The 70,981-nt window shown below is 45.7% G+C and overlaps 3 protein-coding genes and 2 pseudogenes across 4 annotated transcripts; 2 read left to right on the top strand and 3 right to left on the bottom strand.

Annotated features, from left to right (window-relative positions):
* Positions 1-10,444: 10,444 nt before the first annotated feature.
* On the top strand, positions 10,445-11,614 carry LOC117856254 (protein ALP1-like; annotated as a pseudogene).
* Positions 11,615-12,100: 486 nt separating this feature from the next.
* On the bottom strand, positions 12,101-13,330 carry LOC117858854 (uncharacterized; annotated as a pseudogene).
* Positions 13,331-15,363: 2,033 nt separating this feature from the next.
* On the bottom strand, positions 15,364-23,275 carry LOC117858853 (dihydrolipoyl dehydrogenase 1, chloroplastic). 2 transcript variants are annotated; one of them, XM_034741997.2, is made up of 15 exons: positions 22,828-23,275; positions 21,477-21,623; positions 20,847-20,981; positions 20,237-20,354; positions 19,402-19,526; positions 17,762-17,887; positions 17,584-17,664; positions 17,076-17,138; positions 16,919-16,993; positions 16,731-16,809; positions 16,535-16,635; positions 16,194-16,307; positions 15,929-16,042; positions 15,762-15,833; positions 15,364-15,667 (listed from the first exon to the last, which is right to left on the bottom strand). In XM_034741997.2, exons 1-15 carry the CDS (start codon positions 23,128-23,130, stop codon positions 15,617-15,619), a joined length of 1,704 nt encoding a protein of 567 aa, XP_034597888.1. In that variant the 5' UTR covers positions 23,131-23,275; the 3' UTR covers positions 15,364-15,616. The 2 variants fall into 2 exon arrangements, with proteins under 2 accessions (XP_034597888.1, XP_034597889.1); XM_034741998.2 differs by lacking the exon at positions 22,828-23,275 and adding an exon at positions 21,978-21,994.
* Positions 23,276-25,504: 2,229 nt separating this feature from the next.
* Positions 25,505-40,795, top strand: LOC117855315 (uncharacterized). Its single transcript, XM_034737634.2, has 25 exons — positions 25,505-25,812; positions 29,702-29,782; positions 30,704-30,803; positions 30,882-30,966; positions 31,062-31,111; positions 31,197-31,262; positions 31,828-31,907; positions 32,660-32,719; positions 33,868-33,967; positions 34,044-34,121; positions 34,255-34,322; positions 34,412-34,480; positions 34,591-34,668; positions 34,751-34,846; positions 35,592-35,662; positions 36,113-36,190; positions 36,284-36,377; positions 37,029-37,127; positions 37,747-37,949; positions 38,033-38,147; positions 38,679-38,810; positions 39,022-39,129; positions 39,301-39,410; positions 39,556-39,666; positions 39,828-40,795. The coding sequence occupies exons 1-25, from the start codon at positions 25,738-25,740 to the stop codon at positions 40,309-40,311; spliced, it is 2,691 nt and encodes an 896-aa protein (XP_034593525.1). The 5' UTR covers positions 25,505-25,737; the 3' UTR covers positions 40,312-40,795.
* Positions 40,796-41,223: 428 nt separating this feature from the next.
* On the bottom strand, positions 41,224-46,105 carry LOC117855316 (pyrophosphate-energized vacuolar membrane proton pump). Its single transcript, XM_034737635.2, has 7 exons — positions 45,268-46,105; positions 42,963-43,917; positions 42,776-42,862; positions 42,325-42,655; positions 41,841-42,251; positions 41,671-41,730; positions 41,224-41,563 (listed from the first exon to the last, which is right to left on the bottom strand). Exons 1-7 carry the CDS (start codon positions 45,542-45,544, stop codon positions 41,363-41,365), a joined length of 2,322 nt encoding a protein of 773 aa, XP_034593526.1. The 5' UTR covers positions 45,545-46,105; the 3' UTR covers positions 41,224-41,362.
* Between the last annotated feature and the right edge of the window lie 24,876 nt (positions 46,106-70,981).

The following is a 70,981-nucleotide window of genomic DNA, read 5'->3' as shown; positions in this document are numbered from 1 at the left end:
AACTTGTCCTCATCCTACAAAGCATCACTAAGTTATCTAAGCTTTATCACCCTAATCCACCTCTGCCTCCACTTGCACAAATGGTTGTACACCTGGGTGCCAGTCACCTCATTGCCTAAGAACTCATGCACAGCCTTGGCAACTTGGTTCAAGTGCACTTCCTTAAAACCTTTGGCAGTTCTCACACCAGTGGAGATTAGCTGGTAGAAGCGGCGAAGCACAAATACCGACATCACATTAGTCCATCCCATTGTAGCCCTCGACTGCTGCCCAACAGCACCACCAACCTGGCCACCACGGTGCCAGCAGCCTGGCCAGCAGCAGGCTGGATAGCAGCTTGGGTAGCAGCTTCAGCAGCCTCAAGCTCCTCAACCAAGTCAAAGTGACCATTCTCTTGTGCCATCTCCTAATGCATATGGTGCCATCCAACTTAGATGTGAGGAGGGAACATAATAGGGAAAAGGAAATCAAGGAAGGGAGCATAATAGGGCAGAGAAAATGAAGGAAGGAAGTAAACATGGAACAACAAATCATCATTGCATAATGACCATTGCCTCAGCAAAGAGTAAACATATCAAGAAATCATCATTGCATAATGCCCATTGCCTCAGCAAAGAGTAAACAGAATAAGAAATCATCATTGCATAATGCCTAATGCCTCAGCTAAGTAAACAAATCAAGTCATCATTGCATAATATCCAATGCCTCAGCTAAGAATGAAACAGAATGAATAATTCATCATTGCACACTTATCCAATGCCTCAGTTCAAAGGAAACAGAATAAATAATTCATCATTGCACACTTGTCCAATGCCTCAGTTCAAATGAAACATAATAAATAATTCATCATTGCACACTTGTCCAATGCCTCAGTTCAAAGTAAATGGATTAAGCAAACAACATACAAACTTGTCCAATGCATAAGCTTAGGAGCATACATTATCCAGAATACAAAGTGCAATAACCTAATACATGCATCTAGATGTGAGCATTACCCCTATTTGCCCATATTTGATTAGTCCATTCATCTCTAACAGTATCCCATGCTGCATTGTCATCCATAGGAACCCCATGCCCATGACCAATATTAGGCTCCCAAGTGGACTCAAGAGGAATAACTTCATCAGTACCATGCCCAAGTATCCAATTGTGTAAAATGCAACAGGCAAGGACCAAATTGACTTGTGTCTTGAATGGATGAAAAGGTTTGTTGTCAATAATGCGAAATCTTTTAGAGCCCCAAATGCCCTCTCAATTGTTACACGCAGACTTGAATGCCTCAAATTGAACAACTCTCTTGGATTGGTTGATAGTTTCTACCACCAAACTCATTAAGATGATATCTAGTGCCTCAGTAAGGAGGAAGAAATCCTGGACGGCATGCATATCCAACGTCTACTAGGTAGAATTTCCCTAGAAAAAGTATACAAGTGCATTAGTCCTATAGTTTTGCAGTTTGTGACTTTATTTATCTAGCCATGCTAAGTTAATTACTTTGTGGGACATTTAACCCATCAACCCGCTCTAGTGCATCAACAAGAATAGTAGCATCATGTGCTGACTCCTCCCAACCAGCCAAAACATATGTGACTTTCAAATCAAAGTCCACTACAGCTAACATATTTTGAGTTGTGTAGTGTTTCCTACCCCTAAATGCTGATTGCATCTTAGCTGGGACTCTAGCATAGATATGAGTGCCATCTATTGCCGCAACACAATCGTACAGGAAACCCAACAATTTTTGTTACAAAATATGCACTTAAGTATGCAGCATTTGTTTCTAAGACTGACTACTGTATTACCTTAAAATATCGGTACCATCTTGAGCTATTTCTAATCTTAAGAGGTGTCTCATTTGATGGAGGCTTAATCATATCATGCCTAAGTTCACCAATAGCATACAACACCTCTTTGAAATATCTACTCATTGTCTCTACAGACCTCCTCCAATTTTGTTGTATAACTCGAAATCTTTGGTTATGCTTAACAACATGAAGAAACGTTGCAACTTGCTCTTCTACACTGCTATGTATGGTGTCTCTAAGCAAGGTTCTGTCCCTAAGCAAATTGCATAGCTGAAAGAAAGGGGCTCTTCTCATGCGAAGCATGTTTACACACTCTACATTGTTGCAGTTATAAATTTTATCCAAATTCTTTTGTTGTTCCTCATCCATAGCATTCATTAGGGCATAACTATCTAAGGTCGTGAGCATTGATCCGTTCTAATCCAATTCATGAAGAATGCATACATGGCAGTGACTAGAGCAGCTGCATGAACAATAAGCATGTGTCTCTTATCTTCAAGAGCCATCTATATAAATAACAAGTAACATAGCCTTTAGTGTTTGCACAAAAATGCACAAATGGCATTGTTAACAGGACAAGTATGCTCAGATTATTGAAAACACACATCATTGACATGGACAACTAAGCTTAGATCAATATAACAGACATCATTGACATGGACAACTATGCTCATATCAATATAACAAACATCATTGACATGGACAAGTGTGCTCGATGCATAGATATGCACCATTGATATGAACAAGTGTGCTCAGATTAGATAGCACAAATCATTGGCAAAGGACATATATGCTAAGAATAAGAGTAGCCATCAACCATAAATAATATGAATCCATCATCATTTCCATCACAGAAAAATCATTCAGAGCATCGTATAGTCATATAAGCACAACCACAGGATTTCAACAAAGGGGTTGGGAAGAGGTGTAAGTGCTTTTTTATTTTACTGCAATACAAGCACTAGGAAGCCAATCAACAAACAGATCAGCAGCGTCCAGAGGGAGGGGAGACTCAGATCTAAAATCCTACACAAAAGAACACCTCATTTGAGTCATCAACCTACTGAAATACAAGAACATGGAAGCACAACTCGAGATCCCGGGCAAGAAAATCAAGATTTTTACCTTTGAACAACCAAAGAACGCAGATCAAGTGGGGGCCTGCATATTTCACATGATAAGTCACGAATCGATGGGCTTTCACATATGCTAGGGTTACGAAATTGACAAAAACCAGAGAGAAGTGGAGAAATCGCTTGCCTTGTAGCACAGATCCATGAAGAACTCCAGGCAGCCAACGAAAGAAAAGGGGAGAGGAAGGGAGATCAGATCCTTCGCAGATCGAAAAAACAGAGAAGAAGGGAGACGAAGCAGAGGACCTCTCACCTGCTGGGCGCCGGCGGAAGGTGAAGAGTGCGTGAGGGGGTGGGGGAGGGGGAGTGGTGAGGATTTATGGCCGACGGATGGCGCGAAATCGGGGCGGTAACCCTAGAGCTTACCGCGTGCACGCGCGCAAGCAGTTTCGTCCCGCACACGCTCGCCCTCGCGCTCGCCACCGCATCCCGAGAACTTGGCTCTGGGGAAACGAAGGATCTAGCCGCACCTCAGGAGCCAGGCTCCAGGCGCCCTTTTGCACGCTGCGGGCCAGGCCTAGCACCGAACCTAGGAAACCAATCAGACCGAGGTCGCACGCGAGAAGCCTGTACAAGGGGGCGTGCAGCGAACTAATCGCACTGTAAGTGGATTGAAGTCAAGGCTGTCACAAGCATAGAGTCGGCCAAAGCCGCTCAATTCGTCGAAGAGCTCACAGATCGCTTCGAGGTCCCCAATAGGATCATCACCGACCTGGGCAAACAATTCAAAGGATCCGAGTTCTGGGATTTTTGCCAGGACAACCTCATCAACGTATACTACTCCTTAGTAGCTCACCCACGATGCAATGGCTAGGTCAAACGTGCGAATGGGATGGTCCTTCAATCCCTCAAGTCTTCCATCTTTAATGACGTAGCCAAGTACACCACGAAATGGCTCCGCAAGGTACCCCACTTCATTTGGGGCCTCCGCACCCAAAAGAGTCGGGCTACCGGCTACACCCCATTCTTCCTCGTCTACGACTCAGAGGCTATATTACCAACAGACGTAGCCTTTAGTGCCCTGCGGATTCAATACTACGAGGAAGGAGAAGCATAAAAGAGTCGGCAGGTTGACATCGACAGCCTGGAAGAGCATCGTGTGGCGGCCCTCATCCAGCATGCACGGCATGAGCAGCAGATTCGACGTTACCACGGCAGGAACATGCAGGAATGCTCATTCAATGCCGGTGACCTAGTGCTCCGCCGGATCCAATCCACCAAGGACATGCACAAGCTGTCGGCCTTGTGGGAGGGGCCCTTCATCGTTAAAGAAGTCATCCAGCTCGGCACTTACTGGCTATAGTGGGCGGACGGCTCAGGCGTCCCTAACTCGTGGAACATTCAACACTTGCGACGCTTCTACTCCTAGGACTTGAAAGCTATGTACTTCTTTTACATTTTGCATTGAATAGATAAAATCTTAGAGGTTCTTTACGTACTTACTACCTTCTTGCTTTCTTACCTGAGCCCTTACTCATGCTCGGGGGTTGTCTGACCTGATCGACAAACCATACCCTCACCGATGTTCTTGGGGGCTTCCCCCGTTACGCGCTGACCTCTAGGTCTCACCTATTCTCCTGCCCTTCCCACGGCAAATATGACTAACTCGTGTGGATGGCATCCTATCTCGTGAAACCTAGATAACTTTGCGTCCGCCCCCTCTACAAGCTCGAGATCCGCTCTCAGCAGAGTGCTAGCTAGGAAGGCTGGGCGCTTAGTGGCTAGATGCCTAATACACGATGTCCTGTTGTAGACACCAAGGGGGGTGGCTGCTTCCCATTATCACAAGTCATCTATTTACATGATTATCCATAATCCGGAACGAATTGATACACTACAGATTTTGTTTCACATGTCTAACTCCTTAACAACATTCTCGAACACACCATTGAATTCCTCGGCAAGCTCCAGGAGTTTCCTCATGTCAAAGTCCACTTCAACACCTGCACCAGCATGCTTTAGATAAATCCAAGGGAAGTGCGTCTTCAGTATCGCCAAGACATTCTTGGTGCACTTCACCGCAGTTTCCTTCAGCAACTCTTTTAGCCGGCCAGGTGCACTCTTAAGGCAATCGAGAAGTGGCGTCATCATGGCCTGGTCAGCATTTGGTTGGACCATGTCCATCACGTAGCCGGCCGCCCTGCACAGATTTTCTAGCTCCACCTCTAGCCATGCAATCACCAATTGGTCACACTGAAGATTTTGCATTGCAACGACTAAGCATCGGTTAGTGTCTCTGCGCAAGCCGGCCTCATAAGCCAGTTTCTGCGACACTGCATACTCACAATGAAACACCACGTCGTGATCTTGCTGGAGTCGGGCATTCACCGCCTTGGACTCCTTGAGGTCCTGCCTGAGCCTCTGCTCCCTTGCATTGGCATCTGCCCACCAGAATCAACACACATAAGCACAAGGAGTTCAGGATTGGAACCAAGCCAACAGGTCGGAGCAATGTACCTTTCAACAGCGCATCGAGGTCGTGCTAGACCTCCTTGGTTATCTGTTTCTGTTCGACAAGCTCTCGGGCCCTCTACTTGAGCTGCTTCGTATCCTCCTTGGCCCTCTTGAGGTCGGCCTCAAGCTGCTGCGCCTTGAGATGGTACTCCTTGGCCCGCTGAATTGTGTCTGCCCTCTTGTGAGCACGTGCGGCCAGATTCTGCCCACATACTAAACTCATCGCGCTGCAAAGAAGTGAAACTCCAGATGCAGATATCCAATGGCTCTTGGCATACTTACATATAACAGTGTAGAGACCTTGGAAGACGTCCGCTGCAGCTCAGCAAGGTCCTTCTTGTCCTCCAACGTGTCCCCAACTAAGCTAGTCCCGGAGAAGTCCAAGGTTTCTGGACTATCTCGTTTTTGCATATCCACGTCGGCGTCCTTGACAACCCTCTCTGGTAGCGGATCATCCCTGGGCAGCTCCTTCAGGTGGGATGTAGCTCCGACTCTTGCTCTAGTCACTCCCGCGACCTCGGAGCCGGCTGCAGCAGCATTCGCAGCAACCGCACTCGAAGCCACAGCATCCCCGACCACACCCTGCTCTAGCACTAGGATTTGCACCGCTTCTCCTCCCTCGCGGCGATCTTGATCCCCACCGATCTCTGGAGGCGAGGAGTGCTGAGTTGGAAGGATGCGGCCGCTCGCTCCTTCGGCATGGGACAAAACAGCAACTGGCTGGGAACCAGACTCATCATCTAGCACGACCTTTCTGTATCGTTGGTGCAAAAGGCAACTTGAGAAAGATAGGCAGCAAATGAACCATGAGATGGATAATATAACTAGATTACACTTACATGGTACTCTGTTTCACTCAAAACTTGGGACGCAAGGGTGGTGGAGGCGCCAACATGTCTTCACTCGATCTCCCCCGCGGATCTCCGCCTTCAGCCTCTCCTTGATCCTCTTTGCGTCGGCAGCGGTAACCTCGAGAAGGTCAGCTTTTTTCTTCTTGGCAGCCAGGCTTGGCGAGTCGGACTCCTTGTCCACCTTGTTGGTTGATCCGTCTATGGGGGCAGCGCTCGGTTCGGTCTTCTCCTTCCTCCCGGCCACCTTCTTCCTCTTCCCGCCCGGCTTCTGAGATTTAGAGGCGGGAAGTTTCTTCACGGCCTATCATGTCTGGTGTCCAACTGGTGCAGCATCCTCGACCCCGCCGCCCTCATTCGACGCATCCTCGTCTGACCCCTCAATGGAGGAGTCCGACTCCCAATCAAGGGCAGCAGGCGGCTGGTCGGTCTCGGTGGTTAGGCGGATATTGGGTCGCTGTTGCTCGACCCCTCCGGGAAGCGGTGCCGAACATAACAACTCAAACTCATGGCTTTGGTCAATCAACAACATCAGTTAGAGAAAACGCAAAAGCAAAGCAGGAAAGCAAAATGATGCAATTAAGATCTTACCGGGTCGTCCAGTCTCTTGAGAGAATATGCCTTGGGGCAGCGCTTGTTGTTAATGACACCACCGAAGAACTCGCAGACCCGGCCGGCAACCTCTTCCTGAGTAACCTTTCGTTGTAGCTCCCGGGTCGGATCCAGTGGACCCGAGTATTCGTATGCTAGATGGACCCTGTCCTTGATCGGTTGCGTCAACCTTTGGCAAAAATTGATGCTCACAGCTTCTACTGTGAGCCCACGCCTTTTTAGGTCGACGATATCCTCTAGCAGCTGGTTGACCTGGACCATCTCCTTGGAAGTCGGTTGGTTCAACCATTCCAGACTTGTCATGGGTGCGAATCCGAGGCGAGGCAGCAACTCCAGCTTTTGGTTGGCAACAAGGAACCACTCCTTGTGCCACCCCTTGTTTGAGTCCTTAAGCATCAAATCAAAGTACTCAGCGACCTTCTTCAACCGCAACGAAAACCCACAGCCGTCGATTACCCTCAGTTTCCCCTTGGTCGTCACCACTTTGAGTTGATATAGATATCTCCACAGATTGAAATGGGGGGATTCTGAGATATGCTTCGTAGAAGTGGATGAAAGCTGCAATGTCCAAGATAGAGTTAGTGTTGAGATGCACTAACTCGATCTTGTAGTAGTTGAGCAGTCCACGGAAGAAATCCCCTATCGAGATCTTGGATCCCCGCTCGAAGAATGCCGCAAAGACGACGGCTTCGGTCTTATCCTCGATGGGGAACTCCTGGATCGCAGTTGCCTTCCACTCAAGGAAGGACTTGGGTCTAAGCAGGCCATGGTCGATGAGAGCCTAGATCCTCTCCTCCGTCATCACGTCATCATGGATTTCACCCAGTACGTGGATGGATCTGGTGCTTGCTTTGCCGCCATTTCTTCGATTTCTACTCCTTGGGACACAGATTTGATGAAGGCGGGCCTCTTGGTTGGCATGCGGCGGGGAATGGCGATGCCGCAGTAGTGACTACAGCCTTTGGGCTTAGGAGAGGTGGATGAGGCTTGCGGACACGATGGCGTGGCCTAGGGCTCTCAAGCGCGGTGGCGGCGCTTGGGGGCGAGTGGAGCTAAAATGAAAAGGAAACCATGCCTCTTCGACTTTTGAAGGCATTGATGACGTAAACCTAGCGACGGAATCCGCGGGTCCCTTGTTAAGCGCAAGCGATGGATGGAACCTGCAGGTTTTCCGTTAAGTCTCACGGGGCGCTTATTCTAGGTCGGCGTGCCTCTACGGCTCCATCAGTCCTTGCGCTTGGGGGTTGGGCGCTATATTTGGATACCTTTTACGACAAAAACAATACATTAGATTCTTGACCATTGGACCAATTACTTTAATCGCTTCAATGCTCGGGGGCTACTCCATATGGAGTGCGTCTTGCGACACCCTCCATGTGCTTTCCTTCAATCTACAGGATGCAAGACATCCGGGAGCTTGGTAGTCGCATAGCCATGCGCATTTGGTCATACGCCTGTGGAAGTTTCAATTTTTCTTTCTTTTTTGAGCACTGCACAGCCTCTCCATCACCATGACGACACCGCGACTTCAGCCGAGTACATTGCAAGTTTCGTTGTGCATCCATCAGGCTCATGTTCGACTCCACATTGCTCTGGGGCTTGAGGGATAAGGGTACCCACGGGTCCCCACCAACTAGGATAATGGTCGGCCCTGACAGGTAGGCCCGCTCGACCACGCCGTGCGGGCCAAGGCATGAAGATACGTAGAGCACAAGTCCGGAGACCAGGCGAACGGATTCTACCCGGATATCATGGGATATTTGTTATAAGCCAACTCAGATTGCTTTTCATGTAACAACCGATTAGGATTAGATCCTCTCCGATTGTAACCCTAGTTCGTCAGCCTATATAAGGCGGCTAGGGGCGCCCCTCGAGGGCACATTAACTTTTCGCACCTGTGATCAGCAATACAATCCACCAGAGCATAGGACGTAGGGTATTACTCTCTGGAAGCCCGAACCTATCTAAACCTTGCACCCCTTTGTTACCATTTGACTTTTTGGTCTTACAATCGCCCCCACCTACAAATCTACCATCTGGGTAACCCCCTGATGGACTACCAGTCACTAAATCCGACACATAGTTAAAATTATGACTAGAAATGTCAAAACGACCTAAAATTTGGAATAGAGGGAGTATTTGTTAAAAAATTAAGTACATATGTACATTTATTTGTGTATAATTGGGTAAAATTGTTCATTTAATCATTTCCCATCTTTATTCAACAAATCAATAAGCCAACAAACTCGTAGCAAGGTTGGCCCAATCAATGCCCACTCGATGCCGGCCTCTCTGACCTCCATTGTCACAGTCAGCCTCCTCGTACATGCACTTGTTCTTACAGCTATACATATTCCCAATGACATACCATATGTCCCAAATCGTATGTTATTTTAGCACTTTTGGATTCGTAGATTTTGCTATCTATTTAGATATACACTATGTCTGGATACATAGCAAAAGTTATAACTATAAATATGTTAAAACAACCTAAAATTTAGGATGGAGGAAGTAATTCTCAATCCTTGGGTGGCATGCAGGCTGCAAGCATAATGTCATAATCTATGCTTTTATGGCTTAACGGTCTTGATTAAGGTTCCTCATTCTAGCCAAAATAATCTATGATTGTATAATTTTTGTGTGTTAGGACCTTGCAATTACAATTTTGCTGGTTTTTTCAATTTAGAATCAGCATCGTGACAACTATGGTTGTTGTGACAAGGTATGGAACACGTAGGTGTGAAACAGAGTTTAAGACAGCACCGTTCTTCCTCGCTTCATGCCAAGTAAGCAAGGGGAGTTCACGTACACACTGCACAGAACTATAAGGTGTCCGCACTCGTCATACTCTATTTTCATACTCTAAAAGGAATATTCTATCCTAGTCATCAAGATTCTCTCCTCTATACCAATTTCTCCCGCACCCATGTTACTCTATATCTCATACTCTATACCAACTACCATATATTTTATTCAACCATCTTCAACTACCATCTCATTTTAACAAACACATTTCTTCATAACACAGTCATTTAGAATGGTTATTCTAAATCATGGAATGTGAAATAATTAGTAATACAACTTTAATTAAGTAATAATTGTTAGTAGTACTATTTAATTAATCAAATGTAATTAAAAAAATGCTCACCTGCCTTGCGTACTACCAAGAGCTGTACTTCTAGCACGGCCAACCCGTGCAGCTTTGCAAAAGTAGTCCGTATGGTCACATGCAAATGATTCTTGCGAGAATTATTGCACCCGTGAAGCACTACAATATGATTGCATGGCAATGCCAAGTATATGAACCAGTGCCCTTGCTAGCTACAACTTGCACGCCTCCATCTACTGGCCAAGCACCATGGACAACTTCACTTCCTCGTGTTTTACCAGTGCCATGGACAGCTACCCAGGCTCCTTGCGAAGGTACTGGATGATGGAGGAGGAATACGATGACACTCATTTCTTAGTTGATGATGATGAAACGGAGGCCGCAACATACAACCACCTAGTGCAAGCAGAGAGCTCTCGCACGCGCATTCGATTTGATGCGCCACGAAAGGTCATTCGAACGAGGGACCTTCCTTCTGGTCACAAGAGGATCAAAGCTGACTACTTTGCTCCAAACCCTGTTTACAATGATAAGCAGTTCCGTAGAAGGTAAAGTTGAGCATATTTCAAAAATCGATCACTCTATGTCTCTAGTACCTCATATCAGAAGTGTTCTTGCAGGTTCCGGATGCATCAGCATTTATTCAAGCACATTAAAGAGGCTGTTAAAAATCAACATAACTACTTCAAAAAGAAGTATGATGCCACTGGCAAGGAAGGACTATCAGCTCTTCAGAAGTGCGTCACCGCTATGCACATTCTCGCTTAGGGTGTCCCGGCAGATGCCGTTGACGAGTACGTGCGTATTGGTGAGTCAACTGCTCGAAAAGATTTGCATCATTTCTGTCGGGCTGTCATTGATGTTTTCGACGAGTATTACCTACGGGCACCCAACGTTGCCGATGTAGCTAGGCTTCTTCAAGAGGGTGAGGATCGTGGGTTCCCGGGGATGCTAGGCAGCATTGACTGCATGCACTGGGAGTGGAGGAACTGCCCCACATCATGGAAGGGTCAGTTCACGAGCAGAGGGAAGCATCCCTCTATGATCTTAGAGGTGGTTGCATCGCATGATCTATGGATATGGCATGCTTACTTCGGCATGCCTGGAAGTAACAATGACATTAACGTCCTTCATAGATCCCCTGTATTCTCGGCTTATCTCAGGGGTCATTCAACCCCTGTGTCGTTTGCAGTCAATGGAAGGACCTATAACATGGGGTACTACCTTGCCGATGGGATTTACCCTGAGTAGGCAGCCTTTGTTAAGACTATTCGTTACCCCATGGAGCAAAAGATGCAGCACTTTGCCACTGCACAGGAAAGTGCACGCAAGGATATAGAGCATGCATTTGGTGTCCTGCAAACTCGATTTGCGGTGATCTGAGGACCCGCGTATGGTTGGGACCGTAACCAGATTAATGATATAATGGTGACTTGCATTATTTTGCATAACATGATAGTGGAGGATGAACAAGACAATGCCCGTGATACTGATTTCTTGAACATCGGAGAACTAGCAGTTCGGTACCGCAACAATCCGAATAGGGAGGCATTTGTTGCCGCACACCATAGGCTTCATGACCAAAACACGCACTTTCAGCTACAATATGATCTCATCGAGCACCAGTGGATGAGGCTGGGATCTCATCATTAGTAGATAAATTAGTGGTCATGTAATATTTATTAAGACTTGTAATATTTTGTGGTCACGTAATATTTATTAAGACTTGTAATATTCAATGGTCATGTAATATTTATTAAGACTTGTAATATTCAATGGTCATGTAATATTTATTAAGACTTGTAATATTTTGTACATCATTCAAAGCGTCTGGCGATCACACACGGCATCTGATTGAGAAAATATTCACTAGACAGCGCAACATCAGAAAAATAACAGTTCCAATTAGTTCCGCATAGGCTCAACATCAGATAAAAATTGTGTCATTCACATCTTATCAATGTGTCACGCAACATGATGATAGAACAAATAACGGTTCCAATTAGTTCCCTAAAATAAATTCAAGAAAGCATAAATAAGGTTGCCTCTCCCATCCATGGTTCAAAGCCCCCGTCTCTTCCCACGCCTAGCTGCAATCTTGTTGAAAATTTCTTCCTGAAGAGCTTCGTAGTACATTCACTAAGCTGGTGTGCAGGCATTAAGATCAATTCCAAGGATCCTTTCATCCTCTTGCTTCTCCTTCTCTTGCCTGTCCATGTCATGCTTCTCACGCATGATCTGAATCTTCTCTTGCTCAATGCCTAACAGTGATTGATTGTGGCTTTGCATTTCCTCAAACCGCTTCTCATCTATGCAGGCAAGCTGCTAGAAATGATCAGTTTTACGCATGGATTCTTCTTGCAGGATAGAAATTTTTTACAATGATAGATCTTGCATCCTCGAAGCATACTTCGAAGATGATGTTGAACCCGCAGAGGAATTTTCTTTCTTCTTGGCTGCTTTAGCTGAATCCCTACCCATAGACCTCCTCCCAGCTGATCCAGTAGGGCAAGAATTGTCATCTCCAAAGTCGTTGGTGTCAGGCTCATGGCTATTGTCCTCTCCAAAACTAACACCTCCAGTTGACTTTCCAAATCCTCTGGGCTTTGGATCCTGCCATTTGGGCTCATCCTTCGTAATCTCCCAACAATGCATGTAAGCAAAGTTGTATTTGAGGATACCAGCAAAATTAGCTGCTACATGAGTGGTCTGCAATAGGAAATAATTGTTGTTAAATTTACAACAAAATGCATAGAAAATAAAATGGGTGAACAAACCACAAACCTTATCTCCATCCAAAATCCCGCTAGGATTCTCTCGAATGGCATCAGCATAGAAGATGAAAACTTCCCCACTTCAGCCTTAATTATGTCCCAACGGCTCTGTAAAGACCTCAAACTCCTTTCTAGGTAGGATCCCCTCCTCAAATTGTACCGCTGCACAATCCTATCCCACATGCGATCTTTTTTTTTGTGCAGTACTTGTAATTGGGTCACAACTTATTTCAAGCCATGACTTCACAATGTTTACATCTTCGTTTGGGTTGAAGTTGCCTAACTTGGTCCTATTAACCACCTTTTTCCTCCTTCCTTTTCCTGTAGGAGCTGGCGCTGGAGGGACGGGCACTTCCTCCACATTTGCCTCATCATTTTGCACAAATGCATCTGCCATTTCAGCCGGATGAAACACTTGTGGACCATTGGTATTTGGATGCATCATTGGGACATTGGGAGGAAGCTGCTGGTATCCTTGGGGAACCAGGACGGAGGACCTTGGTAGCCATACATGTATGGGTTCCAGGCAGCTTGGTAAGGAGAACTGTTGCCACCAAGAAAAGCTCCCTGTGATCCATCAGGAACTTTGGACAGGTTAGGGTCCATCCTGAAATCACAGGCAAAAAAGATATCAATGGTAGCACATGACACGATTTAAGCATGATATGTGAGTATGCAAAGTTCTCATAAGCAGTACAAATAGTTCTGATAAGCAGAAAAATTCAGACAAATAGTTCTGTTCAACCTTTTTCATTATCACCTTAAAAGTTCAAGTTTCACTTTATCTTGCACTTTCACTTGGAAGCATAGAGCTTCTAAACTGTTTCTTTCAATTTTGTAACATATTGCATGAAAAAATATCCATACTTGGGGAAAATGAAACATTACTTAAGGACAATGAGCGACCTAATGCTGAAAAGGACTCTTTAATCAAGAGCAAGGAAGCGGCTAATAGTGAGGTTGCTGCTTTGAGGAAATCTTTGGAAGCTGCGTACAAGGAGATAAAAGAGAAGGAAAAAATGGTAATAGTCAGGGAGAAGCAGCAACATTGAATAATAAAGATGGAGACTCAAAAGAATCTGAATCCATAACAAATAAGCTAGGATCGGCAGTCAATCTAACTGATGATACACAGAAAGATCACCAAGTGATAAATAATACTGCTGAAGGTCCCTCAGTTTCAGAAGCTCCAGTTTCTTGCTCATCTCATGAGAATGGAGGCTATGAAGAACTGACTGCTAAAATACTAGTCCAGAAGGTAGAATAAAAGTTGTGAGATAACACTAAAACCAGCAACATTAATTGAAAAAAATCACAACACAAGCAACTTCACTCAGATTTAAGATATCAAGTACCCAACCATGCAATGTTCACGCACCCTTGTTTGCCTGCGGAACATAATACGGGACATGCAGGCTGCAATATCCTCAAGCATCAAAACCCAATCTAGCTAACCCTAAAAGATTTGATTTGTTGCATCGATCCAAGAATGGTCTCCACTCTCAGTATGGTTGCCACAATCCAATAAGCTCTCTAACGAGGGGGAAAATGACCCAGATGAAACTACCAATTCAGAATCCATGTTAAAAGTATCTCGTGGGCAAAACAACAAACACATAGTGCGCAGGACACCTTGAACCAACTAACTGAACCAGAAACGAATAATCTTCGCTCGAGGTGATGCGGATTGTAAAGAGAGGTCGACCTGAACCTGATGCACTCGGTGTGAGACACTGCAGGAAGCTAAGAACACAGCCCGCAGCTCCCAATCGTCGCCACACACATCATACTGTATTCGTGCGCGGTTGCCGTGGGCATCTGCAGCACATCTAGATCATGGACAACCGTAGGGGGCAGCAAGGGTGGACATACCTGAGTTGGGCAAGACGCTGGCTGGAGCGCGCGGTGGAGCTCTCCTCGGATGTGCCCGCCTGAACCGGTGAACCTCGCCGCCGCCGCTTGCGCGGAAGTCTGCCCTCTCGCCGAACCTCTCCACGCCTGGTTCCGCCAACCACGCTACTCCGACCACCGAATCGGGCCTCCTCCTTTGCTCCCCCACCTCCGAGGCCCTTGTATCTACGAACCCACCTTCTCCAGGATGACGCCCTTCTCTTGTTTGAGAATGACGCCCTTCTCTTGTGCCGAACAGATCGGCTGGAGCCGCCGCACTCAGCTTCTTCACTGCGACGCTGGAGGCACACTCTCGTCGGCACCCTCCTTCAGCAAGCAACGGCGCAGCCTCTCCGTTCCTGCCGGCGCAGCCTCTCGGTTCCGAGCACGAGGGCGGGGTGGTTGGGGCTGGCAACGGTAGGAGGCCGTATCCTAGGAGCCCGCTGGAAATAGAGGGAGGGGGGCGTTCCGCTTCTTTACCGCGACCCTCCCAGTACCGCGGTGCAGCACATTTTACGCTACCGCGGTACCGGAGGAACATTCCCCGGTGCGGGCAGCCTAATGCCAAGAGGAACAGCTTCGAGCGGTCAGACTTTGACCCGCTACAAATTGTTCCTTGGTCCTTGCCTCTGCTTGGCATGGGCTTCACTTTACCCCCAATATGCAATCAGGTCATCATCATCTCATTGATGCACAATGAAAGCAAATTCAAAAACCACTCTCGAAACATGCACGAACTTCTATCAAGGCAATCACGTGAAAGCACTTTACGTTTACTCTCTACAAAGGGCTACAAAATTTATAGTTCTCCATACATAGGATGGGCACCACTGGATCTCTCTTTACCTCAATAAATACAAGTATATAGTGTTGGCACTAATCCCTGGAGCTCATGACGAAAATGCCTGCAAATGGCTACAAGATCAGTTTTCTATGAGTAGTAGGCTCGTTAGGTACAACCAAGATAGCCGCTCTTGTTCCTCTCTAGTCTCTACGCTGCAACCGGCTCATTTACAGAATGCGAAACACCTGCCGAGTTAACCTGTTGAAGGAAAAACGAATAAGACAAAGTTTGCTCATATTTCCGACACAATTGTCTTTTGAGCGTAGCATAACAAGGTAATTGCCACATGTACCTTGGCAGCCTTGAAGAGCTCATCCAGAACCTCCGACAAGGTTGGGTGTGCATGAACAGCAAACTTGATGTCCTGCAGGGTACAAATGGTTATGTGCAAATTCAAGCTTTGATCATTACGCAGACACACAAATGCTATACAACTGACAAAATGCACATCAAACTCACTTGCACACGAGTTCCAAGGGCAATGGCATTTGATGCCTCGTGGATAAGGTCAGCAGCATGCAAGCCCAAAATGTGAACTCCAAGAATTTCTCCAGTGTCAGGACGGTAAATCATCTGAGGACAGAGTAAATGTCTCTTCACTTCAAAGTTACAGGTTACATGACCCATAGACTCCTTTGCATAAGAGTCCGGTGTTTGCATCCACTGCAAGTCTCCGTTGTATATATTCAGAATGCAGCAGGGTGGAAAAGCAGCAATGTATTACCTTAGCAAGTCCATCTCCTTCATTCTCCGCCAGAGCCTTTGTGTTAGCCTTAAAACTGGTCTTTACAACACTTACTTCAAATCCTTCCTTGTCAGCCTTCTCCCTAGCTTGTGGCTGCAAAAGCAGGAGGAAATTTGATTAGAGTCATAAATACAGGTTTGGTACCAAACTTGTGGCTGCAAAGGAGGAAATTTTGATTTAGTCATAAATATAGGTTTGCTACCAAAAAAGCAAAGAGCTGTGAATTTATGAAAAGTGGCCTAGTCAGATCAAATTTACTACACAGAATTTCACTATGTTGAGCAGAGGATATTAAGATTGGAGAAAGATATCTGACTTACCTCTGTCAACCCAACCATGCTGATCTCAGGATGAGTGAAACAGGCAGCCGGGATGCTTAGGTGATTTAGGATGTTGTCCCTCCCACTGATTTGCTCCACAACTACATCCATATGAACATGAACATTTGCTTATAAAAGAACTACAGTGATCAGGAGAAGAGCATGCCTAAAAGTAAAAGGCGAACATGATATTTACCTGAGATTCCTTGTGCGCTGGCTGCATGAGCAAGCATGAGCTTACCATTGGCATCTCCAATGCAATACAAATTAGGAACCTACATAACAATCAATGTTTATGAAGCAAACATAAATGAAACATGCTCTAGAGATATAATTGTTACGAAGGAAGAAAATTAACAGTTACACAAGATATATTTAGCATACCACACTGCCATCTGCATCCATAACTTGCATCCGCTCATCAACAGGAACAAAACCACGTTGTGTAACAACATTGATCTGCATAAAGAGGGCATCATTTAGATGCTACCCATATTTAAAAATTTCTAAATTCTAATAGCAATCATCTTCATGTACTTACATTTTCCAAGCCAAGTCCTTTGGTGAAGGGTGCCCTTCCAGTAGCTATGAGTGCTGCATCCACCTGAGGATAGAAAATTCCAGTTTCAAGATAAAAGAATATATCTTGTATGAAACCAGCAGAAATACTGTTTATTTAAGTAAGACATTATTGTAATTTGTAATTAATCAAAGGTCCACTGATACAAGCAATTTTTGAAATGCCTCATTATCTCATATTAAAAGCATCACCAGATTGCCAATAGATGACATTACAAGCATCAAACCACTACATACTGCCAATGTTATTCTGAAATTTACTTTGGCCTACCAGTTTGGATAATTCTCAAGTAGCATGTGCATAAAACAGTTATATCTAGGTTGACAATGCTAATTTATGATAGTGGCATCAAAGACACAGCTATCTACCAGCATAAGCCATTCAGCTCAAGAAAACATAGTGATGAAAGTACCAAAAGATTTGTAGAAACCATCTAAAGTAAGAACTGAAGGGAAAAACTGCCATTTACCTCAAGAGTCTCCTTGTGTTCTTTCGTCTTAGCATCAATCAACTCAATTAAAACAGGTTTACCATCCTTTGCTGGGGTAATCTAGAGACATGAATACTTCAAGGTATAAATAATACAACCATGTTGGAAGATTCCACATCATTATTCATTACAAAGCTTGAGTTGAGCTTAACTTTACCTTGCTTGCAAAAACACCAGTGTGATAGTCAATTTTACGAGGATTTATAAGAATCCTCTGCGCCAATTTCCCAATCTCAGGATCAAACCCAGGCATTAATTGATCAAGAGCTTCAACAAAAGTAACCTGGTCAATCAAAATTCGTATAAATATAGATGCAACTTCATCTGATGAAAGAAAAGTTCAATTGCAGATCAAAAGATAATGTTAGTATTTCCGGTTCATCCTCACACTGTAATTCTGTGTCAAATTAATCACCACACATTTTAACTTAACATTAGGATCCAGTTAAGAAACAAGGATGTACAATATGTAAAGTAGAGAAGATGCATTCCACTACATGGTTTTCAAATAGGCCCAGCGTGGCCAACCAAGAAGCCATCAATATTTAAATGGCCACACACAATTATACATAGAAGATCTGGTATGGCTCAAGCAGAGGCATAGCCAGGAATTCATTCTTTTCATTGTTAGAGGGGGCCAACAGTGGTAAAGTTTTCAAAATTTGGTTGAATTTAACTTTGTTTAGTGGAAAAAAATCAAGCCATAGCCCCCTCCCTCGCCCCCCCCCCCCCCCACACACACACACACCACCACCACTGGGCTCATGAGCCGGGAAAGCACATCAGATACTAACCCCCATCACAACCCCCGGCCTTGCCCTCCCTGCCATTGCTAGATTGCACTGCATCTGGCCCCACTCAAGCACATCACCTGACCCAAGATTTAGAGAATCACACCGTGTAGATCTCCCGTCAAAGAGTGACGTTAAGATGGAGAGGGATGAGGGTCCATAGCAGGTATGGCTACCAGCTGGGATGCTTATTTGGTGACTAGAACTCTAGGAGACACCATGATGATACTGGACTAGTACTATGCTAGTACACTATGCATAACTTGGTGTTTTGGGCTTGGCCAATATTTAGTTATGTACAAAGAATGATGATGTATGTTATGGGTAGCCAGAGGGCCAGCCCACATATCCTTCACGTAGAGAGAGATTAGATTAGTCAGTTGGTTTGTTAGGAACTTAGGATAATTATCAGGTTGTTAGGTGCAAACCCTATATATACAGAGACATGGCAATCATTTGAGATCAAGCAATGTAGAAGAACTAATCCCAAGTCCCCAAATAGTCTAGTCTCCCTCCAAGCCAACTCCGCCCGGCTATATTCCCGGCGGTGTTTACCCCTAATATCACGACAATATTATCTCAAGATGAAGTTGTAAATAATTTCAGGTAACATCAGAAATACCAAGCAGGATTGTTATGCACGTTCTGTGAGTGAAGTAAAGTACTGCAACATACAAGAAAATGTCACTTAGATTAACATCTATATAATGCATAGAGTGTACACTATTACATCAAAATTATGAGCCAGCAAAACAGAAACGAAAAGTGAGTGTTTTGATCGTTAAACAGGAAAAAGAAAACCCAGCTAATAATGCAACGACATCAAATGCCCTACAAATACACTATACATGTCCACAGTCTTTTTTCCCTTCACCACAGTGCATGAGACCATGGTTCCAAGATAGATGGTAAAGTAATATTTGCCAAACTAAATAAGTAACTATCACGACTAGCTCTTCCTAAGCACATATTTAGGCAATGATGCATTGAATGATTGTTAGTGTACCTCACTTCCCAGAGCCGTGTATACATCACTGAATTCAAGTCCAATGTAACCACTTCCAACAATAGCTATCCAGTCAGGGACTGACTCAAGTTTTAGAGCATGATCACTAGTGAATACAGTTTTACCTGCATAAAACCATAGCGCAAGATATTTAAAAAAGCTACAGTGAGATAGAAATGACCAATAATACATTTCAGCTGTAGTACACAAGATATATGATGAAGCATTGAAATTTTGAGGTACACTTGCGCTTCATACACTAAACTATCTTCCAGTGTCAAGATACAGTTAAAACAACAGCACAACAGCTAGATCTGGTTTCTAATGTAGTTATTACCAGGTCCCTTTGTCCATTTATTGAAAGGATATACAACAAAGAAAAGACTACTCAACACTCATATAACCATCCAAAACAGCAAAATGTAGTTCCTGTTTTCATGTCTACTCATTAACAGGGAGTGTCTAGAATCGGCTTTTACATTTCTACAATTAGCTTAATACACACCATATGTGATAATGGTACATAAATGAACTACCATTCACAATAGGAAAAAGCAGATTTATATGCAAAAATCTTAAACAAAGAAGATGGCTTAAATGTGTGATGTCTAACCTTGCAGTGAACTCATGTAAAACATTGCAAAAGATAAAGGATAAATTTTTTTTATAATAGCAGTAGCATTGTGTGCATGTCTAGATGACTTCAATATTACTTACACTAAAACAAAACAAAATGTGTATCACAAACTATCTGAAGCATGATAGGTTTAACAGCATTGTTTCTCATTTCACAATTGTATTGGAGACATGAAGTTCCAGAGGAAACAGCAATTACCATCTATTTCAATGCCCTTGGGGACAAAAGGAACAGATCCGGTGGCAATTATGATGTTTCTAGCGGTGATTTCATTGTCTGGAAAACCAACCTTTCCATATCTCACTTTTTGCTTCCCCTACAGACATCAGAAACAGTAACATGTAATCACGATTAATGATACTCTCCAGCATTTAAAAACTACACAGCAGACATAACTCAATCCAATGTTTAAACATGACATCTTATAAAGGAGAATATACATGCTTTCAGATTTAGCATATATAATACCTAGCATATTTGACTCAGCGTTCCAATGCACGGAGATGTACATTGCAGGCTGATACGATAACTACTGTGTTTAACTCCTCAAGTACCTAGATGCAACGGAAATTCGCCAATTTAGTCATTGTAGTGCTAAACCATATACAAGTCTTTTAACAATTTGGGAAAGGCCTATATTTAGGATATGGGTTAATCCCCACGATTTAGCCAACTATGATCCCTTGATAACTAAGAATAGCAGGTTAAAGTGAAGTTTATATCTGAACCAGATGATGTAAACACTACTACTTGCAACAAACTGTATCTGACTTCAAGACAAACAAAGGAAAATGTATAGATGACCTACCACAATTGTGCCAATACCAGTCAGTATATCCACACCTAGAGCTTTCATTGAATTGGTCAAGTTGCTGCGTATTTTAGAGGCAAGATTATTTGCATGGTCAGCAACAGCCTGTCTGTCATATCCTGGTGAGGAAACCTGTTACAAGCATGAAAAATGATCAGCAGGGTCAGGAGAAGAATAACTTGGTACCAGAAAAAAAAAAGGTACACATTGTAGTTAATGGTCCAAGACAAAAGGTAAATTCTTGGTTGATTTATTTTCAAAATCAAATGCACAGAGTAGGCCAGCATATGCTTGGAGCAAAGACAGGGCATCATAATGTTTTAAAAAGAGCCAAAGATGAACAAAATAAGTCCAACAGAGTAAATAGAGCTCGACTTAGATTATCTACAAACTGCAGTTACTCTGGTACGAGCATCCTTTAAATTTATTCCCATTTTAAGTTAAGAATATAATCCACCAAAGCCTTGTTAATTGGATGATCAAGTAGATGTGCCAAGCCCAGTAGTAAAACAATTAGCATAGCACATATTCAACATGACTGTGCATTGAAGTTCCATGCAGTTTGCAAACCATTGTTGGTACATCAAATCATGCATGACAATCAGTAGTTCCATTACGAAATATCACCTGTAGGCCCAGTGACTTCATGTGATGCTCATCTTGAAGTTCCCGCATCTTACCACTTACAGCAAGGAGAGCCTTTGATGGAACACAACCTCTGTTCACACAAGTACCACCCACAACATCTCCCTCAATTATGGCAGTTTTCAAACCCTGCATGAGCCAGTTTTTCTAAAATCATTAGAAACACTCCTTGAAATACGTTTAGTTATCAATTGCTGGCAGCACAGATAAAGTTCCATGTGCATCAAACATGGAATTTTGTACCAAACATGAAATTGATTCACAGGATAACTCCAAAAAAACCGGACATGTTTGATAGGTTATATGCATCTACTGCCATCCAGACAGCCAATCATTATTGGCAAAATACATATTAAGTCAAGACCGTTCAATCTAAATCTGACGTTACCATCTCTTCTCACTATTTTGACACGATTCGATATTGATATTTATTTGGATCTATCTCCTTATCAAATGATTGAGATTTGGTATTCCATCAATCACCTGTCATAACCGTTCGATCTAAATCTGACGTTCAAGATCCACTCCACCTCTATCCCTTATCTCTTTCTTCTTCCTCCCATTTCCATGCGCTTCTTCCTCCTGCGGCCGCAACCAAGCGCGAATCCCCCGCCGCCGCCACCTCTCGCCTGGCTCCGGAGTCCTCAGCCGCCTCCACTGCCACCGTCCTCCGCCGGCCAACGCTAATATGTTTGGCCCATATTCCCCTGCCACATCCGCCGCCCACCGGAGATCCCCCACCGCCCAGCTCTGGTGGCGCCCTTGTCAATTGCCACCTCCGCTCCGCCCCCGTCTCTCGCACCTCCACCGCCGGCTGGCGAGTCGCCCCGGAGCTCCCTCTAGACACAAAGGCCACAGGTAACCCCAAATCTCAATCCCCAATTCAATTTCTAGTACAAGCTTTGGGTGATTGAGAGATAGCTAAAAATCAAGCATTTGAGAACGAGTAAATCTGTATTTATCTACTACTACAACATTGTTATCTAAACTACTGAAAGATCTTAAAATGATCAAATTATAGAATCACGCAAAATTAGCGATTCAGAGAGATTTTCCAAGAAACTAAGCTCTAGCACCAAGCCACAGAACTAAAGCATGTGCCTCGCTAGTCGCTACATTCCGGCTGAATTTTAGCTCTTGCCTTACTAAACAGATTACTATTTAATATCAGCATAGCAACCAACGCTGAACAGAAAGTACAAACAAGCTTCGAGAGTTGGCGCCACCATCTCTCGATCTACATTTGACCAGATCACGACGACAGCGGAAAATGCGCTCAGCATGCATTACACACCCCTGGCAACGCCTGCAGCGCAGCGTGAGCGGAACTGACCTTCTCGACTGCGTGAAGGGCGGCGCCGTGGCCGCCGACGCCGGCTCCGATGATCACGAGGTCGTAGTCGAACCCGCCGCTGCCGGCCGCGCCATTCCCCGCCGTGGCAGCAGCCGCCACGCTCCGCATGGCGGCCACCACCTGCGGCGAGGACCGGAGCGAGCGGAGCCCGAGAGCCTCGCGCCGGAGGCCGCAGAAGCGGAGCCCAGCAGCCGGCCGGATCGCGTTGGGCCTGGAGGAGGCGGCGCTGCTGGCGACCGCCGCCGCCGAAGCCGCGGAGAGGGACATGGCCGTGGAGTACATGGCGGCAGCGGCGCGGAGGTGGGTGCGGCAGCTAGCGTAGAAAGGCGGTGGGGGCGAGGCGTATAAGAGGAGGCGAGGTGGCGGTGGCGGAGGCGGCGAGGGTCGGGGAGTGTGGGTTTTGGCGACGGGCGGAGGATTCGAAGCAGGGGAGGGAAGGGGATGATGGTTTTGATGATGCAGGTGCCAGGTAAGCAATCAGCGGGGAAAATGTTTTTACTGGGAAATTCTTAATTTTCTTTCTTTCTGAAAATTGGATTTCCTTTCCTTTTCCTGTTCCTCCTCAATTTGGATTAGCTTTTGGATTCTCAAAAGCTAGATTTTGGGATAATTTCCAAAAGCTAGATTTTGGGTAGAAGCTAAAGAGATTGTTTGGACCCATAGCTTAATTCTATCTTCTCTCAGTTGGCCATCAAAATCTAGCTTAGCTAGCTAATTCCAGCTTCTTCTGAGATTTTGAGAATCTAGCTTCTGAATCTGAAACCAAAATCTGATGGGTTTCTCCCAAATTCTGGAAGTTGGATTCTCGAATCCGGTGGAATCCAAATGGGACCTTAGGCTAGTTTTCTCCATATTCACAGTAAGCTTGCAAAGATAAAACTTTTTAGTGACTTTTTATCACGTAAAGTTTTGTAACGAGCCATTAAAATTCAGGTTTGAACGGGTTGATGGTTGATAATGATCGTGAATTGTCTATTGGCGGTTGAATCGACATCTGCCAAGCGATTGAAGGGTGAAATGATAGACTGAGCATGATTGAAGCAAAGCGGCTAAAAAGATGGGTTAGTGTAGTGGTTGAAAAGAGGTTAAGGGATGGTAAGAGATTCTTAAGCCAATAGAAGAAGGTTAGTGAGATGTAGGGGAGACGTCGATATGAGGGTGTTGAGCACCAATAAGTACATTGGGAGATAGAGGACAATTGAAAGAAGAAATAAAATACCCTCTATTAAATTTTGATGAAAATTAGAAATCCTAGTACGGGACAAGCTAAAAGGTCATAGCAAAAAATGAAAAGCTCTTATAAGTGGGAATCTAATATGAAGTTAAGAACTTCTGATTTTGAACGTTCAAATGAGATTCACTTCCTAACCTTAGAGTTGGGCATGCAGGGCATGCAAGTAATGAGTTTACTAAGCTAACACACAAACACAAAATTAATTGTGCAACAAAATTACTCTAACAGACTATATTTTATTAATGGTCAAATCACTGCTTGCAATGTTAGTGCTGATTTTTAAAGGTAAAATAAATATATCTCCCTTTCTTGCTAAAATAATCAATAAAATATCCTAACACGATATAGTTACTTGTCTCGTGACAAATCGAACAAATACATAGGTATTATGTTGGTGAGAAAGACATTTAAGCATGGTACTTTAATATCAATATGCTATAGAATAATTTGGGTAAAACCTGCAACAAGTCAATCTCAAACCCATCTGCACTTTTTTAAGTGTCTCTAGATTTTTTTTCATGTCTTGATCGATCGATCAATTTATTAATTGAAATTGCTATTAATAGTTCTAGATAAATCATTCTAGATAAAAAAATGAATTGGATCATTCTATAACCCATCTAATTGTATGTTTTACATCACCACCTTATTTATCGTACCTGCAAGTATTTTATTCTTCTCTTGAAACTTTTCCCTTTTCATACATCCAAAATTTCCATCTCAAACTTCTTTATCTCACTTTGCTTTAAGGAGCACAACAACAAGGTTTAATGGAAAGCTTTGTTGCTGAATGCATCCGCCACCTCCGCTATTGTCCTGGTGTGTCCTATAAATGATCTTTTTATCCTCTATCTGATTCATGAAACTTGATGTCCACTTAGGATTCAGATACATCAAGAATGGTGGATCTTTGGATATCGGATGCATTCAAGGTGTGTATATGTCCTGTTGCTATTCTTTTTCCAGTTGCTTTTCAATCAAGCAGGTGTTCTTTTGGTGATTGGTGTTTCAAGTAATCTTTACTTTGGCTATTCTTCTTGCACTTTTTTCTTTCGTAGCCGCTGTTTGTATTGGTCATGTCGAGTTCTACCGGATGGTGCTGAATTCATTTTGGTAGCAAAACAATGAAGACCGGCATTAGCCGGGTTATTACCAAATTTGGGTCTGGTCCACCTTGGTCGTAAAGCCAATCAGCGCTAACCCATACTTTTTCTCGAGGGGGTAGCGATGACCGACGAGGCCGACGACCAATATCTCGGACCGTGACGTTCGCGGACCGCTCCATCGTCGTCACACCGCCTCGCGTCCACACCCCCACGGGTTGCTTTCGCAGCTCCAAGTTTTTTAGCACGCCATTTCCCTTCTCTATTTGCGAGGGGTGTAAACATAACGAACACGCGCACGCAAAAATATTGGCGAAAACCGGAGGGGTAAAAGGGGAAAGGCGACGGCCGCCTGGAGGAGCGAGAGGGCGGAAGAGAGAAGGGGGGAGCGGCAGCCTCTCAGCTCGTTGATGGTGGTTAGGGTTTCGCCGCCCGCGCCCTCGACCCGCTGAAGAACCACAACCGGCGGCGGAAGAGGTTCCAGCGTCGCTCGCCCTGCGAGGCTCCGGGGGAAGAGGCGGCAGGCAGCGGCGCGCGGCTCGGCTCGGCTCGATGGCGGAGCACGAGCGGAGGGACGCGGAGGCGGGGGGCGACGCCGCGGCGGCGACGCACACGAGCAACATGCAGGTGAGGGCCTGGCTCCCTACTTCTTGGCTGCTCTGTGGAGCTTCACGACAGGCAGATCCGCCTGTGGCTGTTCGATAGGCTAGCGCCCAGCGTCCGTCGCATGTGGCGATTTCCGTTTGTTTGGGCGCGGTGGGTTCTGGAAGGGAGCTGTCGGGAATTCCGCATGGAAACGGTGGGGAGTTTCTGGGGGCCAGCCGTGCCCTTAGATCCGAGCTGGCTGCTCTGGGAGCTGGCAATTCGGTGTTTCGAGGGGGATTGGGTATGCTTACTTCTTGGCGAACTGTAGTAATGAGCGCGGTATCAGAAAATTTGTTCTCTTGTTGATGAGGAATAGGTGGTTAGGGGTTTTTGTTTTTTGCGCAACCCGTACCGGCAGTTGCAGGTTTGGAGCTGGCGTGACATGCTTAGCTGCGGCTAGTCCAGATCGCCTAGTTTCTGACTTTCTGTCAGTGAACTTATTGGTGATAGCCGCAAAGCGAGCCGTTTGGACATGCGTATTAGCCTTGTCTGTAGCACGATGAGTTTGTATATTTAAACAAAAAGAAATGTGCCTTTAGAGTGATGTAATCACTGCCTATATCATTATGTCAACATGGAGCTTACATGTTTGAGTTATATTTATACAAATGCCATATCTATAAGCTGCTACTCTTTGGGCTATTTCTGTGCTGGTAGTAGTATCCTTCTATTTTGGAGACTGTTGAGTCCGCCCAACTGAATTTCATAACAACCAAAAGTTCCAGCTTAGGTAGATACGTTCATAAACTGATCATCTAGGAGCATAATCTTCTTCCGTGTAAATTTATTGTGGCATTTGATTATGTGTACCGGTGTGATTTTGTTCCTCTGAAGCCAAATATCCCAGCTTCAATGAGTGTCTAATTCATTGAAGAAAAATCGACTGTGCACGCGCTGCACTCCTGAAAAGGCAGAACATTGCAGCATGCAATTTGGTTGGCTGACCCAGTGTTTCAAAGACATCGCCTAGGCGTCCGCGCGGACCCAGTTCGCCTTGGGGAACAGTTATTGTCACCTAGGCTATAAGGCGTACACATCTCACCTTGGGTCGCCTTGTCACTTTTGAAACACTGGGTTGACCTAAAAGAAAGATTATAACAGGGACTCTAGATGCTCCCTTGAGGGGTTGGTGTGTATATCAGGACACATTGTCCAAAATAACCTGTGATACCTGCCAGCTGATCTATGCTCATATTTATATCTGTAGTTATACCGCGCAATCCAAGTTTTGGTCAATTCACTATTAAACAAACACTGGTACTCATGATTTGTTAGTCATCATTCCCATTGACTAGAGCAGATGTGATGAATGTTGTAGCTGAACTTTTGTTGTGGATAAGGATGCCCCTGCAGCAGCATGCCATAAGGTCGAGCTGCGGCAGAGGTACGATGTACCAATGATAGCGAGGTGTGCCAGTAGCTGGGAACATTGTGGGAGAATGCAGAGGGCAGAGTGCCAGTATGGCAGAGGCGGAAGTACCAGGTGGCAGTCTAACCACATCAACTTAATATCGACAGGATTAGATCAAATCCTTGTTTTAGGAATTTGAATTTGAGTCCTGACTGAGTGACTGTGTTAGCAGGTCCATCTGTTAAGAGTCTGAACAGATCAAAAGTTAAGGTTTGACTTGTGTTAACCGGCAGCCTTTGTAGGGGCATCTCTATAGAGGAGGTCAACACGGATAATGTATTGTTGAAGCATTCTTATCCCTCTACTTCTCTCATCCCAAGCTATATCCGTCTGTCTTATCAGAAACCCCAACCCGATTCGCCATGCCTTTTTGTGCAACTTCTCTGTGATAGTTAGACCCTGTTTGGCACGGCTCCACTCCTAAACTCCAGCAACTCCATCAAAAAATTCAGCCAAACACCCCAACTCCAAAACTCCATGGAGTTGCCAACTCCATGGAGCTGTAGTGCAAATAAAGGTGGAGTTTTGGAGCACCTCTTTTGCTACTCCAGAAACCTCTCTTTTGAACCTCCTCGTGAAGTTGGTGGGTAATTACCCACCAATGCCACTGGTTACACAAAAAAACGTTTCATTCTATTCTCCCTTATATTCTCCCGAGCCCCACTCGCCGCCAGAGCCCCGCCCGTCGCCGCCCCCGTGGCCGGCCGGCCCCGCCGCCCGGCGATGCCCGTCGCCCGTCGTCGCCTGTCGCCGCCCCCGTGGCCTGCCGGCCCCGCCGCCCGTCGCCGCCCGCCGTACCTGTCGCCGCGCCCATCGCCCGTCGTCATGCCCGTCGCCGCCCAAGCTGCCCCGCCGCCCGTCGCCACCCGCCGCCCGTCGTCGCCCGTCGCCGCCCCCGTGGCCGGCCGGCCCCGCCGCCCATCGTCGCCCCGCCGCCCGTCGTCGCGCCCATCGCCCGTCGTCGTGCCCGTCGCCGCCCAAGCTGCCCCGCCGCCCTTCGCCGCTTGCCGCCCGTCGTCGCCCGTCGCCGCCCGCCGCGCCCGTCGCCACGCCCGTCGCCGCCCAACCTGCCCCGCCGCCCGCCCCCCACCCCGCCGCCCACCCCGCCGCTCGTGGAGGGTCTCCCATGTGCGGCATAGTGCAGTGGAAAAAGGGGAAGAAGAAGATAGGATAGAGAGGATGACAAGTGGGGCCTTAATTGGGGGGCAACAATGGCAATCCACACTGAAATCGATCTTTTTTGGAGCTGAGAGCACCCATCTAGCCAAACACCCCATTTTTGTTCTGGAGTTTTGGAGCGGAGCTAGCTCCATGTGGAGTTTTGGAGTGGAGCAGCTCCATCCGGAGTTGGAGCCATGCCAAACAGGGCCTTAATCCAATGCAAACCAAAGTTCGTAACAAGTCTGGCCCATTTTACATGTCTATGGATCAGGTGCTTCTTTGAAATATTCTGGGAAAATGGACATGGACTTTGTATGAATATAGAAGTAGGCTAACAAGAAAAGTTCCTTTTGCGCTGGTCGTAGTTCTTTTAGCAGCTGAGATTGATATAACTGGTATCCCAACAAATCGTCAATGTTGGGAATAGAGCAGTGGCATATAGCTGGCCCCTAATAATGGGCTTTGTTTCCCTTTCAGTCACATATAAGTAAAGAGTAAGTGAATATGTATGAGTCAACTCATAGGTTTAGTAGGTCTCCCCTTTCTTTGTAAAATGGGCAAGACATCAGTACATCACTATGAGGTGTAGTTACTGCAGTAGTCGAGTTATGACTTCCCCTTTGACCGCTGAGAAACTACTACTATTTTTTGTTCATCTACGGGAAAGATTCTTGATTTCATAGTAACAAGTGAGTAGGGCCCAGAGAATGTTCATGAACTTTCTCATCAACTTGATGGATTAAATTTGAGATAGGACTTGTCTATTAGAGATACCTAAACTGCAGGCGTTGATCTATGAGTAGGAAATGTTGCGCTGGTATCGACATTCTACAGGACTATAGTTGTCAAGAGGCGCTACAAGAATGTTGCAATTCATATGAGAGTAGCTCTGCCGAGTGCATACAAGAACAGCAAGAGGAGCTCCTGTGTCAAGCACATTTTAGTCCTGATTGGTTTGGTAATTGATGCCAAATCATCATAATTTCTGGGATAAACATATCTTATAGATTGAATTGAACACTACATTGAAGTAGAAAAATGTAATTTGTTACTTAGTTTACGCAGAAGTAATATAATGATTACTATTATCCTGGTTTTAAACTTTTTGGTCGCATGGTTTTATTTTACCTTTATTTTCTTATTGAGCAGTGCAAGTCCATTTTAGTTTCCGAATTTGACCAGTACGCTCATTCATGCTTGTATCTATTAAGAAACTTATTTGTCTCATGTCTATTTTGTATACTATTTATTCCTTTACTCTGTACTACAACTGATGGTTACAATATCTAACTGTTTCAGCGTGTCAAAGTATACCGTTTGGCTGATGGTGGGAAATGGGATGATCAAGGAACAGGGCATGTTTCTATTGAGTACATTGAGGTATGAAAAAAAATTCTGTGCTAATATGGGTGATATGTACTATTTCTTTTATATGGCTCTGTTAAGCTTAATCCACCACTTTATCAACACCTCCGTTTATTTAATAGTGCCCAAAGATTTGTTTGCCTCTTAATCTACTAGTTTGTTACCTTGTTGCAACATGTTTGGCTACCTCATGCTGTTTCTACAGATACAAACTTTTCGACAACTTATGTTTTTCAATGACACAATTTTCTGATCACAATGCTTTGTGTAAGGCCAAGTTTTTGAATTGAAACCAATTACCCTAGTATCATGTTTTTATGAAGTAGATTACAGTTGCATCTTTTATGGTAATATACTGTGAGACTCCACCATAATTTAAAAACCACATAGTGACTATCCAACTGTGCTTTTTTTGCCATAAAAGGTTAGCTTGAGTTGCTACCTTAGTTCCTTTAAGCATGTATAAGCCATCCAAAATAAAACTCATATGAGCTCCCAACATGGTAACAACTCACATGGAGCAGATGAGCCTCATGGTCCATCACAATTTGGGTCTGTGTGTTACAAAGAAACAATAAGAATACCATAGTCACAAAGTTCCCTGGTCAATGGGAGAGTTTTTACAAGGCAGGGATGAAAATGTCCCCGTGTTCCTAGGATGGGGACAACGTTCGTGGATCGATGAACGCTGTCTTCGATCTTGTTTCCTGTAACTATGAAGAAAACCTTGTCGAAGTAGACACCACTTTCATAATTCATACTGTGATGGTGATTTGTGGTACAATGTCCTGATGTCAAAATAAACCAATACAAATGTAAACCAACAAAAAGTACTTGTAGTGTACGGCACCACAATATTTCTCAGTGTTATAATTTTTAATTTGTAGGCTTACCTTTTGGGCTTTACACAAAATTCGTTTTTGGGTTGATTTCCAGGGTTCGAAAGAACTTGGTTTGACTGTTCTGGATGAGGAGGACAATGAGACGCTACTTGTGCACAACATTACATCTGATGATATTTACAGAAAACAAGAAGGTGAACTAACACACTATAATCCTATTCTCAAGCTAATTTATAGCTTTACACAACTTTCTAATCCATTTTCTTTGTTAGAAACTATCATTTCATGGAGGGATCATGAAGCAGCAACAGATTTAGCACTAAGCTTCCAGGAAGCTGCAGGATGCTCCTACATATGGTAGATGAAAGCAAGAGCCCCCCCTGCAATTACCCTTTTTTTTTGTTCATTCGCTCCCTTTGGTTTATTTTTGTGTTCTTGTTGGTGCTGTGCAGGGAAAACATATGTGACATTCAGAGAAACCTACAGTTCAGTAACCTTGGTGGTGAGTCTTTTTTTAATTATTATTTTAATCTGCTGTTGTTTATTCATACCATGCATACTCTTCTCATCTTAACCATGTCCTGCAGCTCTGGAAGTTGGTCCTCGTCAATCGTCAGAATCTCTAGAAGCCTCTAGAATAATGCACTCAAATGGTACATTCTACTTTGCCCTTCGTTTTTTTAACCGAGTTAGGCTCTGCCTGTGCACTTGAGATTGCGGTGGCTTTTCAAAAGCATTCCTTCTGAAATTATTTAAAAGCATTTGCTGAAAGTATCTATTGGGGACATATAGCAGAAAAGTATCTTACTGTTATTGGTTACCTCCGTAGCAAAGTAGGTTCTGGAGCACAGCAAGCTGCAACCTGACCCTTAACCATTACTGCTTGGTGTTATGTGAGTGAAATGGCTTGTATTACTAGAATATTAATGTATCCTACATTGGTAGAGTTTACTTTGTACTGACCATAGATGATTCATTAAATCTCCAGAGTTATGAGAATGCTTTTCTGGGCTCCTTTAGGTTCATGATCCTTTTCTTATTTTTGTTTTCTTCTCCACCTTTTTCGTACATTTTGTTATGCTGATACATTTGTGCAATGACTTGAGCTTTGCTCAGCTGTAGCTCATTTTACTGTCTTGCCTATATGCACGTGATGTTTACCTCGTCTAGTGTTTGTCTCAGTATCATTATGTTTACTACTCATTCTCCCCTCTGCAGATGATTCGTTCCGCTCTGCTAACGGTGAATTCAGGGAGCTTCCCCCTGTTGAGTTATCTAATCTTCCTTTCATTCTAAAGGTTGGATTTTTTTTCTTGTGTTCTTCTCATGTGAAAATGTTCTTATTTGGCATCCCATTGCTTAGTCACAACATTTTCTTTTTATATTTTGGTTCAATGTTTACGCACTCTATCAGTTTGTTGTGACACTGGTAATATGCATTCTGTCTGGGCCGAGAATTTAGGTTTATGCCTTGCTTGATCATGTTTTCGAAGTCCCATCTCTTGATAAGTACATGTGGAAATTTGGTAGGCTCATATCTAACCTTTGGGTAGCTGCTTATTCTTCTTGCAGTCTAGTCTTGCCAAGGTGTGAAAGGAAAAGCTTTTGTTTATTTGTTTTCATATGTAACCATTGATATTTGTTGTGTGTGTGTGTGTGTGTGTGTGTGTGTGTGTGTGTGTCACGCTTTTGGTGGTGGTGGTGGGTGGGGGTGGGGGGGGGGGGGGCTATGTAAAGCCTTGGAATCATAAGCAATCATTGCCGAACAGTTGTATGAGAGTTTTGGAACCAGGCATGCCTATTGAAAGGCATTGCTGATACCGCTAAGTTGGGTGTTTGCCTATTTCATGAGATGATTTTAAGCTTTTATATACATTTTCCTTTTGCTATGGGAGTACTTAACAGTCACAAGGAAGGCCTAAGTAATTTCAGTGCTAACTTTGTCAATAGAGAAATTATAATATTCTTTTGATCCTTGGGAGCTTAAATGCTTATAATTCAATGTTTGTCCTACTTGCAACTAAAACGTACCGGTGATAAAAATCTACAGACTGTATTGGAGGGCGGCATTACGGATCAGATTCGCGTGGCAGAGTTGATAACACAAGATGTAAGTCATCTAAACTTTGCCATGTCAAGGTCTCATGTATGAAATGTATTTACTTTTGGCATTATGCTATTCTCATGTAAGATATTAGTTCCATTGAAACACAAAACCAAACACATGCTACTCCCTAAGCATGGACCATGGGCTTGGTGCAGTGTATTAATTCTAACAAAAGGCTACAGAGGGATCCACTTGTGCCTCTGTATTAGTGAGAATTTGAAAATAAGTAGACCTTTCTGTCTCTTGTTTCTTTCGGGGAGATGCCTCTCACTGTTCCAGCATCCACCAGTTTCTCTGTCGAGAAGTCATTAATGGGTAGATGCTATAACGTATCTTGCACTATTGACCAATGCACTATCTATTGATTCATTGATTGTTCTTTTAGGTTCATTACCTCAGGGAAGTAAATTCTTTCTGAGTCGTTAGATGAAATAATCTTACCTAGAGGTTTGTTTGTGAATAATGTTAAAACAAGATTATTTTACACACGGTACTAGCGTGGCAGGATTTAGCATTCTCCCAAGGAGTTATTTGTTTTCTTGATTAAATAAAAGTAGTATTTTCTACACAATGCCTAATATATTCTTGTGTAGTGTAAAAGCCATCTTGACATGAGATTTGTTAGGCTCACCTCTTTCCATTTAAATACAGATGTTTGCTTGAGTGTCATTTAGTAAGTTATTGCTGGACATTAATCTAACAGAAGCTCAAATGTCTGATGGGCAATATAAGGAATTATACTGGTGATGGTGATTTATGCTTTTATTTCTTCTCAGACTCATCTATATAGTTGGATAGATGAGTTTATTATGCTTTTGATCTCAAGTATGGGCGAAGTCCAGTTACTGGAATGATTGATACTGAGAGTAGACCATGGTGGCTGGATATTCTTTACAGATACGCTTTACAGTGCCGTTAACTCCTAATAAGAATGGTTCTAAATTGATTGATGGTGCTTTACTGCTGCAATTCCTTATTGACTCTCTCCTTGTGGTTTGATGCGAATCAGCATCCTGAAGTGTGACTAAAACTTCAGAGAGAGCAGAATAACAAATTAACAACCAGATTCTTAGAATTGATTACACCATCCTTTTCTGGGCATGATTATTCTCATCTTACTGAAGTCTTATACTACATGCAAATTCTTGCAGCGTGACTTTTTCCCAAAGCTAGTGGATATTTTCAGAACGTGCGAGGATTTAGAGAGCTTAGATGATCTTCACATGATTTTCAAATTAGTCAAGGGAATAAGTAAGTAAATACCTGTATTGAAGTGAGCTTGTTCTTGTTTTTAGATTGGTACTGACTATCAATTTTCATTCTGCAGTATTGTTGAACAGTCCATCGATCTTTGACAAGATTTTCTCTGATGAGCTTATTCTTGACATAATAGGTGCCCTTGAATGTACGCAATCTCCATTGTTTCCCCTTGTTTCTCACATACCTTCATTACAGCATGCAACTAATGCGGTTTGATTATAACTGCAATGAATCCAAGGCTGCTGCTTTCTTATTTTAACTAGATATACTCTCTACAGATGACCCAGAGGTTCCACGAGTGCAAAAGCACCGTGCTTTTCTAAAGGATCATGTAGTTTTCAAAGAGGTATTCTGAGTTTTCTTGCGCATATTTCCTATTTGAGAAGTAATGGTTATTTTAATGTTATTCAATGTATGACTATGTTTCTCCAACAGGCCATACATATTGAAAATGTTTCTGTGGTTTCGAAGATACATCAAACATACAGAATAGGCTATCTTAAGGTCAGTATCCCTTTATAATTGTTGGCTAGCTTTTCTACCTCCTCATTAGGTGTTAATACTCCTTTTACTCAGTCTGTTGTACAGTTTTGACATTTTTGGGGCATTTGCAGGATGTTATACTACCACGAATATTGGATGATGCCACTCTAGCAAGTCTGAACACAATGATTCATACAAATAATGCTTCTGTTAGTGTTTCTGCCTCACCACGTTGGTATTCTTAAAAATTTCTCCCCTTTTGTTACTTATGATATAACGATCTGTCTGCAGGTTATTTCCTTACTAAAGGATGATGCTCTTTTTATCAGACAACTATTTGCTAGGATGAGATCATCAGATATTTCTATGGAATCGAAACGGGAATTGGTGAGATGGTGTTCTTGTTCTTGTTAATGACGACTTGATGTCTTTGTTTTGAACTTTTTTTTGTGAAGTCACTATTGTAAATTAGTTAGCATCATATAGTTGTAGAGAACTGGTGAGACTGCCCCATTGTTGATTGCATTAATGCAAATGATAATCGAAAACAAAAAACTCGACAACAGGGGACTCCCCCTGGGCTTTTGTTCTAAGAAGGTGCCGTTCTTCGAACCCGGGTTGGGACAAGAGTTTCAATGACTCCCAAGTTCAATGCTGTAACCGGTCCACCACGAGAAGCTTGGCTCAAATATTGATCGAGGACTAGAACTGTCACTTATCTTCATGTTTTTGTTGATTTATTGGTGTTTTGTAACAGGGGATAGTTGGATCAGCCATGTCTTTTTTTAAGATCTGCTGGATTAATTCTTCTTGAATTATATAATTTGAGTTTAGTTGTTCTGTATAAGACGTTGGACTTTTAGGTTTTTCATTGTCGTTAGGGAATTCAGTTTAATGTTACCCAAACGTTTCATGATCTTAAAATTTGTTACTGGATCTGGATGTCATGTCAGGCTCAGCTTTCATTTGTAGTGACATCGTTCAAGGTCTCATCCTTTGCACATAGGCTCCCTTGTCCTTACGATTAGATGATCTGCCTGTTGTCCTCACAATTACTGGAATCTGGATTGAAAGTGGAATGCTTTGCATCTTGCTTGGTGACACTGCTAACAGTGTTTCTGGTGTTTTGCAGGTTCTGTTCTTGCATGAATTTTGCACTCTTAGTAAGAGCTTACCACTTGTTCAGCAGTTGCGATTGTTTCGGTAGGCCCTTCAATTTCGTTCTCTTTTCTTTCTACTGTAAAGGCATAACATAACACAACACGGCCATGGTATTGTATCAGTTCTCCAAATGTGCAAATGCATGGCGTAGGCTATCTGTACTACAAAAATGAAAAGAAATACAACCATATAATACCAGTGTGCTGAGCTTGGTGTTGTCATTGTTTTCACTACCTGGCAATCTCACTATCGTTTGACTTCAGATTTGCTGAGGATATCTTGTCATAGGTATATCAGGGGTTATCATTCAGATTTCATGTGTTCATTACCTTGTCTCGTGGTGCACAACATGGTTAATAGATGCATACAACCAACCCAATGTACCTTACAGATTCGAAGACTATTCTGCTGCTATTCAGATAACTGTGGACTCTATTTGCTTGCTGTAATTATTAGTTGCACGCCATGAGCTAACCACCTACTTTTCTTCAGGGATCTTTCAGGCGAAGGCGTTTTTGAAATAATTTCTGATGTTTTGCAAAGTCATGATAGAAGAATTGTTTCAGCTGGGTACTTATCAAAGAGTGTATTTAAATTTTCCTGTCTTTGTTGGTGCACCACATTTTGTTCTAAGGTCTAACTGCGGTTTATTGATGAATGCAGGATAGATATCCTTATACTTTTTCTTAATCAGGACCCTAACCTATTGAGGTCATATATTGTCCAGCAAGAAGGAAATTCTCTTCTAGGACTTCTGGTAAGTTGCAACTTCTTTGAGGCCCATGAAATACACAGTACTTTGCATACAGTAACACTTGTTGAATTCTTTGTGCTCCCTCTGATTAGAACTATAAATATGTAGGATTCTTTTTGGTCAAATTTTTTTAAGCTTTGACTATCATATATAGAAAAGAATTAGGTAAATTTACAACATAAGATTGATGTTAGTAGATTCACCATTAGAAGTACTTCTGTAACATATAATCCTTTTTTTATATATAAAGTGAATGGTCAATTTCCATCTTGTAGACTGTGTTGATGTCCAAAACTAGCTATATTTCTTATCAGAGTGTGTAGCATTTTGAATATATGAAACTGCTCATTGTTTAGTGGAAGTGGAGTGCCAACAGTGCATTTCTTATCTCAGATGGTTTAAACAAGAGATAACAACAGGGCCTCTTGGGATGTCAAAATACAGTCTATTATGTATGTCTTAGTGTGTTTGTTTAGTGATATACTAATTAAACGCAAGTATTGCATTATCTGTTACCAGGGAGTTCCTTCACACATCGTATGTGATTTGGATTGATATGAAAAATGACCAAACTTGCACTTCTTTTCTTAACGTACCATATTATTATTTCTTTTGTATTCATGTTTTATTCATAATTTCAATGTTAATTTTTAGGTTAAAGGCATGGTAACTGAGCTCGGTGAGGAAATGCATTGTCAGTTTCTAGAAATCCTTCGAATACTGATGGATTCTTTCACTATGTCTGGAGCACATGTAAGTTATGGTTTTTAATTTTTTTAATACAAAACTAAGTTTAGTAAGTCACATTTTGTCTTTAACTGTTGAGCTACATTAGAGAATGGGTGCATTTACATTCCAACTTTTCTGAAGATACAACAGCCCTTTGAGTAATTGTTTATGAGTCTTACAAATTCAGGCTACATATCTTGTAATCGTGATCAAATTAGCTTATACTAAAATTATTTGCAAGTCCACTACTATACAGTCACAGTCTAGATTTTCCTGTGCCATTTCAAGTTTCCAGCTCTTAACTTCTATTGTGATGTGGACTGTGTTTATAGTTTTGCACATCCCTACCATTGCCACCTAGGTTTTCATACCTGAAGTAAAATCTGTTGATTGATTCAGTCATTGATTATGATGTGAATTATAGATCATTATAACTTGCTTGTCTCTTCTAGGCTACTGATGTGTCATTTCTGCCACATTGCTTATCCCTGATGGATAGTTTGCCATTATTTGCTGTAACTTACGTGGTGGTAGATTGCAGTCATTTTTCTGCATCTTGTTATGCTGATATTTGTTAAAAGTGATCTGAAACTCCACACATTTTTTATCAGATTTAGCTGAACTCTTCATTCCCTTGCTGCAGAGAGACGTCATTATTGAGATTTTCTACGAAAGGCATCTTGACTATTTGGTTGATGTAATAGCATCCTCTTGTCCCCCTCGATCAACAGCTAACTCCGTTGGTGCTGGTAGAAATGCTGAAGGACACCGTATCAAACCTGAGATTTTGTTAAATGTTTGCGAGCTGCTGTGCTTTTGTGTAGTTCATCATCCCTACAAAATTAAGTACTATTCCATGCACGCTTCTTCCATTACACCACGAGACTTCTGCCATCTTTCTATGCATGTTCTAAATGTTAATCTTGCAGGTGCAATTTTCTTATGAACAATGCTATTGAGAAAATCCTTGCATTGACTCGACGGAGGGAGAAGTTTTTGGTCGTAGCAGCTGTTAGGTTTATGCGTACTATTATATCCAGAAATGTAAGTATTATGGATTTTTAACTTATTTACATCGTTAGAAAATTCCCTTGAAGTTAGCACTACTGTCATGGTTGATATGTATTCAATATTTATCAATGTATCATACCTCTTACTGATCTCACTTTATGGTCTAGCAATTTCACTAATGATGTGCTATTACAAGTTTCAAATCTGCAGAAATGCTATTACCAGGCGCAGTTGCCTTTATGCATAACAACTTCCTGCAAAGAAGTGCTTCTAGGTGCTATCAGCAGGATACTAGCTCTTCCTCTTTAATCTGAGCAGTTGAGCAGACCATGATTGCCTGAACTTACTGCTCATTCCTGAATTAAACCAGACCCCAGTATTTGTCTTTTTTATAACTTTATTCGTTGGATTCTCAGCACAATTAACCCAGTCATATATATCTTCACTTGTGCTTACTACAATCCAGAGATATGACTAGAAAACAATCCTTGTTGCTTGTGATAAATTAAACAAGCACCTAACTATCATATTCGTATCCCACTTGATATAGTGTATATTTTGTAGGATGAGCATCTTATTCGCCATGTTGTGAAGTTCAACTTGTTGAAACCAATAATTGATGCGTTTGTTGAAAATGGGGATAAATACAACATGCTACATTCAGGAGTACTCGAACTGTTGGAATACATACGAAAGGTACATTTTCAAGATTACTAGATTCTCACTTTGAATTCTGGTTTTTACAATTTACTTGGTCGCCACTATGAATTCTGGCTTTTACAATTTACTTGGCCGCCACTATGAGTTCTGGCTTTTACGATTTACTTGGCCGCCACTAGGAGTTCTGGCGTTTACAATTTACTTGGTCACCACTATGAATTCTTATTCACTGGACACTTACCTGCAGGAAAATATAAAAGCTCTTGTTATCTATGTCATTGAGTCTTTCTGGGATCAACTTGCAAAGTTTGAACACTTTGGGAGTATTCAGGCCTTCAAACTCAAGTATCAACAGGTTGATTCATTTCTTGTGTACTATTGCATCCCATGTTCAGCTTTTGACAAATTGATGATACTTTTCATATTGCTAAACACAATCTTATTTTCCTGCCTACTGTTTTACTATTAGTAATGTATTTTACTGAATGAGATAGCCTCTCTTTTGTTTCTCCCTCCTTTTGGCAAGTACCTGGAGAGTGCTGAACCCAGGTTGAGTGCTAGTGTGCCTGACATGAGAAAGAAGGCAGAACAAAGAGGTCTTGAGAAGGAAGAGGAAGACTACTTCAATGAGGACAGGTTTGTTATTGTTTCCTTTACTGGTCATTGATTTCTTCATTATTTTTGCAATTCAGGTTGGTGATGCTCTTTCCAAGGTGCTATTATGTTCAGAAGTTATTTTGTGAATTTGCGTTGCATGTGACATGATATCTGTTCTTTCTAGTGATGAAGAAGATTCAGGCTCTGGCCGGCGGGCTAAACATGCACAGAACCAGCATAGCAAGGCTAAGGTGCCCAATGGAAGTGAAGCTGATAACGTTGAAGGCGCCTCTAGGTATTGTTTCATGCACAATTTGAGATGATCTTGGGTTCCCACATGGTAGTTACGATATATCTGTTGTATTGCTTTCTCTTGTTACACTTAATGACAAGCTCGAAAATCATATCATGCAGGACTCCCAAAATTCTAGTTTAATTTATTAATGTTGCTTTCAGGCCTAAATCTGCCGGACTTGTGGACTATGACGATGATGATGAGGAGGAATTCAATCCACCACCAAAGGAACCTGCTAGGCCTTCGGAGGATGATGTGCCCTTAAATATAGCCACAGTGAAACGGAGACCAGTGAATGCGGTGGATGGGAAACATGCAGATGGGGAGGTTCGCAAGAGGCAAAAAATAGAAACCAGAATTAGTTGTGCTAAAATTGCTGCTGTCACTAGTACATCTAGTAAGCACACAGATCTACAGAACAAACATGCTCCACACTCGCCTGCATCAAGCACGCCAAGTACTGAAGCCAATGGTGTTCTTAGGGAGCATGGCACAAACTCTGAGGAGCATCAACATTCTGTAGAGAATGCAGAAGCTTCCTGTCAAGCTGGAGGTGATTGTATAAAAGATGTTGGCAGTATGTCTACCGAGAAGGCTGTAAATACCACGAACCCAAGTGATTCGGAGCCTTATTCAGTAAGATGACAACTTCTCCAAAGCTGGTTTGTCCTGTATCCAATCCATCCGCTGGCCGACAGGTAGGAATCGGAATGTGTTTAGCTCCAAAGGCTGAATCCATCGATCAGAGCTGGAAGCATGGTTGGAGGTGACATAGGTTGCACCTACCTTAGTATCTGAAGTAAAATCCCAGCTGTCCTTTTTGAGCATGTAAAGTTAATTTTCTACAAGGAAAGATCTGACAAACATGAGAATCCGAATGACTGTCGGTTAGAACATTGAATGGGCCTTGCTCCTGCTGCTGCGCTCGCTATTGTATCTCTTTATGAACTAATGGAGTAGCAGGGAATATGTGCCTTTTCTCCATTATTTCTCTCCACAATCATTGACTGAGATGTTACTGTTGTAAAACAAGTAGGAAGAAATAGTTCCGGTTGAGCAGCGTTTTTCGCAAGAGTTTGTGCTAACTCACCCAATATGGTTGTAATTTGTTGATTCATAGTTTTGGCTAGACATGCTGTCTTGGATAAATATCTTAGCCATGTGATAGAATAATTTATGTAGAATGTTTTCTTCTTTTAGCTTAGATGTGCTTATGCTCATTTGGCAAAACATATGCGGGACTGTAGTAAGGTAGCATTTGAAAAGTGCATTGAGATGCATTGGGATTTGGGTAATGGATACCATGTTTGCTTGTGATTTGTCGTTGATCATGTTGTGTTAGAAATTGCGAATTGCAGATATATCCAACTGCTCCAGGAGAAACTGAATGCTGTAATCCAATTGAAAAACTTTTTTCTTTTTTGCAATTGTTACGATTTGATCAATCTCTTGCACTATTGTTAGCACTACGTGCAAGTTAAAAGAAAGCGAGTATATCGGTGAAATGCTTGTAATTTGCGTACGCCCTGGGAAACGAGAGAACGCAGGCAAACATCCTTACTCCCATGCAAAAAGTTGTATTATCGTGTGTTCACTCTACAAATATCAATTTTCGCTTCGTCGCTTGATATACGTGTTGCCCACCATGCTCATCAGGGTGTATATTGTACAACAGCTCTCAAATCTCATCCCCTGTCTACTTGAATATCAGGCCTCCATGGGCGGCAAAGAATGGTGCGAACACGAGGGACTCGACGGCCATGAGCTTGATCAAGATGTTGAGGGACGGCCCGGACGTGTCCTTGAGCGGATCGCCGATGGTGTCGCCGATCACGGCGGCCTTGTGAGCGTCCGACCCCTTGGGGCCTAGAGCCTTGGCGTGGTCGGATGCACCTGCCTGCGTGAACAACTCAAATGTCAGGTGATCACTCAGCACAGCAGCCTAAAAATTTAACAAATTCCTAAAAACAATCCATAAACAATCTGTCCACTCCAGTGTGTTACCTCTATATACTTCTTGGCATTGTCCCATGCTCCACCACTGTTGGAAGCAGATATGGCGATCTACGCAAGGGAAAGTTTGATCAAACGAATGATGCCACAGCAAAACTACAAAAATAAGCTCTGTCCGTGTCAACACGAGAAGCATTTTGACACCGTCGTCGTACTCGTACCTGCACACCGGAGACCAGCGCGCCGGCGAGCAGCCCGGCGAGCGTGCGGACGCCGAAGAAGGTGCCAGCGACCAGCGGCGCGAGCAGCACGAGCGCGCCGGGCGGCATCATCTCCCTGAGCGAGGCGTCGGTGGAGATCCTGACGCAGCGCGCGTAGTCCGGCGCGGCGCGTCCCTCCATGAGGCCCGGGATGGTGGCGAACTGCCGGCGCACCTCCTCCACCATCCTGAGCGCCGCGCTGCCCACGCTCTTCATCGTCATCGCCGAGAACCAGTACGGGAGCATCGCCCCCACCAGCAGGCCCACGAACACCTTGGGGTTCAGCACGTTCACGTCCGCCACCCCCGCGCGGCTCACGAACGCGCCGAACAGCGCCAGCGACACCAGCGCCGCCGATCCGATGGCGAAGCCCTGCAGACCAAATTTCAGTACACCTTCTGTTTGGGCGCAGCAATCACGCAATGCTCTGCCGTTGATTATGTACCTTGCCGATGGCCGCCGTGGTGTTACCGGCGGCGTCGAGCGCGTCGGTCCTCTGCCGGATCCTGCGGCTCATGCCGGCCATCTCGGCGATCCCACCGGCGTTGTCGCTGATGGGGCCGTAGGCGTCGATGGCCAGCCCGGTGGCGACAGTGCTCAGCATCCCGAGCGCCGCGACCGCGATGCCGTAGATGGAGGCCAGAGTGAAGCCGACGTAGATGGACACGGCGATGGCGAAAACGGGCACGATCACTGACTTGTACCCGAGTGCCAGCCCGAAGATGACGTTGGTCGCCGCGCCGGTCTTGCACGAGTCAGCCACGTCCCGGACAGGGCTGCACATTTCGGACAACGGACACTGTTAATTAGGCTGCTAGACACTTCGAATTATGCGCACGAGGTTACTTGCTCTGCAGCAAATGAAAATCCGGCACCATTGTTGCAAATAAAATCACCTGTAAGCGTTGCTGGTGAAGTACTCGGTGGTGAATCCGATGGCGAGACCGGCCCACAGCCCGATGGCGACGCAGAAGAACAGGTGCCTGCCATTGCCAATTTGCCATTGCTTAAGTCAGTAAGGCATATGCAGTTCTCAGGTAAGGTTTCCATCAGTGAGCGAGGACGTACTGCATCATTTCTTACCAGTTCTTGACTTGCTTCACCTCCCCGAAGTCGAACATGGTGAACCTGGCGGGGAGCGCGGCGAACGACACGACGAGTGCGGCGACATTCATCAGCGCGGTGGAGACGATGAGCTGCAGCTTGAGCGCCGGCGCGACGCCGCGGACGGTCTTGACCTTGAACAGGTCCGTGGCGAGGAGCGTGGTGACGAGGCAGACGAGGAGCCCCGCGGCGCTGATGAGCAGCGGGTAGGCCACCGCGGCGAAGTCGTGGTCGGCGCCGAACGAGGAGATGGACGCGACGAACAGCGCCGCGCAGGTGGACTCGGCGTAGGAGCCGAAGAGGTCGGACCCCATCCCGGCGATGTCGCCGACGTTGTCACCCACGTTGTCCGCGATCACCGCGGGGTTCCTCGGGTCGTCCTCGGGGATGTTGCGCTCCACCTTCCCGACGAGGTCCGCGCCGACGTCCGCCGCCTTGGTGTAGATGCCGCCGCCGACGCGCCCGAACAGCGCCATCGACGAGCCGCCGAGGCCGTAGCCGGTGACCGACTCGTACAGGCCCTCCCAGTCATCGCCGTAGTAGAGGCCGAACACCTTGATGGTGGCGTAGAGCACGAGGAGGCCCAGGGAGGCCAGGAGGAAGCCCATGACGGCGCCGGACCGGAACGCCGTCGCGAAGGCGGCGCCGATGCCGCGACGCGCCTCCAGGGTGGTCCTGGCGTTGGCGTACGTGGCGATCCGCATGCCCAGGTACCCGGACACGACGGAGGTGGCGGCGCCGAGGAGGAAGGCGATGGCGCTGAACACCGCGTTGGCCAGCGCCGGCTTGCAGGTCCGGCCGATGGTGTACTGGCATGGTCGGCTGTCGGTGCTGAACCTGTGCACGGAGCCCAGGAAGAGGAAGATCACCACGGCGAAGATCGCCGTGAAGGCGGCGAGGTACTTGTATTGCGTGAAAAGGAACGAGTTGGCACCTGGATACAAAAATGATTTAGGCGAAAAATATTCAGATGTGAACTGTCCAAAGGCATACATATTTAGAAGTCCAGAATTCACAGAATCGAACAGTTAATTGCTACAAGAATATAAATTCTTTTTCTCATGGTTCCAAACTGAGCCAAGAAGTTTGTAAATGGTACTGAACTCGCTGAACTAGAAATGTGTCTATCTTTTGCACCCCTAACTGAAAACCTGAAACTGCCCATTTCCCGTCCTGCATAGCTTGCTACCAACAGCGCTGCATATAATTCCTCTAATTCCGGTGGCCTCCAAGGGCTAATTCGTCGATATCATTTAGACTGTAGAATGAGTAGTCTTCTAAATTGTCTCATTATAATTCCTTAATTTGCACACTGAAATAGAAATATTATAAGTTGTCATGAAATGCTTATTGTATACGAAGTCATCGTGTCATGTATCTACATTGCAACCTGTGGCACAGTACAACCCGAACATTGAATTTTCTTTGCGAATGACAGGGTCAGAACTCAAACGTATTAAGCCATCAAACAGCCAGCAGGTCATGCAGGGCACTGGTTTAGGTCAAACGGAAGAAGCGGTATCGTACTTGTTAGCTAAGAAAACAGAGAAAGATCTCTCCTAGGAAAGAGCGAAGAAACGTGCACAAGAGTAGGAATACGGGCCTTGTGAACTTGTGCCAATGTACTGGGTCAACCATTTGACCAGCCACACCAGAGCACCTTTTCTTAAGTTAGGAGCAAGTTGAAGCGAAAAACAGAAGCTAGGAGCATGCATGTAGAACACAGCTTGCGTGCAGGTCCTAGATTACATCATGGTTGACTTGGAAATTATATGAGCAATGGATGATTAATTATCTTGGGCACAGACAAAATAAAATAAACAGCATAGATGCTAGGATATGAACTAACTAAAGGACAGTGAATATGACGTGGTAAAATCACTGGTAGAATCAATGTGTCTTGATAGGTAACAAAGCTAAGAGTTATGACCATTAACTGGAACAGAGGGAAGATGCAGGTAGATATTGCAGAACAAATTAATGCGGTATCTCCCCTAACCAAGAGTTTTGTGCACTAAGGTTTCACAAGTTAGTTCATTTAGATTCTTCTATATCTTGAACAAATTAAAATGGGTTAGAAATGTTTTCCAGATTTCAAACTGTACATCATTTTTTGTTAGCACAGGGAATAAAAAAAAGCATCAAGGAACAGAACCTCATTTTGCACCAACGGAGCCATCATCAGAATATGATTTATCGATGATTAATCACCACCGGGAAAAAGAATTGACCAACGAACCGAGAGCGGCAAAGCAAAAAGGACGTGAAGGCCGAAGAAACTCACCAACCGCAATGGCGCTCTGGATCTCCGCGCACCGCGCCACGGCGATAGTGCGCTCGCCCTCGCCCTCCTCCTCGTCGTCGCGGTCGCCGGCCATGCCGACGTCCTCCTCGTCGTCCTCCATCCGGAAGACGGGCCCCCCGTGGTGGTGGCCATTGCTGGGCGCCGCGTAGGCCGACACCTTCACCTTGGAGACGAGGAACCACTGCCACAGCGCGAAGGCGATGCCGACCGCCGCGCACGCCGGGATGACCACGTCCGCCGCCGCACCGGAGCCCATTGTCGATCACCTCACCAAATGCAATGGGCGACAGAGGAAGCGGCGAGGGAGGAATATAATGAGCGCGCGTCGTGGTCGTTGCCCTCACGTGGTGTGGCAAGTTGAGGTTTTTCAGAGAGAGAGAGAGAGAGCAACTGCCCTTCTTCTTGGGGAGGCGTTGAAAGGACCAGCACCGGAGCAGTTGCTTAATCCAAACGGGGTGGTGTGGGAGACGAAACCGAATTGATACGCGTCTCGGCACGGAGGCAGCAGCGTTCTCCGTTGCACGCGAATGATTCGGCCGGGATGGGAGCTGAGATTCGGTCTGAGCCATGCGACGATAGATATATCGTATATGCATGCGTGCGTGCACAGGTGAATGCATGAACGTTGACGAGAGAACTCGCCGTGGACATGGCGATCTAGCTTCGCACGGAGGTAACGGGGGTAGTTTGCTGGCTTCGGTGCTAAGCAGTGAACAACTTTCCTTGACGTTTCGGTTCCTTTGGTTTCTCGCGACTTGTGCTCTATATTAATATAGTTGCCTATGTTTTTTGCATCTTCATACCACGAAGCTTCGCATACCACGGTGACCCGCCAGAGCGATTCCAAGAAAATGAACAAGGTTGTAAGGATTCAAAGGTGCAAGTTTCAAGAGGGTGTGCTCAATTGTTACTACATGTTTTATAAAGTTTATGTGGTTCTCCTTTGGAACAGAGAAATCTTAGAGGGGGGAAATTAGGAATTAATGAAGGAAAAGATGAATAAAAAATCCTTAGAAGTAGTTAGTGGTTTGACTTTTGGATCAATTTTACGACATTACTCCCTCCGTCTCGCAAAGAGTGTCCATTTAGAAAATTTCAAACACACTAGTAGTGATGAGAAATGCTATGTTGCCTCTAATAACTACTACTAATCATGATTGAAAGTTGTGCTATCTGCTTAGTTTTCTGGATCCTAATTGAAACTAGAGAAATAACATCAATTGATCATTTGATTAGCTCCACGTGTTTCTCCATATGCTTTTTTTATTAGTGTGAGCGTTGGAGGTTTACTAGGAGGTAAAAGAACACTCTCTGTGGGACAAATTTTAGAGTCTAAATGGGCACGCTTTGCGTGACGGAGGGATTATATTCTAACCTAAAACTCGAATTTACATTTGCTCATTGTACTATTCTAAGTCTTTGTCGGTATCCCAAATTAACCCAAAAGCATATGCTCATAGGATCATAGGAAAATGTGTAGAATTCACTTATTATACTTTATCATTTTCATCAGTGGAGGTTCTCTTATGCTTCAAATATGAAAATAAGAGTCGGTTTCAACTATCTTATTTAATCGTACCCGCAGTCTATAATATTTATTCAACCCAAAATGTTTAAGCTGAGGATAGGAATGTGTACAAATCACTTACATGTTTCAACACTCACAAGAAATCAACATTTAAAGAAACTTCCAAATAATATAGCACGGTCAACATATGTACAAGAATTTATGCTCGTCTTGTTGAATGTTTTCGTGGAAGGCAGTGCCTTATCCGAGCTCGATTCTCCTGGGCATCAAACTCGAATTCCAGCCTACCCCATATCTGCTCCTCTATACGGGGCTTCGCATTTTTAGTCCAATCAGTTGGGCCAGGTTTTGGTTTGATATTTGAGCCTGCCGGGTAAATGTGGCTGGTGCTGCTATCGCCTTGGGCCTGCATGACGTCCCAAGCCCACCTCTTCTCGAAAAGAAGAAATCCAACTCGAAAAACTCCAGCCCAATTCGTTCCCCAGCGTGTAAGTGTGCCGGCCAGGTCAGCAGCCCAATCGAAATAACAGAAAGCTTGTTCACGTCAAATTTGGAGCTAAAGTCAAGTCAGTCCATAGTACAGCGTACAGATACATTGGTTAAACAGCCATGCCGTGCTATCCGTGATTTGTAAAATTTACTCAACAGGAAAAGCTGCTAAGAACTCTGCAGCACGATATGCTGTGTATTTTTATACTTCATATGATCACCAGTCAAGGTTTAAAGGATTTGATTTAGGACAAAATCAAGATAGGCTTGTACCCTGTGATCGAGAAAGTATCTTTAGCTTCACGACGTGGCATGTTTAGTGCACTCACGTATGTAAACAACACTAGGGTTTGAAACTAGGTGGGGTCTACTTGGCAACTACGACATCTCATGTGACATGGGTTTACTTTTCCAGCGGCAGCAAGTGTTAAGGACACGCTAATCAATTTCAGGATGCTGAGAGGTGGAAAGAAACGCATGCCGTGACGGTAACCAGTGGATCCCCGCGCTTTCTCATGGTGTGAGCTGATATGTCATATGTGCAACGTAAATGTTTCGCTTGACTCCAATAATCGTCTCAAGTCTACTGATTAAGAATGAAAATATCTTGAGTCCCATCAATCTTTATGTGTATCTGATCCAGTAATCCTGCTCCTGGTGTGGTGCTTACGCGCAAGAACATTACTGGTTTTAGCTCACCTCAACGCTAGCAGCTCCAGCGCAAAGAAACCTCGGGGACCCTAGCCTGTCAAGTCAGCTCGTGTCTGCATTTGAATCTTCTAATGACAGAGAAAGACCGACAGTTAGGAATGTGACAACACCGGCGGTGTTTCCTTCAGGCAAAATTGTATAAACTAGCTAGATTGGCCTAAAGTAATAATGAAAAAAATATTGGCTCTTACTATGCTCAAAACAACTTCGCAATCGAATCAAATCCAAAAGTTATGTTAAATCGGTATAGTAACTCAGAGGCTGAGAGCGCGCCTATCCCAAACACTTTAGTATAGAGGTATAGATAATTTTTTGCTTTGAAATTCACTAAATTTTGGGTGTCAGTAGATATAGCTGGTGGATTGGCTTACATTGATTATTGGTTTTGGTAAGAGTAAAAGATAAAATTAGCAATTAATGAATAATCACTACTACGGAATGCGCCATCAGTACCGGTTAGGATCCCCTTTAATACTGGTTTCCCAACCAGTACTAGGGGACCCTTTAGTACTAAGGGGGACCCTTTAGTACCGATTGAAATAACCGGGTATTAAAGAATTAAAAAAAAGAAATCCCACCCGCCCCCACCAGCCCCGTCCCCAGCCACCGACCTCCCCCTCCGCCGCCCTCTCGCCGCCTGCCCCCACTCGGCCCCGCCACCCTTCCGCCCCGTCCGCCCGCCGCCCCTCCTCCTCTCCGCCTCCGCTAGCTGCCCGACCCCGCCGCCCTCCGCTCTCCGCCCTGCCGCTCCCATTGCCCTTCGTTGCCGCCGCTCCCGCCGTCCTGCCTCACTCCGCCCCACTGCCCTCCGCTCTCCGCCTCGCCGCTCCCGCCACCCGCTGTTGCCGCCGCTCCCGCCGCCCGCTGTTGCCGCCGCTCCCGCCGCCCGCTGTTGCCGCCGCTCCCGCCGCCCTCCGCCTGTCAGCCCGCCTCCCGCCCCTCCGTCCGCCCACCTCCGCCAGCCATCCGGCCTGTTGACGCCAGATTTCGTCACGAGTGAAATCGGCGCCAGGAGAAGAGAAAATGGGAAAGTACAGTTGGAAATCGGCCGAATGGCATTACAGTTCGAGATCGGTTGGTTGGCGCTACAGTCCAAGATCGGCCAATGCTACAGTACGGGATCGGCCGATGACTTCTGCCTCGCTTAACCCTTGGGGTTCGGATCGGACACGCCAGGTTCCCGATCGGTTACCTTTTGCCGATGAGGAATCGGCCGATTAGGAGGTTGGAATAATTGGGCCGGTATGGGCTTGAAAGGAATAGAAGGATGAAGGGGAGATCAGCCTGTGAAGCGTATAATAACCAACCTAGTACGAATCGTACTTGTAAATGTTCGTTTTCTGTTTGAATTAGGGATAGAGTTCTAGTCAGATAAGGAGTCGTTTGTACGGGGCTATAAATAGCTACCTTTGTAGATCTGTAATCATCAACAAATCAATACAACAAACTACTATTTCCTCGTACTTACTTTCAAGCAGGCGACTTCGCCAAATACTTTCTTCTTTTTCACGAGTTCGTACGGGTAGGCGAGGCTGCATCAACTTGACCTCCGGCCGATCTTGTAAGTTCCGTTTACCGAGTAAATTCTAAGCTTTAACTTCGGGCGCATCGCTGTCGTTTCGTTTAGATTTATTCACTAGTTATCGATATTTACTAGAATCATAGGTTTTACCTGTTTTTCTAGTTTTATCACCAGTTATCCAGCTAGGAATCGGCAGTTTCGGCTTTCTTTATATTCTGCTATTTAATTCACTTATTTTACATATAGCCGATTAGATCTGTTCCTAGTGTTGTTACTATAGCATTGTGTCGATTACTCTAGTAGTTTTTGTCTACACAGCTACAGTGATCGGTTGCTTTATAGCCGATTTCTTTATTACGGCAAATCGGCCGATTCGCTGATAAGCTCTCTCGAGATCGGAAATTTAGCCGATCGCGACTTCCGGACCTGACACGTATTCTTCCCTGCCAATCAACAGGTCAGATTGGCTGGCACGCCGCGCGAACCGCACCAGGGCAATCACCTGAACAGGAGTTAAGCAGATTCTCCCGGGTCGTGTGTCAGACGCTGGGGATTCGGTTAATCGATTTCTAGTGCCAACACACTTTTGGCACGCCCGGTGGGACAAATACAACCGCCACCATGTCAAAAGCTGCTGAAGTCTCTGAAGATAACGTCATCGAAGTAACAGAGGCAGATCTCAGGGATGACCAGAAGGAAGAACTAGAGAAGCAGACGGCACAATATCGGAAAATTTGCTTGCAGTCCTTCAGTCGTACCAGAAGCGGGGAAACTATCAGAAAGACTCCGTTTCCAGCTCCCCGCCAAATCACAATCACCGAGGACTCGGACAAGATGGCCAAGATGGTCCAACAGTCCGTTTATCACGCCTTCATTGATCAATCCCCGGTGCTTGCAAATACGGTGTACAATGCCGTCATCAACTCCTTCGCTAGCGGAGTACCGCAAGGATACAAGGGACCGGCATATATTCAGCCGATTCCACCAAACAAGGGTTATTCGGTTCCTCAGCCGATCCAACTTTCTATCAGGGGTTCAGGCGCTTCCTCATCATCAATTCCTATAGGGTATAATGGTACATAGAACATTCAGCCACACCCCGTCCAGCTGTCCTCTGCGCCCCTCCAGTTAGCCTAGGACCTTGGGGGGCACCATCAGCTACGGCCGTTCAGGATCAATCGGCCAGTCAGGGAAGTCCCCAATTCCAGGCATCTTTCCAGGCGGCCACTCGACCAACCATGCCGCCGTACCAGCCTGTCGCACCAGAGATGAGCAAAGCAGCAGAGCTCGTACTATATGATGAAACGAGTGGCTCATTCAAACAGCCGACCCTGAATACACAGCCGGCTTTCACTCAGATGCCACCTACTTTCACTCAGCATCAGGCTATTCCACCTCCGATATACCAGCACGTGCCAGTCCCTCAGCCAACGGTTTACCAGCAACAGCCGGATTGGTCAGCACGTATTGCAGAAGTGATTCAGGAACAATTCGGCTTGAAGCCAAAGGTACAAACTTACACCTATAGGACACCATACCCGTCTACATACGACCTACTGCCATTTCCCCATCGGTATAAAGTTCCTGACTTCACCAAGTTCTCGGGGATGGATGACACTTCAACCGTGGAGCACGTGAACAGATTCATCATCCAATGCGGAGAGGCAGCTATGCAAGATGCTCTACGGGTGCGGCTATTCTCATCATCTCTGTCTGGGTCGGCCTTCCAGTGGTTCACGACATTGCCACCGAACTCGATTATCACATGGGCCGATTTGGAAAGACAGTTTCATAAATACTTCTACGCCGGGGTGCATGAGATGAAGCTGTCCGATTTGACCAGCCTCAAGCAGAGAAGCGACGAGCCGATTTCCTCATATGTACAGAGGTTTTGGGAAATCAGGAACAAATGCTACTCTTTGGCTCTAAACGACGCACAGCTGGCTGATATAGCCTTTCAAGGTCTCCTGCCCCACATCAAGGAAAAATACGCCTCACAGGAGTTCGAGAGCTTAAGCCAAATCGTTCACCGATTGTCTGGACAGGAGATATGTTCTTTCGATCCACGGAGGAACTTCCAGAAGAAGGTGGCGTTCTTGGAAGAGTTTGAGGCCGAAGAAGATGCTGAGGTCAGTCTTGCGGAGTGGGTCAAGGGAAAGAAGCCAATATCATGCCCGTTCGGCAAAATGGAGCCAGAAGCATTCGGTTTTGACACGACGAAGGCCGATAAAATCTTTGATCTTCTCCTCCAGGAAGGACAGATCAAGCTCTCGCCATATCATACTATACCTTCTGCCGAACAACTAAAAAAGATGAAATATTGCAAGTGGCACAACGCTACGTCCCATGATACTAATGAGTGCAAAATCTTCAGGCAGCAGATACAGTCGGCCATTGAGCAGGGCAGACTTAAATTTGAAGTGCCAACAAAATCAGCCAAGCCGATGAAGATCGACCAGCACCCCTTCCCCACCAACATGGTTGATACGGGGAAGAACTCGCTCCAAACAAAGGTGCTGACGTCAGAATCGGCTAAAAAGAGTGGTGCCGTAGACCCCAGAAATCAAGCAACGCCTGAAGACATTAACGGGAAGCGGCGGATGGAGGACGACAATGGCGAATCAGAAGAGCCACGCATTACTTCCCAGTTCCTACTCCAGAAATATCAACGTCAACATGAACGCTCAAGATCCCGGGAAGAAGCGATGCGGCGGCACGAAGATCACTAGAGGTGCCCGTTCTTCATCCACTGTTGGGAAAGCAACCTCAGGCTACCTTCGGCCGATAATTGCCCGGAATGCAACGGCCCGTATCGTGGCAATCGGCCGTTCAACAGGTCTCGCTCCAGAGACGGAAGACCAGAACCGATCAGCAGGAACTGGCGCGACCAAGATGACCGGCGCCCTCCCGTGCGTGATCGGCTGGGGGGCAGAAGTGACCGATATGACCGGTCAGAAGACAGACGCCGTGACAGACCGGGGGGCAGGTTTGATCGACATGACCGGCCAGAAAACAGGGCCAACGTTCACAGTCGGCTTGAAGAGATGGCCGACGCTCGGGTGACAGACGAAAACCCTTTAGGACGCGAGCCGGAGTGGGAACGCGCCAGGTCAGGAACCAAACCAATAAACCCCAGGTGGTGTCCCGACGGATTGACCAAATCTCAAAAACGAAGGATCCAACGTCTCCGCCAGTGGGAACAGCAGGAAGAGGAACAACAGAGCACGACGGACAAGAAGGAAGGCAGGCCTCGGGTATGGCGCCCCAAAAGAAATGATAGAGGGGGCGACGAATCGGCGGGTGATGAATCGGCAGCCGATATCGGCATGGTTTTCATACTGCCGATGGAATTTATGACTCCTGCCGACCGACAGGATGTGTCGGCGTTAGAAGAACAGATGGCACAGTTGGCTTTGGAGCCAATGATAGCCACGTTCGAGAAGCCCGAGGACGACAAACAGCAACACCTGAAAGCATTGTTCCTTAAAGGGCATGTCAACGGCCGCCCCCTCACCAGACTAATGGTAGACGGAGGAGCTGCAGTCAACATCATGCCATATGCCGTGCTCCGGAAGCTTGGAAAAAGCGATGATGACTTGACCAAGACGGACATGATGCTCAAGGACTTCGAAGGCAACGTGTCCCCTGCTCGCGGCGCCCTCTGCGTCGACCTCACCATCGGCAGTAAGACCCTTCCCACTACCTTCTTTATTATTAATGGCAAGGGGTCCTACAATATGCTACTCGGCTGGGACTGGATACACGCAAATTGTTGCATCCCGTCGACAATGCATCAGTGTCTTGTACAATGGGTCGGCGACAACATCGAGGTGGTCAATGCCAATTCCGCATACATCATCGTGGCAGCCGACACGCAGCAGTGGAGCTGCGAAACCGTCAAGTGCATATCCGGCAGAGTTTGGGATACCGACTTCTTGAAGGTGTCCGATTTTGGCCTACAGCCGATCCGAGCAGTCGGCTCCGAAGAATCAGATTAAATGGATCAGTTCGCCCGAGAAGATGGGAAGCTAGGGCACGGGTTCACGTCGGCCGATTCATTAGAGATGATAGACTTAGGCGATGGCACCAATGTTGGAGGTATGCCCTAGAGGCAATCATAGAGATGATGATATTCCATTTGTATCCATGATTTGTATATTGTGTTCATTGAATATCCATTAAAGGCTACTTGAATTGATTTGCAATTATGTGAATTGTATGTGAAACTCTTTACTTGTATGGTTATTCTAAAGTTGTCCCTAGTCGGAGTTCATGTGAGGACACACATGAATATTAGACTAGCACATGTATTAGTTGATGACTATGTTTCACAAGTCATGAACATGGAGATGTTGAACTAATAATGTGGACACATGTGGAGACATGTGTTAGGACTGACCCAACACGAGAAGTAATTCTCTCTTTAAACAACATATACGCTTTGTCCTTAGACCTGAGATTGTCGCATGTATTCTAGATGTGGATTGACCTACTTAGGGGCTATCAAACGCTACGCCGTAACAGGGTAGTTATAAAGGTAGCTTTCGGGTTTGTCAAGAAGCATGCTATGAGACATGGTCAATCAAGATGGGATTTGCCCCTCTCTGATTGAGAGTGATATCTCTGGGCCCCTCGAGTGATCGGATCCGAAAATGCATGGCCATGCTACGTACGGTTAAGAGTTAACCTACAAAGGGATTCCGAATCATAGGATCGAGAAAGAGCGGTCGGCTTGAAGCTAGACCAAATATCGTGAGGCAAAGGGAATAGCATGTATATTATGTTGTGATGGTTCGTCTGATATGATCTTCGTATGCGTATAGGAGTTGGCACGTCTTGCTAGAGGCCGCTACCGACTATTGGGCCAAGTAGGAGTACTCGGGCCATGTCTATACGTATCCGAACCCATAGGGTCACACACTTAAGGGGCTGGAAGCCCAATTCGGATCTGATCCGAGTTGGATTAGGTTTAGGAGTACTAATGGGCCTCGGATCCAGAGGCCCATCAGGAACCTCTATAAATAGAGGGGTGGGGGCGCCCTAGGGTTAACACCTTTTTGGCGAAACACACCTGCCGCGCCTCCCACGCCCTCGCCTGTTGCAACTCGCGGATCTAGCAGTCCGGCTTGCGACGCTTCCTCCCTGCACGTGTGGATACCTTGGAGGTGTTGCGCCTGCAGCACTTGGACGAGCCATCGACGAGCCGCCGACGAGCCACGACGAGCCGACGACGAGCCACGGTACCGGAGGCGATCTTTCTGTGCACGTGGACGAGCTGCTGAGGAGCTGCTGGACGTGATCGACTACGTACGACTACGTTGATCGACTACGTACGACTACGTGATCGTCTTCACTGCACCGACGCATATCTACATCTTCCGCACCAGTAGTGCGTCGAGTGGTAATCCCGTGATCCTTATACGGCAGTTCTTCCTGGTTATACGCGGTAGAAATTTTGATTTGCGCTAGCGTAGCCTACCTCGTATCCCAACAGTGGTATCAGAGCCGTAGCTGCTTAGTTTTGGATTCGGGATGTGTGCATATGGAGATATGCGAGTTCTCTGTTTGATCTATGTCCTGATTTCGTGCCCTTGCTGCAATGGTAGTGTAACGACATACTCCTACCGGTCGGTTTCCGCCATCGGAGTTAAGTAATACACGTAAATCCAGTTGCAGTGAGGGAAGATCAATATGATTGGTCAAATCGAGATCCAGGGTCATACGCCAGGCGCATTAGATGTGCAATAGTAGATGTGATCTACTGCCGGGGTCGGGAATTTTGTCGTATGCGCATGCTTCGGTAAATCAGCCGTAACTTTTCGGTACGATCTCGGATCGGGGCGATTTCTATACGAAAATTGATCTACAGAAAAAGTTACACATGAATTTCAACGGCTTTGCCGTTTTCGGCGAAATTAGATTTGCCAAATTCGGCTTGGAAGATGGAGTTTTGGGCCTCCCAAGTTTGGAACGTTAGGACGCCTAACTCTGTTTTGCAGGATGTATGTATGTATCTTGTGATCAGTATGGCCCCCTTGTGTATGAGATGCATGTGTGTAACTCATTCGTGACCTGTGTGTCACGCGTACGGCAACACGGCAGGAGCCATATGTGTTGTCACTTTATTGTATTTAATGGTCTGCGTACCAATCTGTGATGATCCAAGCAACTATGTAATCTTCATTACTAGATTCTTTAACTAGCTATTAGGCGTAATAGCATGCTCTAGTTCTTGGAGGACTCATCACCAGGAGGATGGCGCACATGGAACATGGAGATGGAGATCACCATGGTGAACAAGTTCTATGGAGATGAAGATCACCATATGAAAACGGGCCATACTGTGTCACAACTGTGTGAATGCTATTCTGTTTTATGTTTTACTTTCTGCATGCTGTGATGTTAGAAGTAGAACGATCCCTCACAAAATTTAAGTTAGTATGCCCTCCCAACTAAAGCTTGCACCATCACATGTCTTGTACAATTAGTGGTGGGTCTATGAAATTAGGGTGCCACTAGTTTTCCTTGACTAGACGGGTTTGTGTCGGACACTTACACGCATAAGGGTTGGTTAGCTTAACAAGGTCATCTTAACGGTTAAGGACCTTGGGGCATAAAGGTTGGGCGCCGAGACATAGAGATGTCACCCAACAACAGGAGTCATATGTGATATGATTAGCAAAAGTTGCTTACCGATCTACCTCGTTTGCTAGCGGTGATGCTAAAGCTCACTAGTAGACTTGTTAGTTGTGGATCCTGAATCACTAAGTTTCAATAGAGGGATATTGATTTTAGTGGGAGTAGATTCTGTTAAAATAGTTTAATGTAATTTGCTCTATCATGGATACGTTTGTCTTAGTGTATTTTGCATTACTTTTGTTGTAGATTAAATGGCACCTAGCAACACCACCACATCGTTTGCTTTGCGTTCGGTCCTTGAGAAGGACAAGTTGAATGGAACAAACTACTCGGATTGGATCCGCAACCTGAGAATTGTTCTCAGGGCTGAGAAAAAGGAAGATGTTCTAGACAACCCACTACCAGAAGAACCTGCTGAGGATGCACCCGCTGCTGCTAAGAATGCTTACAAGAAAGCATGTGATGCTAACCTCGAAGTAAGCTGCCTTATGCTTGCTTGCATGGAACCCGAGCTGCAGATGCAGTTCGAAACAAACCATGAGGCGCACGATATGATCGTGGCGCTTAGAGACATGTTCCAAACACAGGCCAGGACTGAAAGGTTCAATGTGTCTAAGGCCTTTGTTGAGAGCAAGCTAGCAGAAGGCGCAGCAGTAGGACCACACGTAATCAAGATGGTTGGTTACACTCAACGGTTGGAGAAGCTAGGCTTCCCACTGGGCCAAGAGTTGGCCACTGATTTCATTCTTTCGTCTCTTCCTCCTAGCTATGGGAACTTCATCTCGAACTACCATATGCATGGGACGGAGAAGGGTCTGAATGAGCTGTGTGGCATGCTTAAAACAGCAGAGGCTGACATAAAGAAAAGCGCTAGTACCAGCCATGTGATGGTGATACAGAACAAGCCCAGCTTTAAGAAGAAGGGCAATTCTTGGAAGAAGAAGGGCAAGGCTGGAACGTCCAAGCCAAACCCACCGCCCAAGGTTAAAGCTGGACCTGGACCTGCTCCAGACAAAGAGTGCTTTTACTGTCATGAACTTGGTCACTGGAAGAGAAACTGCAAGCAGTACCTAGCTTCCTTGAAGAATGGCGGAAGTAAGAGTACTTCTACCTCAGGTACGCTTGTTGTTAATGTTATAGACAACATATTTCTCGCTGATACAATTATTAATTCTTGGGTATTTGATACCGGATCGGTTGCTCATATTTGCAATTCGATGCAGGGAATGATAAGAAGTAGAAGCGTGGAAAGAGGAGAAGTTGATTTCCGCGTGGGCAATAATGCAAGAGTTGCTGCTTTGACCGTCGGGACGATGCAACTCCACCTCCCGTCAGGATTTATTATGGAGTTGAATAATTGTTATTTTGTTCCTAGTTTAAGTCGAAACATTTTATCTCCTTCATGCTTGATGGAGGATGGTTATTCATTTGCGAGTGAAAACAATGGTTGTGTGATCTCTAAGAATAATATGTTTATGGCTTTTGCACCCATTGTGAATGGATTATTTGTTTTAAATCTTGATGGTTCACCTGTCTGTAATGTAAGTGCTAAAAGGCCTCGGCCTAATGATTTGAGTCCTACCTACTTGTGGCATTGTCGTTTGGGTCATATAAGTGAAAACCGCATGAAGAAGCTCCATTCTGATGGACTTCTAACTTCGTTTGATTTTGAATCATACGAGACATGCGAGGCTTGCTTGCTAGGCAAGATGACCAAGACGCCTTTCACAGGATTTCCTGAGAGAGCAGTAGACTTGTTGGAACTCGTACATAGTGATGTATGCGGACCAATGAGCACGACGGCTAGAGGAGGATTCCAATACTTCATAACTTTCACTGATGATTTTAGTAGATATGGCTATGTCTACTTAATGAGGCACAAGTCTGAAACCTTTGAAAAGTTCAAGGAATTTCAGAATGAAGTTGAAAATCAGCGTGGCAAGAAAATTAAGGCCTTACGATCTGATCGTGGAGGCGAGTATTTGAGCCACGAGTTTAGCAATCATCTAAAGAGTTGCGGAATTGTTCCACAACTTACGCCGCCTGGAACACCTCAGAGAAACGGTGTGTCCGAGCGACGTAATCGAACTTTGTTAGACATGGTTCGATCAATGATGAGCCAGTCGGACCTACCGTTGTCATTTTGGGGATATGCTCTAGAAACAGCAGCTTTCACACTTAATAGGGTACCATCTAAATCCGTAGTTAAGACACCATATGAGATATGGACTGGAAAGGTTCCTAGTTTGTCTTTTCTAAAGATTTGGGGATGTGAAGTGTTTGTCAAGCGACTTCAGTCGGACAAGATCACACCCAAGTCGGATAAGTGCATTTTCGTGGGATATCCAAAAGAAACTTTGGGATATTATTTCTACAACCGATCAGAAGGCAAAGTGTTTGTCGCTCGGAACGGGGTTTTCCTAGAGAAAGAGTTTCTCAAAGGAGAAAAGAGTGGAAAGACAGTGCATCTTGAAGAAGTTCAAAATGAGCCGATCGGGCAAGAATCAATGATTGATGCTAACGTAGCAGAACAAGTTGAGATACCCATGGCAAGAGAAGCACCGCCACAACCACGAAGGTCGGCAAGGCTCCGCGAAATGCGGGAAATATTATTGTTGGACAATGATGAGCCTGCGACATATGCAGAAGCAATGATGGACCCAGACTCCGAAAAATGGCAGAGTGCCATGCAATCCGAAATAGAATCCATGGGAGACAATCAAGTTTGGAACTTGGTTGACCCGCCTGATGGTGTTAAAGCCATAGAGTGCAAGTGGATCTATAAGAAGAAAAAGGACATGGATGGAAATGTTCACATCTATAAAGCACGACTTGTCGCAAAAGGTTTTCGACAAATTCAAGGAGTTGACTACGACGAGACCTTCTCGCCCGTAGTGATGCTTAAGTCCATTCGGATTATTCTAGCTATAGCTGCATATTTCGATTATGAGATATGGCAGATGGATGTCAAGACAGCTTTCCTGAATGGAAACCTAGCTGAGGACGTGTATATGATACAGCCCGAGGGTTTTGTCGATCCGAAAAATGCTGGAAAGGTATGCAAGCTTCAGAGATCCATTTATGGATTGAAGCAAGCATCTAGGAGTTGGAACATTCGTTTTGATGAAGTGGTCAAAGGGTTTGACTTCACCAAGAACGAAGAAGAGTCTTGTGTTTACAAGAAGGTTAGTGGGAGCTCTGTAGTATTTCTAATCTTATATGTGGATGACATATTACTGATTGGAAATAACATTCCTATGCTTGAGTCCGTAAAGACTTCACTGAAAAATAGTTTTTCGATGAAGGACTTAGGGGAAGCGGCATATATTCTGGGCATTAAGATCTATAGAGATAGATCGAGAAGGCTTATAGGTTTGAGCCAAGATACTTATATTGACAAAGTGTTGAAGCGGTTCAGCATGGAAGAGGCAAAGAAAGGGTTCTTGCCTATGTCACATGGCATACATCTCAGCAAGACTCAGTGTCCTTCGACTGCTGATGAGCGGGATCGCATGAGTAGAGTGCCATATGCCTCGGCTATTGGATCTATCATGTATGCAATGATAAGTACTCGCCCAGATGTTTCATATGCGCTAAGTATGACAAGCAGACACCAATCTGATCCAGGTGAGAGTCACTGGACAGCGGTGAAAAACATTCTTAAGTACTTGAGAAGGACTAAAGATATGTTCCTCGTCTATGGAGGTCAGGAGGAGCTCGTTGTAACAGGTTACACCGATGCTAGTTTCCAAACCGACAGAGATGATTCAAAGTCACAATCAGGATTTGTGTTCACGCTAAATGGTGGTGCTGTTAGTTGGAAGAGTTCCAAGCAGGAGACGGTGGCCGATTCTACGACAGAAGCCGAGTACATCGCGGCTTCGGAAGCCGCGAAGGAAGGTGTTTGGATAAGGAATTTCCTCATTGAGCTTGGTGTGTTCCCGAATGCGTCCAGCCCATTGAATCTCTACTGTGATAACAATGGGGCAATTGCGCAAGCAAAGGAGCCAAGGAACCACCAGAAGAACAAACACGTAATGCGGCGATTTCATCTCATTCGAGACTTCGTTAACCGGGGTGAAATCAAGATATGCAAAATACACACGGATCTGAACATTTCTGATCCGTTGACAAAACCACTCCCACAGGCTAAGCATGATGCGCATGTAAGAGCTATGGGTATTAGGTACCTTCTAGATTGACTCTAGTGCTAGTGGGAGACTGTTGGAGGTATGCCCTAGAGGCAATCATAGAGATGATGATATTCCATTTATATCCATGATTTGTATATTGTGTTCATTGAATATCCATTAAAGGCTACTTGAATTGATTTGCAATTATGTGAATTGTATGTGAAACTCTTTACTTGTATGGTTATTCTAAAGTTGTCCCTAGTCGGAGTTCATGTGAGGACACACATGAATATTAGACTAGCACATGTATTAGTTGATGACTATGTTTCACAAGTCATGAACATGGAGATGTTGAACTAATAATGTGGACACATGTGGAGACATGTGTTAGGACTGACCCAACACGAGAAGTAATTCTCTCTTTAAACAATATATACGCTTTGTCCTTAGACCTGAGATTGTCGCATGTATTCTAGATGTGGATTGACCTACTTAGGGGCTATCAAACGCTACGCCGTAACAGGGTAGTTATAAAGGTAGCTTTCGGGTTTGTCAAGAAGCATGCTATGAGACATGGTCAATCAAGATGGGATTTGCCCCTCTCTGATTGAGAGTGATATCTCTGGGCCCCTCGAGTGATCGGATCCGAAAATGCATGGCCATGCTACGTACGGTTAAGAGTTAACCTACAAAGGGATTCCGAATCACAGGATCGAGAAAGAGTGGTCGGCTTGAAGCTAGACCAAATATCGTGAGGCAAAGGGAATAGCATGTATATTATGTTGTGATGGTTCGTCTGATATGATCTTCGTATGCGTATAGGAGTTGGCACGTCTTGCTAGAGGCCGCTACCGACTATTGGGCCAAGTAGGAGTACTCGGGCCATGTCTATACGTATCCGAACCCATAGGGTCACACACTTAAGGGGCTGGAAGCCCAATTCGGATCTGATCCGAGTTGGATTAGGTTTAGGAGTACTAATGGGACTCGGATCCAGAGGCCCATCAGGAACCTCTATAAATAGAGGGGTGGGGGCGCCCTAGGGTTAACACCTTTTTGGCGAAACACACCTGCCGCGCCTCCCATGCCCTCGCCTGTTGCAACTCGTGGATCTAGCAGTCCGGCTTGCGACGCTTCCTCCCTGCACGTGTGGATACCTTGGAGGTGTTGCGCCTGCAGCACTTGGACGAGCCATCGACGAGCCGCCGACGAGCCACGACGAGCCGACGACGAGCCGCGGTACCGGAGGCGATCTTGCTGTGCACGTGGACGAGCTGCTGAGGAGCTGCTGGACGTGATCGACTACGTACGACTACGTTGATCGACTACGTACGACTACGTGATCGTCTTCACTGCACCGACGCATATCTACATCTTCCGCACCAGTAGTGCGTCGAGTGGTAATCCCGTGATCCTTATACGGCAGTTCTTCCTGGTTATACGCGGTAGAAATTTTGATTTGCGCTAGCGTAGCCTACCTCGTATCCCAACAACCAAACCAAGGCCGACTTATATTAGTGCAAATTTAGACCCAGAATACAAATGTAAATTGACGAATTTGTTAAGAGAATTTAAGGATTGTTTTGCTTGGGAGTATCATGAGATGCCGGGTTTAGATCGATCTATTGTTGAACATCGGCTACCCATAAAACCAGGGTATCGGCCGTACCAACAGCCTGCACGGCGCTGCAATTCTAAAATTCTACCAGACATAAAAGCCGAAATAACTTGGCTAATCGAAGCAAAATTTATTCGGCAATGTCGTTATGCCGAGTGGATCTCCAACATTGTACCAGTGTACAAGAAGAACGGAAAGCTACGCGTTTGCGTTGATTTCAGGAATCTTAATCAGGCTACACCAATGGATGGGTACCCCATGCCAACGGCCGATGTGCTGATAGACGCCGCCGTGGGACACAAGATTATTAGCTTCATGGACGGAAACGCTGGGTACAATCAAATACTTATGGCCGAAGAGGACATACCCAAAACGGCCTTCAGATGCCCGGGCCACCTTGGTTTATTCGAGTGGGTGGTGATGACTTTTAGCTTGAAAAACGCCGGCGCCACATATCAGAGAGCCATGAACTACATATTTCACAAACTCATCGGCATCCTGGTAGAAATCTACATCGACGACGTCGTGGTCAAGTCCAAAGGACACGAGGAGCATCTGGCCGATTTGCGAAAAGTGCTGGAATGCACTAAGAAACATGGGTTGAAGATGAACCCGAATAAATGTGCCTTCGGCGTGTCCGCTGGACAGTTCTTAGGATTCATGGTGCACGAGCAGGGAATAGAAATCAATCGGAAGACTATAGCGGCTATCAACAAAGTCGTGGCCCCGCAGAATAAAACTGAATTGTAGTCTTTAATCGGCAAAGTGAATTTCATCAGAAGATTCATATCTAATCTATCTGGGCGGATTGAGGAGTTCACACCACTATTGAAGTTGAAGCCTGACCAGGAGTTCATATGGGGGGAGGAGCAACGCAAAGCATTGGAAGATATCAAGCAGTACTTGGTCTCACCACCGGTATTGGTTCCTCCTCAAACTGGTAAGCCATTTAAATTATACTTATCAGCCGATGAAAAGGCTATTGGGTCGGCCCTAGTCCAGGAGTTCGAGGGAAAGGAACGGGTAATTTATTATGTCAGTAGAAGACTTCTGGACGCCGAAACAAGATATCCTCCAGTAGAGCGGTTGTGCCTATGTCTATACTTCTCATGCACCAAACTCAGGCACTACTTACTATCGGCGGAATGTGTAGTCGTATGCAAAGACGACATAGTAAAATACATGCTGTCACTGCCGATCTTGAAAGGACGAATCGGCAAATGGATATTAGCTTTGTCGGAGTTTGACCTACGGTATGAATCGGCTAAAGCCGTCAAGGGTCAGGTCATGGCCGATTTCGTCACCCAACACTGCGGGCCAGAGATCACCTTCGTGGAACCAGTACCTTGGACTTTATACTATGATGGGTCGTCATGTGGGGTCGGATCAGGAATCGGCATCGTCCTCATATCGCCTCAGGGGGCAAGTTATGATTTTTCTTTGCCGATAGAAGCCACCGCCACTAATAATCAAGCGGAGTACTGGGCTGTATTGAAGGGCTTACAACTACTAAGAGAAGTCAAGGCCGATTCTGTTGAAGTCTTCGGAGATTCCATGCTTATTGTGGATCAATTAACGGGGCGGTCCGAATGCAAGGATGATGTATTAAGAATTTATTATGAAGACTGCCTGCAGCTCTTAAAAGAATTTAAATCGGCAGTAATCGAGCACATCCCAAGGGATCACAACGAGGATGCCAACAAGCTCGCCCAGCACGCATCTGGATATCGGCCAATTCTAGGCGCTATGGCTCTGGAACTCGCGACCGATGACTGGCGGAAAGAAATTGCCGACTACTTGAAAGATCCGTCTAAGAAGGTGGAACGAAGGGTGCGTTTTCATGCTACTAAATATGTACTGCTTGAAGACGACTTATTCTACCGAAGAATCGACGGCGTCCTACTCAAATGTCTGGGAACGGAGGAGGCTAAGACTCTGATGGGAGAAATCCATGAAGGGGTGTGTGGAGCCCATCAATCAGCCCATAAGATGAAATGGATGATCAGGAATAATGGGTATTACTGGCCGACGATCCTCGAAGATTGCTTTAAATATTATAAAGGATGCCAGGATTGTCAGAAATTTGGGAATGTCCAACGTGCGCCCGCATCGGCCATGAACCCCATTATCAAGCCGTGGCCGTTCAGAGGATGGGGAATAGACCTTATCGGCCAAATTTACCCCCCTCAAGCAAAGGGCACAAATTTATTATGGTGGCTACCGATTACTTTACCAAATGGGTGGAAGCAATTTCGTTAAGAGCCGTGACATCGGCTACCATGGCCGACTTCGTAAGGGACCATATCATCTACCGATTCGGCATTCCCCAGACTATTACAACCGATCAGGGAACAATGTTCACATCGGGGGAGTTCGAAGAATTCACAACCGATATGGGGATCAAATTGTTAAACTCCTCTCCGTATTACGCCCAAGCCAACGGCCAGGCCGAATCCTCCAACAAAGGGATAATTAAGTTAATCAAAAGGAAAATAGAGGAGCAGCCAAAGAAATGGCACCTATTTAACTGAAGCCCTATGGGCGTACAGGATGGCTTGTCATGGGGCCACCAAGTTATCCCCTTATCAGTTGGTGTACGGTCACGATGCAGTACTACCGTGGGAGTCAAGGGCGGGATCAAGACGCATTTCGCTCCAGGACCAGTTAACGGCCGACGACTACTCGTCACTCATGAAAAGGGAACTCGATGACTTGGCCGGCCAGCGATTGAGAGCCTTGATAAGCATTGAAGAAAATAAGAAGAAAGTAGCCAGGTGGTACGATAAGAAGGTCAAAGTCAAGCAATTCTCCCCTGGGGACTTGGTTTGGAAGTTAGTATTGCCGATTGGGTCGAAAGATCCTAAATTCGGAAAGTGGTCCCCTACATGGGAAGGGCCGTATAAAATCGGCAGATGTGCTCCGGGGAATGCTTATATTTTGGAAACAATCGAGGGAGAAGAGTTTACTAGGACTCTGAACGGAAGGTACTTGAAAAGATACTACCCTAGTATATGGGTCGGAGCATAAAGGATTGACCGTAATACAACGGCACACAGCCGATACAAAACGGTTCATCTATAAAAAACATGTAATCGTCCAAATCGGCCGATGTATTCATTCGGTACGGACGGTGGATTACACGGCCGATAAGGTACAAGTCGCCCTTAGAACAAAAAATATATAATAACTAATCATTCTTTTTCTTGCGCTCTCTCTCAGCCCGACCTAACTCTATCATGAGACGGATGTACTCTTCTTCTATTTCCTTCATTGAAGCCTCCGCTTCGACTTGACGGGGGAGAGGGTGGCTCCGGCCCAAGGCCGGGCGCGATGTTCCTACCGCCGCATCTTCAAGGGTGACTCGCGGAGGAAGCGGATGACTTCTGTCGGCTGGAGGTCGCCGGCGGGCGTTGCCGTCCAGAAAGTCCAAGACCCGACGGGCGTCAGCAGAGACATGTTCTTGAAGTTCGTCACGATGAGCCCTGATTAAATCCTTATCCTCCGACGACAATGGTTCATCAGAGTGTATAACCTCGATGGCACGCTCAAGTCCGGGGCTAAGGCGTCGAGGCTGAGGAAAGAAAGATTAAAAAAGTGATCTCCTTCAAAAGAGTTAAACGGAGAAGAAGGATAAGGTTTTCACCTGGTTAACAGAGGAAGAGGAAGACGATGAAGACATGACAGAAAGTTGCGCCGACGAGAGCAGATTGGGGAAATAAAGCCGAGCCAAACTGGTACTCTCGGAAGAAGGGTTTAGGCTGATATTTATAAGAAAAAGAGGTGTAAAGGTGCGTCCCGTCGTAAGTGAGAAAGGCAATAAATAAAAGAGGCGTCACGAAGGACGGTCAAAGCAGTCATTAAAGGTTCGTACAAAATAGTCAGTGCCTTTACAGATTACCCAGAAGGGCATCGATGGCCGCAATCGCTCGACGCCGGATCTGATCGGCAGAGTCCAAGACTCGTTGGTCATCATCCGCCGATCCGGGGACTTCTGATGCGCTGCGGTGGAGCTTCAGGGCTTCATGGGCCAAATGTTGCCTCTCCTGTTTCAGATCGGTGATGACAGAGGGGAGCTCTTGGAGTCTTTTCTCTTCAGCACTTATTGCCGTGGTCACCTGCTCCATCTCCTTGGAGAGCTCTGCCCTTCGGTGTTTGAGGCGGTCTATCTCGCCGACGATCCCTGGGCGGGAGTCCTCCAGAAAGTGAATGCGTTGGTGTACCTCTTGGGCCTGACGTTTATACGCATCCTCTTCTTCGCGAGTCTTGGCCAGCTTGGCGCGATCGGCCATGTGACGAAGGGCTCTGAAAACCGGGATCCTCATCGACTCGATGTATGCAGCCGGCGCCAAGGCTTCCTCCGCTTCTTCTGGCACTCGTCCGCTGATGTCACCAAAGAACTGCCGAATCGGCGAGGCATCTTCTACCAATCAGCCAATGTCTCCTTGAAGAAGGGATCGGATGTTGGTAAGCTTGGCTCGGACGTCGTCAGGGATGGAGCTCAAAGTGATCTGGCGGGAGGCGACTTCTTCATCGTCAGAGAGAGCGACCGCAAAGGAGAAGTGGCTGTTGTCAGGGGTGTCCTGTTCCTGGAAATAGTAAAGAAGAAAAATAAATCGGCTGATAGTGAGAGCATATCGGCTAAATGAAGTTGAAAGATGTCTTACCTCTTTGAATCGAATCTCCTCAAGTTGCATTCGGGAAGCCGTCGTCCTCGGCTCAGGGGCTGGTACCATGGGTTTATCAGAAGAGGAAGACTCCATGATGATTGGCGCTGTGCTTGGACCAGCTTCCCGAGGGGGGACCAGTGGTTGAGGAGCGCTTGGCGTGCCGATGACCTGTGTCAGAAGGTTGAAGTAAGCATATTATTCAAATACTAGGGGAATCGGTGAAATTGTGTTGTACCTCAACAGATGGAAGCGGAGGCGCGTTGATGGCCGATTGGGTTGCTGCCGATTGTTGTGTGTCCATGGGGGGTACTCTGTGCAGTCTAAGATAAGAAGGATTAATATCGAAACGACAATCGGAAGGATTGAACATAAGTTTACCTGCACGGCCTCTAACAGCAGTGATGCGGCGGCTGCCCCAGCTTGTGCGACGACTTGAGTGTCGATCTCTCTGGTGGCTTGAGGGGGTGGTGCGGCCGAAGTCTCTGCCGATACGAGCATGGGAGGATCCAATGATTCTATACGGGCCCTGACTCGACGGCTGGTCTTCTTGGCGACTTTCTTCTGTGTTTGCTTCGATCGGCCAGCAATCACGTCTACGGACGGGGCATCATTGCCGATGAGAGGGTAGGCGGTGTATGGATGATGATCTTCTATTAGCCGACCACTCCGGCTGTGTGTTGGAGGGACACGATTCTCAGCCTGAAGAAATAGCAAAACGTTAGTGTTCAATCGCGTTGAAAAAAGAATAAAAATCGGCTAAGAGAAAATACCTCGGCGTTTGGGTCAGTGTTGGTTGGGTCCAGGAGATTGCAGTACGCCGATGCGGAGTTGCAGAAGAGGAATTGTTTCCATTCGGCCCACCAAAGTTTGAATGGCTGGACAGCGAAGGGGGCTACTATCCAGTTGTTCAGGTCAATAGTGGTGGAATCCGGGATCCGATCTCGCAGCCGATTGTAGTCTAGACCTGTTGTGAGCCCATCTCTGAACTTGGCTCGGCCGGCAAAATATACTTGAATCGGCAGCTGACCCATGCCGAGTTGGCGTGCTGCAGCGGATGGATTGTAGAACTCATATGTAGGGGCATCCTTCCCCGAAAAGAAGTTGGCTGGCAGGATTCCTGGCTTGATTAACTCATCGTTGAGCTCTTCGTCGAATCGGCCAGTGGTTGAGTCGAAGCAAGTTGGGAGTTCGAAGATTGGGTCGTCCCGCTGATAAGGAAACCAGACGGTTGCATCTTCGTTAAAGCCGTTGTAAAAGCATCGAAAGTACTCGGCCACTTTTGTAGCAGAGTACAGGCAACCCGGGAAGGCCGACACCGCTTCACCAAAAGATGTGCATCGGCGACGAGAAGTAGGATCTTCTGCCGATTCTATGTTAGGGAACATCATGTGTTCCACCCTCTGCTGAGAGATCTTGCTCATATAAAGGTTCAGCCACAAATTGACGAACCACCAGGGTCTGCCTGGATTTCCAATCGGCTCCCCCTTGGAGAGTTTTATGCCGATTTGGTGGAGCATGTGGTAGACCGCCCCTAGCAAGTGTTTTCCAAGGGGAACAGGAGTTCCTGCCGATAGCGCTTCGGCTAAAGCCTGGGTGTTGGTTGATGGGCCGGCGGCTCTTCCGCAAAAGAAATGTTTTTCCAACCACATCATTAAAAAGGCCGTGTGCTCCCTATTCTCAACAGACCCGGCCCTTTTGTTGCATCTGATGAATCCTTACCACCCGCCGATTCCTCTTGTGTCCAGCCGATGCGATGTTGCGGCTAAGAGGCGGAAAGGTGTGTCCGGGGAGGAAATGTCAAGGCTGGTCAACAGAACCACATCGGCCAGTGTGGGAGTCATAGGTCCATGCCCAAACAAGAATGCATTGAGGGCATCAGACCAAAAGTAAGAGGCTGCTATCACCAACGATTCATTTCGCTCCATCTGGGACAAAGACAGGTTGATGCATTGGCCGATTTTGAGCTCGTCCCATTGGACCCTCTTCGGTTCGGCTATCCGTTGGTACCACTCCCTCCAACCTGGGGTTTCATTCGGCCAAGACCTAAAAGTGCCCAACCAGTGATCCAGGTCCATGGTGGATTGTTTGAAGGGGATTCTGTGGGTTTCTAAATTGATGAGCTCTACTGGATCTGGGTTCCCCATGGGTCCGAGACAGATAAGGCCAGGATTTCCCGTAAGATGGATGGTGATGCGATGTCTAACCGCCTAAAAAGGAAAGGGGGGGGGGTGCAAAAGTAAGAAATAGATCTAAAGTAAATGCATTGCCGATAGAGGAAGGATTCGGTAATAACCTCTGGGATGAAGTTCCTTGTAGTCGGCGTAACCGCCGGTGCAGCTGCGGAGGATGAGGCCGCTATGGGGATCGCCATTGGGATCTCCGATGAAACTCCTTCTTCTGATGACGGAGCAACCACGGTCGCCACTTCCGCCGGAGGTGCCATTTCTGGAGCATCGCGCGCTGGAGAGTTGCCTGAAGGGGCCGCCATTGGAGGGGAAAAGAAGAAGCAACAGGAAGATGGCGCTAGGAAGCTTCGGAGCTAAGGGAAAGTGCTGAGGGAAGAAGAAAGCGCGCGCGCTGAGGAAGAAAGACGTGAGCTCGAAAGGGAAGTGCGGGGTGAATTGCTATTTAAAGGGTGCCTGATGAAGGGTAAAAATGGAATTTTTACCGCGCCGGCGTTTCGAGTTTTTCGGGAGTAGTGGTTGTCGTGGGCGCCCGTTTCGAAAAGATTGCAATCATCAGCTAGAGGACCGCGAAACGGAAGGATATTTTCATTGCGGCTATTTCGGAGGGGAAGTTGAAAAGAATTTCGAAGTAAAAGACTATGTTTTACTCCGAAACTGGGGGGCATGTGTTGACGCCAGATTTCGTCACGAGTGAAATCGGCGCCAGGAGAAGAGAAAATGGGAAAGTACAGTTGGAAATCGGCCGAATGGCGTTACAGTTCGAGATCGGTTGGTTGGCGCTACAGTCCAAGATCGGCCAATGCTACAGTACGGGATCGGCCGATGACTTCTGCCTCGCTTAACCCTTGGGGTTCGGATCGGACACGCTAGGTTCCCGATCGATTACCTTTTGCCGATGAGGAATCGGCCGATTAGGAGGTTGGAATAATTAGGCCGGTATGGGCTTGGAAAGGAATAGAAGGATGAAGGGGAGATCAGCCTGTGAAGCGTATAATAACCAACCTAGTACGAATCGTACTTGTAAATGTTCGTTTTCTGCTTGAATTAGGGATAGAGTTCTAGTCAGATAAGGAGTCGTTTGTACGGGGCTATAAATAGCTACCTTTGTAGATCTGTAATCATCAACAAATCAATACAACAAACTACTATTTCCTCGTACTTACTTTCAAGCAGGCGACTTCGCCAAATACTTTCTTCTTTTTCACGAGTTCGTACGGGTTGGCGGGGCTGCATCAACTTGACCTCCGACCGATCTTGTAAGTTCCGTTTACCGAGTAAATTCTAAGCTTTAACTTCGGGCGCATCGCTGTCGTTTCATTTAGATTTATTCACTAGTTATCGATATTTACTAGAATCATAGGTTTTACCTATTTTTTCTAGTTTTATCACTAGTTATCCAGCTAGGAATCGGCAGTTTCGGCTTTCTTTATATTCTGCTATTTAATTCACTTATTCTACATATAGCCGATTAGATCTGTTCCTAGTGTTGTTACTATAGCATTGTGTCGATTACTCCAGTAGTTTTTGTCTACACAGCTAGAGTGATCGGTTGCTTTATAGCCGATTTCTTTATTACGGCAAATCGGCCGATTCGCTGATAAGCTCTCTCGAGATAGGAAATTTAGCCGATTGCGACTTCCGGACCTGACACGTATTCTTCCCTGCCAATCAACAGGTCAGATTAGCTGGCACGCCGCGCGAACCGCACTAGGGCAATCACCCGAACAGGAGTTAAGCAGATTCTCCCGGGTCGTGTGTCAGACGCTGGGGATTCGGTTAATCGATTTCTAGCACCAGCACGGCCCCACGCCCTCTGCCCCGCCTTCGCCCTACCCGTTCGCTGCCCCTCCGCCTCCGCCAGCCGCCTGGCCCCGTTTCCCTTCGCCCAGCCCTGCTGCTCACCGCCCGCCCTCCGCCCCGCCACCCTCCGCTCTCCGCCCTGCTGCTCCCACCGCCCATCGTCGCCGCAGCTCCTGCCGCCTGCTGTTGCCGCCACCACCTCACCTCGCCCCGCCGCTGCTCCTCACTATCGGTGAGGGGTGAGCGGAGGGGGGAGGGGAGGGGAGGCAGAGGAAGGGGCCGGTGAGGTGAGAGCAAGGAGATATGAAGGGAGAGGAAGGGAGACGGGAGAGATAGAGGAGAGAGGTAGGCAACAGGTGGATAAGAAGGTAGGGGATAGGGGCGAATGGATGGATGCGGG

The sequence above is a fragment of the Setaria viridis genome, chromosome 5 (genome assembly GCF_005286985.2).
Source record: "Setaria viridis chromosome 5, Setaria_viridis_v4.0, whole genome shotgun sequence".
Classification (NCBI taxonomy): Eukaryota; Viridiplantae; Streptophyta; class Magnoliopsida; order Poales; family Poaceae; genus Setaria; species Setaria viridis.
Note: the sequence above shows the minus strand (reverse complement) of the source record. Positions and strands in the feature narration are given on the sequence as shown.

Bases quoted from the DNA above. Each gene is read 5' to 3' on its own strand.
- LOC117858853 (XM_034741997.2), bottom strand. From the start codon at position 23,130: ATGTACTCCACGGCCATGTCCCTCTCCGCGGCTTCGGCGGCGGCGGTC. The intron at 21,624-22,827 runs GTCAGTTCCGCT...TGGCTCATGCAG, and splicing joins CCCTTCACGCAGTCGAGAAG to GGTTTGAAAACTGCCATAAT. The intron at 17,888-19,401 runs GTACACTAACAA...TTGATTGACCAG, and splicing joins ACACGGCTCTGGGAAGTGAG to GTTACTTTTGTTGAAGCTCT.
- LOC117855315 (XM_034737634.2), top strand. From the start codon at position 25,738: ATGGCGGAGCACGAGCGGAGGGACGCGGAGGCGGGGGGCGACGCCGCG. The intron at 32,720-33,867 runs GTAAGTCATCTA...AAATTCTTGCAG, and splicing joins CAGAGTTGATAACACAAGAT to CGTGACTTTTTCCCAAAGCT. The intron at 34,122-34,254 runs GTACGCAATCTC...TACTCTCTACAG, and splicing joins CATAATAGGTGCCCTTGAAT to ATGACCCAGAGGTTCCACGA.
- LOC117855316 (XM_034737635.2), bottom strand. From the start codon at position 45,544: ATGGGCTCCGGTGCGGCGGCGGACGTGGTCATCCCGGCGTGCGCGGCG. The intron at 41,731-41,840 runs GTACGAGTACGA...TCCCTTGCGTAG, and splicing joins CGCTGGTCTCCGGTGTGCAG to ATCGCCATATCTGCTTCCAA. The intron at 41,564-41,670 runs GTAACACACTGG...TTGTTCACGCAG, and splicing joins ATGCCAAGAAGTATATAGAG to GCAGGTGCATCCGACCACGC.